At 45.8% G+C, this 72,089-nt stretch overlaps 2 protein-coding genes and 1 pseudogene across 2 annotated transcripts; 2 read left to right on the top strand and 1 right to left on the bottom strand.

Moving 5' to 3' along the window:
* Positions 1-858: 858 nt before the first annotated feature.
* Positions 859-1,689, bottom strand: LOC137351491 (probable G-protein coupled receptor 139). Its single transcript, XM_068015940.1, has one exon. It carries the CDS (start codon positions 1,687-1,689, stop codon positions 859-861), a length of 831 nt encoding a protein of 276 aa, XP_067872041.1.
* Positions 1,690-2,503: 814 nt separating this feature from the next.
* On the top strand, positions 2,504-18,369 carry LOC137351490 (uncharacterized). The gene is made up of 6 exons (XM_068015939.1): positions 2,504-2,554; positions 4,362-4,525; positions 6,437-6,634; positions 6,962-7,119; positions 13,870-14,086; positions 15,867-18,369. The coding sequence occupies exons 1-6, from the start codon at positions 2,504-2,506 to the stop codon at positions 16,276-16,278; spliced, it is 1,200 nt and encodes a 399-aa protein (XP_067872040.1). The 3' UTR covers positions 16,279-18,369.
* An 11,963-nt stretch (positions 18,370-30,332) lies between these two features.
* LOC137351427 (probable G-protein coupled receptor 139) lies at positions 30,333-61,731 on the top strand (annotated as a pseudogene).
* The last annotated feature ends 10,358 nt before the right edge of the window (positions 61,732-72,089 follow it).

Raw genomic sequence — 72,089 nt, 5'->3', positions numbered from 1 at the left:
GTCATTTGAAGTAATATACACTGCTGACATTTTAAGTGACATGCGATGTCACCATTCTAAGTGACATGCACTGCGGCCACTTTTAGTGATATGCAGTACAACCATTCAAAGTGATATACAGTGCAGCCATTTTAAGTGACCTGTAATGCGACCATGTCTACTGATATGCTGTGTGGCTATTTTAACTGACATGTGCTGAGCCCATTTTACGTGATATGCACTGCAGCCATTTTAAGTGAGATGCCCTGTGGTCCGTTTGAAATTACAGCAATCCATGGCGATCATTTTCAGTGTTTCTGTGCAGGGCAGCGAATGTCGAAGATGTTACAGTTTCTAAATGAGTATAAAGACTTGTAAAGGATAATAAATGTTTATCAAAGATTATAAAGGATTATAAACAGTTACTAAGAATTATGAATGATTGGAACGTTTGATTAAGTATTATAAAGGGTTGTAAAGGAATACCATGGGCTATAAATGTTCATCAAGCATTATAAAGGTTGAAAAAGGCTATAAAGATGAAGACATGTTTACAAATGGGTATAAAGATTGAGAAAGGGTTCTAAATATTATAAATGTTGTAAATTATGGTACAGAATAAGCCCCGTCCCCACTCACCGTCACCCTGAGAAACAGGCTCCGCACAAACTCCCGTCACGATGGTGAAGAGGCCCCGCCACCCCTCTGCCTCCATGGGGAACAGGCACCGCCCCCATTCTTTCTCCATGGGGAACAGTCCCCACCCTCGCTCTGTTACCATAGCAACAGGCCACGATCCCTCTCAGTCACCATAGAGATTGGCACGGCCCAGTCTCTGTCATGAAACCTATAGCTCCGGTCCCCGGCTTTTGGAAGTGGTCAGCGATTCAATTGAATGCATTTAACAATTGGAGAAAGAGGATTTTTCACCATATTCTTCAACTGTTCTCTGAACTGCGTCTGGGTCACAGCGTAAATCGCAGTGTTTGTGCAGCAACTCAGCAACTGCAGCATGAAGCCCAATTCCAGCAGAAATCCAGGTAGAATAACAGAATCATACCCCAAAAAGAGCATCCGGTTCCATATCGAAAACACCATCAGGACTGCCCATAACAGGATGAAATTCCACGAGATAACTAACAGTAAAATGATGGATTTCCTTCGGCTCTCCATCTCTGGGTCTCTGTGACTTTCCCCACTGCTGTGAGCCCGGAGTCTTCTGCGAGTTCTGCTGCTCATTAAAATGTGTCTGACAGTGACAGCATTGAGCAGCAGAATCATCACGAATGGGACACAGGGGGTTAGAATGTTGTGGAGGAACTCGATTGTTCCCCAGGTCCGAGATTCCAGAACATCCACTGTTACATCACAAAACCAGGGGATGTTCCACAGCTGATACCGATCTGTCAACAGAAAATACCAGAAGATGTTCTTTAAACAGCTTAGCACTGTGACTGTTCCCAGAACCAAAGCCGCCGTTTTTTCACGGCAATATTTACTTTTCAATTTCTGGCAACAAATGGCAACAAATCTATCGAAGGTGAAAGTGACGGTGAACCAGACAGAGCAATCTGTGGCTGCATAAAGCAGGATGGCATGGATATTACACACGGGAATGGACCTCAGGAATTCAAACTGTTGCAAATAAACAATGGGAATCTGCCTCAATATCAGGTCGAGGATAATGACCAGTAGATCCGCCGCAGACATGGCCACCAGGTAATGAGTGACACATTTGGAGAGCCCGCACTTTCCCCGAGACAGGATCCCAATCGTCAGAAAGTTAACTGTGAGGAAGACAAAACAACAGAGAAATTATACATCAGGCTGGGAGCAAAGTTACCAGTTGGATTGAGGACTTATTGTGATTTACAAATGAGTTCCTGTATCCAGTGATGTATTGAGATGACTGGACCTGAAAGAACAAATGGAAAGTTCTGTAATATGGTGGAAGGAAGGAGAGATTAAATGAGAAAAAGATGATATTGAAATTGTTGATCTCAATGTCCTTCACAATCCTTAAACCCACCCCGCATCCACCGCCCCTCCTTTCCTTGTCTGGTTTAAAAACTGTTCCATTTCTAAACTCTGCCAGTTCTGAAAAGGGTCATTGACCTGAAACATTAACCATGTTTCTCTCTCCACAGATGCTGCCAGACCTGCTGAATATTTCCAGCATTTTCTGTTTTTATTTATGATTTGCGGCGTCTCCAGCACTTTGCTCTGTATAGAAAATTAAAGTTTGGACTGACTGAAAGATTCCCTCACCTGTGACAGACAGCACGGAATTCAATTATTTCAAAGCAATAATTGGAAATGAGTCCACTGAAAAATCAATGAAACAAATAATCTCAATCGTCACTAAGTTAACTGCAAACAAAGGAAATTATCAGGAAATTATACATCAGGTTGGGAATTAAAAACAACAGTTTGAAGGATTTCGGGGTGACGTTTGTAAATTTATTTTACCACATTTAGCATATATATAATTATTGTACCAGTGACAGTGATTTATGCTGGAGACATGAGGGTTAATTTAGTAGAGCCAGTGGAGGCCCCCACGATGGATGAAAAGGTGAGGGGACGAAGCCTCTGTAAATCCTCTGCCACTACTACACCAGGCCTGGGAGCAGGAACATCGCTGGAGCTCTAGACCCTAGATAAGTGTGGCGAGGACATCAGGGCCAGTCAGCTAGTCGGCGCCACTGCCAGTAACACACCAGGCCAAGGACCAGGAACATGACTGGAGACCCGGACCTCATGTATGCTTGGGAAGGATACCAGGGGCAGTTTGAGATTTAGTGTGCGTGTCCGTGTGTGTTTTGTTTAGTGCCTGGGGTGTGATCTGTGTGTGTGTGTGTGTGTGTGTGTGTGTATCTGGCTCAGTGACTGCAATGTAATGTGTGCTCATGTATCTGGCTCTGTGCTTGGGCTGTGATGTGTGATTGTGTGTTTGCGCATGTGGTTCAGTACGGTTTAGGTCAGTGCTTTGTGTGCGTGTCTGTGAGTGTCCATGTCTGGCTCAGTGCCTGGGGTATTATAGGTCTGTGTGTATGTGTCTGTGAGTGTGTGTGTCTGTGAGTGTGTGTCTGTGTATGTGTGTGTGCCTGGCTCGGTGTCTGTGGTGTGCTATGTGGGTTTGTGTGTCTGTGTGTGTGTATATGGCTCAGTGCCTGGGCTCTGATGTATGTACTGAAGAGTGTGTGTGTGTGCGTGTGTGTGTCACATGTGTGTGGGTCTGTTTGTATCTGATTCAGTGCCTGGCGTGTGAAGTGTGCATGTATGTGTGTGTTTGTGTCTGTCTGTCTTTGTGTATGTGCGTGTGCATCTTGTTCAGTCCTTGGGGTGTGCTATGTGTGTGTGTGTGTGTTTGTGTGTGTGTGTCGGGCTCAGTGCCTGGGCTCTGATGTATGTACTGGAGAGTGTATGTGTGTGCGTGTGTGTGTCACATGTGTGTGGGTCTGTTTGTATCTGATTCAGTGCCTGGCGTGTGAAGTGTGCATGTATGTGTGTGTTTGTGTCTGTCTGTCTTTGTGTATGTGCGTGTGCATCTTGTTCAGTCCTTGGGGTGTGCTATGTGTGTGCACACGCGCGCGCGGGTGTGTGTCTGACTTTCCTTCCACCTTTCCTGTGGTGTGATCTGCGTGTGTGTGTGTGTGTGTGTGTGTGTGTGTGTGTGTATCTGGCTCAGTGCCTGAGCTCTGATGTGTGCGCAGGAGAGTATGTGTGTGTGTGTGCGCGTGTGTGTGTGTGTGTGTGGCTGTATTTGCGTGACAAAGTGTGTGTGTGTGCGCATGTGTCAGTATGTGTGTGACATATATATGTGTGTGTGTGCATGTCAGACTCAGTGCTGGTGTTTGCTCTCTATTTGGCTATGTGTCTGCCTGCATGCATGCGTGATTGCTGCATCTATGTGTGTTTATCTGTATGCCTGGCTCTGTGGTTGGGGTGAGACGTGTGTGTGTCTGTGTGTGTGTATGTGTATTTGTGTCTGGCTCCTTGCCTGCGATGTGATGCAAGGTCTATGCATATGAGGCTGTTTGTGCGTGTATGTGTGTCAGTGTATGTGCGTGTGCGTAGTCTGTGATGTGTGTGTGCATGTATGCGTGTGTCTCTGTCTGTGACTATGTAATTCAACCTGGAGGTGCATTTGGGGACGTCAGATAAGGCAAAGTAATGCACAGTTAATGGCAGAATGCTGAGAGGTGTAGAGGAAGTGAGAGACCTTGGAGTTAATGTCCACAGGTACCAGGACAGGTCGGTGAGGTGACTAAGAAGGCATCTGTAATCCATTACTTTATTAGCCGAAGTATGGAATGTAAGAGCAAGGAGGTTATGCTGGAACTGTATAACTCATTATTTCGGCCACAACTTGAATACAGTGTGCAGTTCTGGTCACCGCATTACGCAAACAATGCAATTGCAATGGAGAGGACATGGAAGAGATGTTGCCAGGACTGGAGAAATGCAGCTATGAGGAAAGATTGGAAAGGGTTGGGTTGATCTCCTTGGAAAAGATAAAGCTGAGGGGAAATCTGATTGAAATGTACAACAAATGTAGAAAATTGAGAGGGGCCTCGATAGAGTGGGGAGAGAGATCAGTGACAAGGAGGCAACGATTGAAGGTGATTGGTGGAAAGATTAAACGGAGATGAGGGGAAAATAAAATCACCCATAGTATGGTGGGGGACTGCAACTCACTGCCTGAAAGGCTAGTAGAGACCGAAACACTCATCTCATTTTAAAGGTATCTTGATGCACCTCAAGAGCAGTAATCGGCAGGGTTTATGGACCAAATGCTGGAATGTGGAATTCGGCTTGTGGGATCGTTTTCTTTTTGGCGGGCACAGACACAATGGACAAAGTGGCATCTTTCTGTGCTGTAAAAATTCATTGATTTTTAAATGATTTTTCTATGATTTTCTAAGTGGTGATAGGTTGTTTTAGTGAAGGTGCATATATTATGACACCAAGGTGCGAACAGTCTGCTTTAGTATCACACAGTTGCCAGGGAGAGGGATGGAGTCGGTAGCTAGGGAATGAAGTTTGGACCGGGGACTGAAAACAATGGCTTCAGTCTTCACAAATTTTAATTGTCACAGCAGATGTGTGAGATAATACATTTTTGAAGGTTGCATGTGGAGCGACAACACAAGCTACCTGTTACAACTGTAAAAGGAGTGCAAGAACAGGGAGACCAGGGGAGTTTATGTTAAAATCATTGAAGGTCACAGGACAGGTTAATAAAGTATTTAATAAAGCATTTGAGATCCTTGGCTTTATAAAAATAAACACTATGGCACATCCCAGGACATGACACATGGAGCAACAGAATTTTAATCACATAGTACCAGGGATTCGGGAATTTAGTTACATGGAATGTTTGGAAAAGCTGGGATTGTACTCTTTAGAGCAGTGAAGGGTAAAGCTAAATTTAATAGAGAAGTTCAAAGTCATGAAGGACATTGGTATGAGAATTAAGGTGAAACTGTTCCCAATGTCAGAAAGTTCAGTATTAAGAAGACACAGATTGAAGGTAATTAAGAGAGATCTAGAGGTCAAATGAGGAGAATTTTCATTCACAGCAAGTTGTTGGGATCCAGAATCCATGGCCTGAAATAATGGTGGAAAAAGTTTCAATAATATCTTTCAAAAAGGAATTTAACAAACACTTGAACAGGCAGAAAAAAGACTTTCAGGGAAAGAGAAGGGGAGAGGAGCTAATTAGAGAGCTCTTTCAAAGGGATAACACTGACACAGTGGGCCGAATACTCTCCTTATATGTTGCAGTAATCTCTGATTCTACGAGAAAGAGACAGAGAGTGAATCGAGAGAGAGAGAGAGACAGAAAGAGCGAGAGAGAGAGAGAAAGAGAGAGAGTGCGAGGGACAGGGAAATAGAAAGAGGGAGAGGGAGTCAGGTGTGCACTGATTTCGGGAAGAGGGGCAGGATCTGCCCATGCCCTTTACTGTTGAGGCTTTTGACACACAAACTTCCTGCTACCTCCTCATTTCTATGAATTCTACGTGCCGGGCAGGGTGATCCGCGCTGCTGTCTGTCTGCATGCTTAAAAGGGGTCTGCTGAAGTAGTCACTAATTCCATGGCAGCACTAGCGGGCCCAGCTGTAATACGGCATCTGGTGGCCATTGCTCAGCTTCCACTGCATCATAAATGGGAGGCACATAATGTCTCAATGCTGCAGTGGAAGGATAGACTGCGGTAATGAGATCCACACTTGCTGCCATGCAGTATCAGACTGCTGCCATCGTGGCTGTGGATATCAGTGCTCAAAGGATTATGGAGACTCTCACCATAGTCCAGCAATTTCTGATCCAGTAGATACTAGGATTTCTGAGGTTTCAACCCGTGGGTTTGGCAGTGTCTCCGTGGAGTTCGAACCTGCTGTCCTCTCTCAGGATGACAGCATTTGTTCTCCTTTCACTGTCACTCCCCCAGCATCCTTGCTGTTACCCATCAGCCAACCCAGGCTACTGCTGCCCATGTCGAGGTGGTGCAGTCCGAATCTGAGCACTCAAGTCCCAGAGCTGCTCGAGGGCGTCCTACAAGGCCATCTGCAGTCTCCCCCAGTGAAAGTCAGCAGCCTTCCACCAGCCATGCTGCAGCCACTGGGGAAACATTGTGTAGGAGCATTAGGTAAGTCGAGGGAATCCACAAGACAGTCACTAAGAGAAGACACAAGGGTGAACGGTTGCGTTATGTTTCCAGAACTGGGGATGTGTTGTTGGATACAGATGTTAACACAAGGTGTTCCTGGCGCTTTTTATTGCAGGATGGTGACCAAGGAAATGCCGTGATGGGGTGTCTCAGATTGGTGTAATGGTGGAGAATGGGGGATCCCTGGTGGTTAAGGGAAGTTGGCCTGTGGGAACCGGAATGGTAGAAGACACTCTCCGAAAGCCTTTTTCTGGTCGAAGGCCGCGGGAAAGAGCGACACCAGCAGCGAAGATAAAAGCAACGCAGAGGCAGCGAGAACTCAGTCGGTGAACAGCGGGAAAGAGCGAGACCAGCAGCAGGAAAGTGCAAAACCAGCAGCAGGTTTAAAAGCATCACAGAGGCGGCGGGAAGGAGCGATACCCGAGAGAGCAGGGGAACAGAGATCCGGCGGGGTGAGTACACAGGTAAGCTTTCAATTTAATTTAAATCAAACATAGCATTAAACATCACAGGCAAGCAGGTAGGTGAGTGGTTTGGGAAGAGCGTAAGTGTTTGGTGAGTGTCTGGCATGTGACTAAAGTAACGTGGGTTCTTCTTGTTCATTTGCCTCGTTGTCTCGAGAGACAATGGGTAAGCGCCTGGGGGTGGTCAGTGGTATGTGAAGCAGCGCCTGGTGTGGTTCTAACGGCCAATTCTAGAGTGACAGACTCTTCCACAGGCACTGCAGATAAAATTGGGTGTGGGGGCTGTTACGCAGTTGGCTCTCTCCTTGCGCTTCTGTCTTTTTTCCTGCCAAATGCTAAGTCTTTTCTTCTAGCCACACTTTAGTCCCGCCTTTATGGCTGCCCGCCAGCGCTGGCAATCACTGGCAACTGACTCCCACGACGTGTTATCAATGGTCACAGGATTACATGTCACGTTTGCAGACGTTTTAAAACGGAGAGAAGGACGGCCGATGGGTCTGATACCAGTGACGAACTCGCTGTACGATGTGTCAGTGGCACAGTGGCGCAGTGGTTAGCACCGCAGCCTCACAGCTCCAGGGACCCGGGGTTCGATTCCGGGTACTGCCTGTGTGGAGTTTGCAAGTTCTCCCTGTGTCTGCGTGGGTTTTCTCCGGGTGCTCCGGTTTCCTCCCACAAGCCAAAAGACTTGCAGGTTGATAGGTAAATTGGCCATTATAAATTGTCACTAGTATAGGTAGGTGGCAGGGAAATATAGGGACAGGTGGGGATGTTTGGTAGGAATATGGGATTAGTGCAGGATTAGTATAAATGGGTGGTTGATGTTCGGCACAGACTCGGTGGGCCGAAGGGCCTGTTTCAGTGCTGTATCTCTAAATGTGTCCTTGGGGATCCTGCCATCTTCCATGCGGCTCACATGGCCAAGCCATCTCAAGCGCCGCTGGCTCAGTAGGGTGTATATGCAGGGGATGTTGGCCGCCTCGAGGACTTCTATGTTGGAGATACGGTCCTGCCACCTGATGCCAAGGATTCTCCGGAGGCAGCGAAGATGGAATGAATTGAGGTGTCGCTCTTGGCTGAAATACGTTGTCCATGCCTCTCTGCTGTAGTGCAAGGTACTGAGGACACAGGCTTGATACACTCGGACTTTTGTGTTCCGTGTCAGTGCGCCATTTTCCCACACTCTATTTGCCAGTCTGGACATAACAGTGGAAGCCTTTTCCACGTGCTTGTTGATTTCTGCATCAAGAGACAGGTTACTGGTGATAGTTGAGCTAGGTAGGTGAACTCCTGAACCACTTCCAGAGTGTGGTCGCCAGTATTGATGGATGGAGCATTTCTGACGTCCTGTGCCATGATGTTTTCGTTTTCTTGAGGCTGATGGTTTAGGCCAAATTCGCTGCAGACAGCCGCAATTCTGTCGCTGAGTCTCGACAGACACTCTTCAGTGTGAGATGTTAAAGCAGCAGCGTCAGCAAAGAGGAGTTCCCTGATGAGGACTTTCCATACGTTGGACTTCGCTGGAAGACGGGAAAGGTGGAATAACCTGCCACCTGATCTTGTGTGGAGGAACACCCCTTCTTCTAAAGACTTGAACGCATGTGAGAGCAACAGAGAGAAGATTCCAAACAGTGTCGGTGCGAGAACACAGCCCTGTTTCACGCCACTCAAGATAGGAAAGGGGTCTGATGAGGCGCCGCTATGCTGAATTGTGCCTTTCATATTGTCATGGAGTGAGGTGACGATACTTAGGAGCTCTGGTGGGCATGATATGAAGGGTGCAGCAGAACACCAGGAAGCCAGACACCTGTTCCATTTTGTACTGGACGGCTCCCCCGGATCGGTTCAGATATCGGAAGCATTGCTTCATCACACCAATGGTCTGTTCCACTATATTCCTGGTAAGGTGTTTATTTGGCTTGGAAGGTGGGTTTCGGTGTGTAGAATTATGAGCCATGAATAGAGGGCATAGCCATTTTCTGTGAGGAGTAACATTCTGGTTCTCCGTGACATCCTGAAGATGGTGTGAACAGCTGACTGCGTCAGAATGAAGGTATTGTGGCAGTTGCGAGGATAGTGGACATTGACCAACAAGATGTACTGGCCATTCTCATACACTAACAGCAGACTAATGGAGAGAGAGTTCTTTCAGTTCTTTTACCTCTCCTGGTTGACATGGGGGCTCGGCAGAGTCACGTACACAATCAGGAATCCAGTTATCCTGGCAAAGCCACGGGACCTGGCATTCTGTTTTACCCTGGTGAGGGAGTAAGCAACACAATTCGGCATAGGTGGCCTCTGTCACCTAGCGGATACATCAATATACAGCCTAGTGGAATAGTCAGGCTCATGGAATAGGAGGGTCAGTGTCCAATTAGATAAAAATTGGCATAAGGACAGAAAACACCAAGTTCTGGTAAATGGTTGTTTTTCAAATTGGAGGATGGGAGACAGTGGTGTTTCATAAGATCAGTGCTTGGACCATTGCTTTTTGCTATATTTAACTGACCTGGATTTTGGATTACAGAGCAGAATTTCAAAATTTGCAGATGATACTAAACTTGGATGTGTGGCAAACTGTGAGGATGATGTGAACCCCCTGCAATCGGACATAAATGGGCTATCAGAATGGGCAAAGAGGTGGCAGATGGAATTTAATAATGACAAGCATGAGGTGATGCATTTTGGCAGAAGGAAGATGGAGAGGCAATATAAACTTAATGGCACATTTTTAAAGAATGCACAGTTGCAGAAGGACCTGAGGGTGTAAATGCATCGATGTGTGAAGGTTGCAGGACATATTGAGAACTTGGTTTGTAAAGCATATGGAATCTTGGACTTCATCAACAGAGACATTGAGTACAAAAGCAGGGGAATAATGCTGGACATTTATAAAGCTCTTTTGAGGCCCCCAACTACAGTTTGGCATCCAGTCCTTGTCACTACACTTTAGGAAGGATGTGTGGCTCCTTGAGAGGGTGTACAAGAGTTTTTGCAGAATGAGTCCAGTGATGCGTTGGGTTAGATTGGAAAAACTGGATTTGTTTCCCTGAGAACAAAGGCGATTGTTGGGAGATTTGATGAACTACACAAGGTTATGATTGGCTTAAATAAGTTAGACAAGGGAAAATGTCCACATTAACTAAAGGCAAAAGGACCAGGGACACATATTGAAAATTTGGTCTAGAGATTCAGTGAGCAATATGAGGAAAAGATTTGTTTTTATGCAGCAGCTGGTAATGACCCGGATCTTACTGCCCACGTCTGTTGCAGAAATGAAGTCAATCAGTGGTTTCAAAAGGAAATTGGATGGACGCTTGATGGACACGGACTTGCAGGTCTACAAGAATCGAGAGGGAGAATGGGACTGACTGAACAGTGGAGTGCCAGCAAGGACTGAATGGGCCGAATGGCCTCCTTCAGTGACATAAATTACTCTATGTCGCTCTGATCTATCTTGGATATGTCGCCTGCTCCTGGTGGAAAGATCCAGATGCATAGAAGGTCAATGAAACTGTCAGCTTAACGGCCACTGGCAGTAATGTCGTCACCTTGTTGTGAGGTACCAGGTCACGTTGCAGAAGGTGGTACAGGTCTCTGACCACCTCCTTATTGAATCACAGTCACCTGACACACTGCTCCTTGGTTAGCTGTAGATAGGAAAGGTGCTATTGGAAAACCTGGGGTGAGTAGGGCAGAGCCCCCTCGTCCTTATTTACAGAGCTATCCCTCTCTGCACTTCTGCTCCATGTGTTGCTCATGTTACAGACCCAGAGACACTGTAACTACAGTCGACACAGCTCGTCCACAGTTGGGTCATCAAATCCTCTGGCCTCCCTGAAAGTCTGCTGCAGCTCGCAATACAACCTCTGGAGAAACATCCACAGCACCTCCACTAACTTCACAGTCGCAGGAGTAAGTCAAAAGTCCCTCACCTGTAAATTGGATGCCTGGTCCCTTTAAATAATACTCGAGAAAGTTCCTCATGATGCTGAATGTATGTTCAGCTGAGAGTGACTAACACATGCGGTCAGTGGACAGGCACAAACCAATATTCAAACATGTGCATCAAAGCTGTCAGAGTGGCTGATTGAAATTACATTCAAAGCCCTCCTCACACTAACAACACATTGCTGTGTCCAGGCTACAGCTCTGCCCAGAATGAGGCACTGTGTTGGCCATAAAAGAAGTGAGCTGCTGTGCAGTTCATAATAACAGCACATACATGCTACACCCGCTGGAGCCCTGATTAGCATGCGGCATTCTGAGATACAGAGGGAATGCAATTCACTTTATAAAGGGAATTGGTTAACGACTCAAAGGCATACGGTTTTCAAGCATATGGTTATGGCAGGGAGATGAGACTAATTGAAAGGATGACTCCATGGAGAAATTCAAAAACAAGAATGAGAATATCAAAATTAAATGTCTGCCAGACCGGGAGCCAATTTATATTTTTTGTATTCATTCATGTGATGCAGGTGTCACTGGCCAGGCCAGCATTTGTTGACCATCCCTAATTGTCCTTGAGAAGGTGGTGGTGAGCTGCCTTCTTGAACCGCTGCAGTCCATTTGGGGTAGGCATACCCACAGTGCTGTTAGGCCGGGGGTTCCAGGATTTTGATCCAGCAACAGTGAAGGAACAGCGATATAGTTCCAAGTCAAGATGGTGTACGACTTGGAGGGGACCTTGCAGGTGGTGGTGTTCAATGCATCTGCTGATCCTGCCCTTCTCCTTCTGGTTGTTAAAGTTCGCGGGTTTGGAAGATGCTGTCTAAGTAGCCTTGCTGCATTTCTGCAGCGCATTTTGTAGATGGTACACACTGCGGCCCCAGTGCGTCGGTGATGGAGGGAGTGAAAGCTTGTAGATGGGGTGCCAATCAAGCAGGCTGATTTGTCCTGGATGGTGTCGAGCTTCTTGAGTGTTGTTGGACCTGCAACCATCCAGGCAAGTGAAGAGTATTTCATCACACTCCTGACTTGTGCCTTGTGGACAGGCTTTGGGGAGTCAGGAGGTGAGTTACTCATCTCAGGATTCCTGGCCTCTGATCTGCTATTGTAGCCACGGTATTAATTTGGCTACTCCAGTTCGGTTTCTGGTCAATGGTAGCCCCTAGGATGTTGATAGTGGGGGATTCAGCGAGGGTAATGCGGTTGAATGTCAAGGGGAGATGGTTAGATTCTCTCTTATTGGAGAAAGTCATTGCCTGGCACTTGAGTGGCGCGAATGTTACTTGCCACTTGTCAGCCCAAGCCTGGATATTGTCCAGGTCTTGCTGCATTTCTACATGGACTGCTTTTGTATCTGAGGAGTCACGAATGGTGCTGAACATTGTGCAATCAACAGCGAGCCTCCCCACCTCTGACCTTATGATTGAAGGAAGGTCATTGATGAAGCAGCTGAAGATGGTTGGGCCTGGGACACTACCCTGATGAACTCCTGCAGTGATGTCCTGAAGCTCAGATGATTGACCTCCAACAACCACAACCATCTTCCTTTGTGCTAGGTATGACTCCAGCCAGCGGAGGGTTTCCCCCTGATTCCCATTGACCTCAGTTTTGCTAGGGCTCCTTGATGCCATACTCGGTCAAATGCTACAAATATCAGTAAGCGAAGGGGTGATGAGTGATCGGGATTGCGAGCTAGTATCCAGGCAGCAGAGTTCTGGGTGGGCAGTGGTTTATTGAAGTTTATAACTGGGAGGGTGGCCAGGAGAGAATTGGAATAATAAACTGTGGATTTAACAAAATCACGATGAGGGTTTATGCAGCAGGTAGGCTGAGACCCACCGGCCGTCCATGTCTCCGTTATAAAGACGTCTGCAAACGCGACATGAAATCGTGTGACATTGATCACAAGTCGTGGGAGTCAGTTGCCAGCATTCGCCAGAGCTGGCGGGCAGCCATAAAGACAGGGCTAAATTGTGGCGAGTCGAAGAGACTTAGTAGTTGGCAGGAAAAAAGACAGAGGCGCAAGGGGAGAGCCAACTGTGCAACAGCCCCAACAAACAAATTTCTCTGCAGCACCTGTGGAAGAGCCTGTCACTCCAGAATTGGCCTTTATAGCCACTCCAGGCGCTGCTTCACAAACCACTGACCACCTCCAGGCGCGTATCCATTGTCTCTCGAGATAAGGAGGCCCAAAAGAAGAAAAAAAAAAAGAGGCTGAGGTAGAGACGGGGATGAGCGATATCATGGAGGTGTTATTTGTGTCAAGGAAACACAATATGCCAATGATAAACTTTAATTAATCTGTTGGAAACTTACATTAAAATTTTAATGGAAACAAGTTAACCTTCAAGAAACTGGCAGCCAAGATGGCCACCGCAATTTGCATCTGAAACACCTTTTCACATTCCAAAGCCTCCAACAGAAAATACGTGTCTGATGAGCCTGGACCCAAAATAATGGCTTTCTCTCGAGATTTAATTACCCAAGATTGCGTTAGCAAGATATCCAAGGTCATCCTGACACATGGACTTTCAAACAGCAAACGCCTCCAAGAGTCAATGCCTGTATTCTGAGGCCTGAGGAGATGGAAACTCCTAACCTTGAATCTAATTAGAAGAGTCCAGAGAATATATTGAGGGAGTCATGAGACTGTCTGTCCATCTCTATGGAAGCTGGCAGTTTCCCTTGGACAAAGACAGACAAGCCAGTGACTCAATCTTTGCAGACGCAGAAGGGCTGTCTCCCTTCACACCGCGCCCCCACCATCCTAACACTCGTTCAATTTCTGTCTCTTTCCAGATGGCATCACAAGTTTGAAAACCATCTGCGACTGTGGACTCTCCAAGCTTACAGATTGCTACAGACAGAGACACCATGGGAAAAAAGGCCAACTGCAGGTCTGCCTCCAGGAAAACCCTGAGTCAAGTGGGACAGCCACAAAGGACACTTCGAACAGCCAAAGACTTCAAGAATACAACTTCAGATGGATGACCAGGGAATCATCCAACCTCACAGTGTGAATATTATTTATTTTATTTATTCTGGGCTCTAATCCAGCCACAAATTCACTTCTCACTCTGTAATCTTTTCGTGTGTGTGTGACTCTTGTGTCAGTGTGTGCATAAATGTGCAGCGTATTTTTATTATTATTTTGTTTAGATCGGGTTTAGATTGTTAAGTGTAACAAACTCACCTCTGTCACGTTTAAACTCAAGACAACCTGCCCAAGTGGTTATCCTATCATCACACCAAAGGTAAAATATAAATACTCACTGAGATGTTAAACACATCCACTTTCAAAAAAAAGGACAGACACTCTTGTGATCAACTAAGAGGAAGGACAAGTAGAGTCTCTGTGACCCCTCCTCACAAGGCCGTAGCATTAGATAGGGATGTGGATGGAGAGAATATGGAAATGAACGCTCAGCATTAAATAGATACTAGAGGTTGTAAACTTCCTGGTTCAGCCTCAGAGAATGGCCGGTGAATGGGGTAGAGATCGTGCATCGGGAATGGAGTTTATGACAGAAGAATAAGACAATGGCTTCAGTCGTTTCACGATTTAAATGGCAATGACATTCATACAGTGAAATATAGTTTATGAATCAAATAGTTGAACACAAAGACTTACCAGGGACACCAATGATAGCGAGGATAGGATAGTAAATCGATTGAATCATCATCAGTGAATAAGTGATCCGCCATTCGAATGTCATCCAATAATAATCTGCAGTAACTAAGCCAAACCAATAGGAGAAACTCCTGCTGTCCATTGTCGTAACATTCCAATCTGTTGTTCTCAAATTCTGACCCATAGTTGTTTCATACCAAACTATTGTCCTCATATTCTGATCTATCTTCTCATTCTCTCTGTAGCTGCTGATTCCTGTTAGTGCCAGGATTGATGCTCCCACTGATACTATGGGATAACACTTTGAAAGGAGTCTGTTATTAATAGCAGAGGGAAAACCTCCAGTGACACAATTAGGGTCCATGGAGACTGAGATTAATTACAGTCAGTGAACAAACAGGTTCAGTTAACCTCTTTTAATCCACCACTTTTTGTTGCATCAATGATACTGAAGGCACAACGCCTTTCAAATGAGTGCAGCAATTTACAATGGGTCTCATCCATTCCGGTTTTAAGGTCTCCCATTTGGGGGAACATCAGAGATGGAGAGAGCTGCAGTCCCCAGGTATTGGGCTGCAGCACCTAGAGAGGGACAAGGATCTAGAGGCTACAAGAGAGTGTGGATGAGCAGGGTGTCTTGAGTGCCGAAGCTGGTTCCCGCCAGAGAGGGTTTATCAATAGAGGCTCTGCTTCCTGAAAATGTCGGAGCAGCAGTGTCAGTGTAGATTATGCTTCTCCAGGGAGGTGTACCCTATGAGCTGTACCCTATGATGGAGGAGGATCTGAACCCAATGGGAAGTGGTAGGCACCCATTTCCTGTGGCAGTGAAACTCACAGTGGCACTGAATTATTGCACCTCTGGATCATTACAGAGATCCTCTGGAAACACCAACTGGAGTAAACAGTCTGTGGATTATCACTGTATCAACATGGCTGCAAATGCCATGCTCAAGAAGGTGAGCCAATACGTGCACATTCATACCAATCTGGACAGCCAGACTGAGATTGTTGCAGTATTCAGGGAAATCGCTAGATGCAGGGTGTTATCGGCTGCATGCATGTGGCCATCAAGACTTCCACAGTCCAGGCAGCAAAAGGAAGGGCTTCTATTCTCTGTGCAAATGATTTTGGACAATTGAACATGCTTCTTGTGTTTTTGTGCAAGGTTCCCGGGAAGTTGTCACGATGCCTTCATTGTAAGGCAGTCTGAGATGCACGAGTTTTTCAGGCCCCCCCATGAGACGTCCAGGCTGGATAATTGGAGACACGGGCTACTCACTGAAGGCATGCTTCTTATGCCGGTGCAAAAACCCAGCACAAATGCAAAGAAGAGCTGCAACATCAGTCAAGCAACAACTCGAACGACCATTGAGCAGGCGATAAAGCTTCTGAAAATGCTATTCAGATGCTTTGATAGATCTCGTGGAGCCCTTCAATATCGTGGTGCTGTGCTGTACTCTGCTCGTGGAGAGTGCAGAGAAATGACGTCACGCTGCATCCTCAGAGGTCTCCTGCTGCTTAGGGTTGCAAGACTGTTCTGCAGGGTCGTGCGTGTGAGAGAGAGAGAAGAATTGTGAGAGGGTGCTGCACACGTTCTTCTGACTCATTCTCTGGAGGTGCATGACGCCAATGATAATCACATCAACGCTATGCTTATTGCACACCAGCATTTGTTTTTCCTCATCTATTAGGGCACAAACTTTCTGGTGCCTCCGCACACATCTCACCATCTGTGCCAGGTTGTTCTGTCTCCAGGCCTCGTAGCTTCCACGGCCTCTTCCTCCACTGGCATCAGGACTATGGGATATGGAACGCCTCCTCCAGACCTTCTTCTCTGATGCACACTGTGAACTTACTTCTCCTGCAAGCACACAAACTGACATTGTCATTTACCCGTCATTGACCCGGCACAGTGGCGCAGTGGTTAGCACCGCAGCCTCCCAGCTCCAGCGACACGGGTTCAATTCTGGACACTACCTGTGTGGAGTTTGTAAGTTCTCCCTGTGTCTGCGTGGGTTTCCTGTGGGTGCTCCGGTTTTCTCCCACATGCCAAAGACTTGCAGGTTGATAGGTAAATTGGCCATTATAAATTGCCCCTAGTATAGGTAGGTGGTAAGGAAATATAGGGACAGTTGGGGATGTGGTAGGAATATGGAATTAGTGTAGAATTAGTATAATTGGGTGGTTGATGGTCGGCACAGACTCGGTGGGCCGAAGGGCCTGTTTCAGTGCTGTATCTCCAAACTAAATTAAATACCTTTGTTGCCGGCAGCCTCAGTGTCCATCATGGCACCACAAGGATGCCTGCTGCATGCAGCATTCAGTGCTGGACGTGCAGGGCTCAGATGTGACTGACCAGTGTCCTGCACAGAGAGGTTAATGCTGCTCCCAATTACATGGAGCATCCCAGAATGTCCAGCGTTTCACTCACACTTTTGTCAAATTTTCCACGAGAAAATCTTATAACTACATTTCTGATATATATTAGTGATTTGGTCTTGGGTATTAAGGGCAGAATTTCAAAATTTGCAGATGAGTTGAAACTCAGAAATATAGTAAGCAGTGAGGCAGATAGTAACAGACTTCAGAACAACCCAGACTGACTGGTCAAACGGGCAGACACATGGTCGATGTAAGTTAAAACAGTGAAGTGTGAGGTAATATTTTAGCCGAAGGAATGAGGAGAGGCAATATAAATTAAATGGTACAATTTTATAGTGGGTGCAGGTACAGGGGGAACTGCATGTGTCTGTACACAACTCTTTGAAATTCCCATGATAATGGGAAAACGCGGTTAAACAATCAGACAGGATTCTTAGCTTTATTAATGGAGACACAGAGTGCAACAGCAAGGAAGTTACACCAAACCTCTACAAGACACTGATTCTGGCTCAGCTAGAACATTGTGTTCAATCCCGAGCTTTAGGAAGGATGTCAAGGCCCTGGAGAGGGAGCAGAGGGGATTTACTAGACTGGGACCAGGGATGATAGCAAACAGTTATGTGCACTGTCTGGAGAATATGGGGTAGTTTCCCTTGGAGGAGAGAAGGATAAGAGGAGGCTTGTTTCAAGGGTTCAAAATCATGGATAGTTTTACAGATTAAAGAAGGAGAAACTCTTTTCTATGGAAGAAGGGTCTGCAATGAGAGGCCACAGATTTAAGATGATTGACAAGAGACCCATTGGTGAAAAGTGGAGCCATTGTTATACACAATGAATTGCTTTCATCTGGAATGCATTGCCTGAAAGGGCACTGGCAGCAAATTCAAAATCCACTTTCAAAAGAGAATTGAATAAATAAGCGAAGGCAAGAACATTGCAGGGCGCTTGGAAAAAACCTGAGTCAGATTCATTGGATAACTCCTCCAGAGAGCTGCCACAGACATGATGGACCGAATGGCCTCCTACAGTGCTGAATCATTCTGTAATACTAAGGTGTATTGAGTAAAATGGTTGTGATATCTTTTCACGCTGTCATTGCACTATCCTGTCAATGGTAGTGTGGAATCTCAGCTTCTCCTCCAGCAACTCCACAGCCTGTACAGCAGAGGAATCCCTGTTCACCAATAACTCCACTTCTCAGCTTCACTAATTGCTGTCAGTTTTTCTATTAAGTATCGATAAATATTATCTAAATTATGTGTGTTATATAAAAATAAAGACCAAATATCTGACTTTCAAATGGAGATTAAAGGACGCATTTGTAAGGGCTGGAAGGCTAGGAACAGAGGAAGCCCTTGATGAACATAAAGACAGGAGGAAGGAACTTAAGCAAGAAGCAAGGGCTAAAAGGAGTCATGAAAAGTCATTGGAAAACTGGATTAAGGAAAATCCCAAGGCTTTTTATACGTATATAAAGAGCAAGAGGGTAACCAGGGAAAGGGTTGGCCCACTCAAGGACAGAGATGGGAATCTATGAGTGGAGCCGGAGGAAATGGGTGGGGTGCTAAATGAGTACTCAGCATCAGTATTCACCACAGCGAAGGACTTGGTGGATGATGAGCCGAGGGAAGGGAGTACAGACAGTCTCAGTCATCTCATTATCAAAAAGGATGAGGTGATGGGTGTCTTGCAAAGCATTAAGGTAGATAAGTCTCCAGGGACTATTGGGATCTACCCTAGAATACTGAGGGAGGCAAGGGAAGAAATTGCTGGGGCCTTGACAGAAATCTTTGCATCCTCATTGGCTACAAGTGAGGTCCCAGAGGACTGGAGAATAGCCAATGTTGTTCCTTTGTTTAAGAAGGGTGGCAAGGATAATCCAGGAAATTATAGGCCTGTGAGCCTTACGTCAGTGGTAGGGAAACTATTAGAGAGGATTATTCGGGGCAGGATTTACTCCCATTTGGAAACGAACGAACCTGTTAGCGAGAGACAGCATGATTTTGTGAAGGGGAGGTCGTGTCTTACTAATTTGATTGAGTTTTTTGAGGAAGTGACGAAGATGATTGATGAAGGAAGGGCAGTGTATGTTATCTATATGGATTTTAGTAAAGCCTTTGACAAGGTCCCGCATGGCAGACTGGTACAAAAGGTGAAGTCACACGGGATCAGATGTGAGCTGGCAAGATGGATACAGAACTGGCTCGGTCATAGAAGACAGAGGGTATCAGTGGATGGGTGTTTTTCTGAATAGATGGAGGTGACTAGTGGCGTTCCACAGGGATCAGTGCTGGGATCTTTGCTGTTTGTAGTATATAAATGATTTGGAGGAACATGTAGCTGGTATGATTACTAAGTTTGGAGACGACATAAAGGTTGGTGGAGTTGTGGATAATGATGAGGATTGTCAGAGGATGTCAGGATATCGATCGGTTGGAGACTTCGGTGGAGAAATGGCAGATGGAGTTTAATCCGGAAAATGTGAGGTAATGCATTTTGGAAAGTCTATTGCAGGTGGGAGGTATACAGTAAATGGCAGAACCCTTAGGAGTATTGGCAGGCAGAGATCTGGACGTACAGGTCCACAGGTCACTGAAAGTGGCAACGCAGGCGGATAAGGTGGTCAAGGAGGCATGCGGCCTGCTTTCCTTCATCGGTCGGGGCATAGAGTATAAAAATTGGCAAGTCATGTTGCAGCTGTACAGAACCTTAGTTAGGCCACACTTGGAATATTGCGTGCAATTCTGACGCCACACTACCATAAGGACGTGGAGGCTTTGGAGAGTTTACAGAGGAGGTTTACCAGGATGTTGCCTGGTCTGGAGGGCATTAGCTATGAGGAGAGGTTGGAAAAACTCGGATTGTTTTCACTGGAACGACGGAGGTGGAGGGGAGACATGATAGAGGTTTAAAAAGATATGAGCGGCATGGACAGAGTGGATAGTCAGAAGTTTTTTCCAAGGGTGGAAGAGTCAGTTACTATGGGATATAGGTTTAAGGTGCGAGGGGCAAAGTTTAGAGGGGACTTGCGAGGCAAGTTTTTTACACAGAGGGTGGTGAGTGCCTGGAACTTGCTGCCAGGGGCGGTGGTGGAAGCAGATACGATAGCGACGTTTAAGAGACAAATGCCAAATACATGAATAGGAAGGGAATAGAGGGATATGGGCCCCGGGAGTACAGAAGGTTTCAGTTTAGGCAGGCATCAAGATCCGCCCAGGCTTGGAGGGCCGAATAGCCTGTTCCTGTGCTGTACTGTTCTTTGTTCTTTGAATGAACTCTGTATGTGTTAGTTCCTGTCTCTCTAAACCTTAGCCCTCATTTGAGCTGAGGGTTACATCATGGTCTTTATTCCCCGTGTGGAACACCACATGAGATCGATTAGTAACACTTTGATTTGATATTATTCCTGCTCCATCTGCCTTGGTGATTTCTGTGGTAAGTCAGTACTTGTCTCTGCAGTCTGAGTTTTACCCTTTTGATTCCACCTCTGCTGCTTTAACAAAAATCTATTTCCCCCTTTCTCTTCCTTTCTCCTTCATTCTCCTTGTATTTTTGGCTGTTATATTGGAACATGAGAAGGAAGACCAGCCAGAGTCCATTTGGCCCTTCGAGTCTGCTCCACCATTAAACACGATCAGGACTGGTCTTCTCCCTCAACTCCACATCCCCGTCCTATACTTATAGTCCCTTAATTCCCGGAGTATCTACAAATCTGTCGGACTCTGTCTTGAATATAGTCACGGCTGAGTATCCACTGTTCGCTGGGTAAGAGAATTCCAAAGATTCACATCCGTTCGAGTGAAGACATTTTTCCTCATCCCTATCCTAAATGATGAAAGCCTTATTCGGAGGCTGTTATCCTCTGTTATAAAATACCCTGCCGGCGGATCATTTTATCAGCCTCTACCCGATCAAGCCGCTTCTGTATTGTATCTATTTCAAATTGATCACCTCCCATTCTTCGAAACTCCATGGATTCCCGACCGAGTCGACGCAGCCTCTCGTTATAGGACAATCGTCTCATCTCAAGAACCAGTTAGTGAACCTTGCTTGCACTCACTCTCGGGCAATTATGCCCTTCCTTATGGATGGAGATCAAAACCGTACAGAATACTCCAAGTGCAACTTCAGCAATGACCTGCATGATTGCAGTAGGATTTCTTTACTTTTATACTTAGGTGAGGGAACTGAGTGTAATATATGCCTCGTTGCTGATGATACAAAGTTAGGTTGGAAAGTATGCTCCGAGGAAGATGCAAATAAGATGATGAGGGAAATAGACAGCTTGGGAGAGTGGGCAAGAACATGGTAGATGGAATACAAGGTGGTGAAATTAATACATAAGCGTTCGCCAGAGCTGGCGGGCAGCCATAAAGACGGGGCTAAAATGTGGTGAGTCGAAAAGACTTAATAGTTGGCAGGAAAAAAGACAGAGGCGAAAGGGGAGAGCCAACTGTGCAACAGCCCCGACAAACAAATTTTTCTGCAGCACCTGTGGAAGAGCCTGTCACTCTAGAATAGGCCTTCATAGCCATTCCAGGCGCTGCTTCACAAACCACTGACCACCTCCAGGCGCGTATCCATTGTCTCTCGAGATAAGGAGGCCAAAGAAGAAGAATACTCCAATCACTTTGTAATAAGTGCTAACATCCCATTTTCCATTGTATTTACTTGCTGTACTTGCATGTTTACTTTCTGTGTTTTAAGTACAAGGACAGCCATGTTCCTCAGAATGCAAACTTTTCCATGGCTTTCACCAATCAACAAATAATCTGCTTTTTTATGTTTCCTATCTTTGTTGTTAATTTCACCACCTTGTATTCCATCTACCATGTTCTTGCCCACTCTCCCAAGCTGTCTATTTCCCTCAGCATCTTGGTTGCATCCTCCTCGGAGCTTACTTTCCAACCTAACTTTGTATCATCAGCAAAGGTGCATATATTACACTCAGTTCCCTCACCTAAGGCATTGACATAAGTTTTAAATAACTGAGGCCTAAGTATTGATCCTTGTGGTACCCGGCTGGATACAACCTGTCAATATGTAAATCTCTCATTTATTCCTACTCTCTGTTTGCTATATTTCAATCCTTGGGAACTCTTTCTGGGGTAGGTGGGAACTCTACAAACAGGATGGTCTTCACCTGAACCAGAGGGGTACCAATATCCTGGGGGGGGGGGGGGAGATTTGCTAGTGCTCTTCGGGGGGGGGGGAGTTTAAACTAATTCAGCAGGGGGATGGGAAACTAAATTGTAGTTCCAGTGTACTTAATGTTGAGAATAGTGAGGTCAGGGATAAGGTTACAAGGACTAAAGAGGGCACTGGCAAGCAAGAACTTGGTTTAAGGTGTGTCTACATCAACGCCAGGAGCATCCAGAATAAGGTGGGTGAGATTGCAGCATGGGTTGGTACGTGGGATCTCGATGTTGTGGCCATTTCGGAGACATGGGTAGAGCAGGGGCAGGAATGGATGTTGTAGGTTCCGGGATTTAGATGTTTCAGTAAGAACAGACAAGATGGTAAAAGAGGGGAGGGGGGGCGGGTGTGGCATTGTTAATCAAGGAGAGTATGACAGCGGCAGAAAGGATGTTTGAGGACTCGTCTACTGAGGTAGTATGGGCCGAGGTTAGAAACAGGAGAGGTGAGGTCACCCTGTTGGGAGTTTTCTATAGACCTCCCAATAGTTCCAGAGATGTAGCGGAAAGGATAGTGAAGATGATTCTCGACAGGAGCGAGAGTAACAGGGTAGTTGTTATGGCGGACTTTAACTTTCCAAATATTGACTGGAAATACTATAGTTCGAGTACTTTAGATGGGTCAGTTTTTGTCCAGTGTGTACAGGAGGGTTTTCTGACACAGTATGTAGACAGGCCAACCAGGGGCGATGCCACATTGGATAGGGTACTGGGTAATGAACCCGGCCAGGTGTTAGATTTAGATGTAGGTGAGCACTTTGGTGATAGTGATCACAATTCGGTTAGGTTTACCTTAGCGATGGGCAGGGACAGGTATATACCGCAGGGCAAGAATTATAGCTGGGAGAAAGGAAATTATGATGCGATTAGGCAAGATTTAGGATGTGTAGGATGGAGAAGGAAAGTGCAGGGGATGGGCACAATCGAAATGTGGAGCTTATTCAAGGAGCAGCTACTGCGTGTCCTTGATAAGTATGTACCTGTGAGGCAGGGAGGAAGTTGTCGAGCAAGGGAGCCGTGGTTTACTGAAGAAGTTGAAGCGCTTGTCAAGAGGAAGAATACGGCTTATGTTAGGATGAGACGTGAAGGCTCAGTTAGGGCGCTTGAGAGTTACAAGCTAGCCAGGAAGGGTCTAAAGGGAGAGCTAAGAAGAGCGAGGAGAGGACACGAGAAGTCATTGGCGGATAGGATCAAGGAAAACCCTAAGGCTTTCTATCGGAAAATCAGGAATAACAGAATGACTAGAGTTAGATTAGGGCCAATCAAGGATAGTAGTGGGAAGTTGTGTGTGGAAGCAGAGGAGATAGGGGAAGCGTTAAATGAATATTTTTCGTCAGTATTTACAGCAGAGAAAGAAAATGTTGTCGAGGAGAATACTGAGATACAGACTACTAGGCTAGATGGGATTGAGGTTCACAAGGAGGAGGTGTTAGCAATTTTGGGAAGTGTGACAATAGATAAGTCCCCTGGGCCAGATGGGATTTATCCTAGGATTCTCTGGGAAGCCAGGGAGGAGATTGCAGAGCCTTCGTCCTTGATCTTTATGTCGTCATTGTCGACAGCAATAGTGCCGGAAGACTGGAGGAGAGCAAATGTTGTCCCCTTGTTCAAGAAGGGGAGTAGAGGCAGCCCTGGTAATTATAGACCTGTGAGCCTTACTTCGGTTGTGGGTAAAATGTTGGAAAAGGTTATAAGAGATATGATTTATAATCATCTTGAAAAGAATAAGTGCATTAGAGATAGTCAGCACGGTTTTGTGAAGGGTAGGTCATGCCTCACAAACCTTATTGAGTTTTTTGAGAAGGTAACCAAACAGGTTTTTGAGGGTAAAGCAGTGGATGTGGTGTATATGGATTTCAGTAAGGCGTTTGATAAGGTTCCCCACGGTAGGCTATTGCAGAAAATACGGAAGTATGGGATTGAAGGTGATTTAGAGCTTTGGATCAGAAATTGGCCAGCTGAAAGAAGACAGCGGGTGGTGGTTGATGGCAAATGTTCATCCTGGAGTTTAGTTACTAGTGGTGTACCGCAAGGATCTGTTTTGGGGCAACTGCTGTTTGTCATTTTTATAAATGACCTGGATGAGTGTATAGAAGGATGGGTTGGTAAATTTGCGGATGACACGAAGGTCGGTGGAGTTGTGGATAGTGCCGAAGGATGTTGTTGGGTACAGAGGGACATAGATAGGCTGCAGAACTGGGCTGAGAGATGGCAAATGGAGTTTAATGCGGAAAAGTGTGAGGTGAATCACTTTGGAAGGAGTAACAGGAATGCAGAGTACTGGGCTAATGGGACGATTCTTGGTAGTGTAGATGAGCAGAGAGATCTTGGTGTCCAGGTACATAAATCACTGAAAGTTGCCACCCAGGTTAATAGGGCTGTTAAGAAGGCATATGGTGTGTTAGCTTTTATTAGTAGGGAGATCGAGTTTCGGAGCCACGAGGTCATGCTGGAGCTGTACAAAACTCTGCTGCAGCCGCACCTGGAGTATTGCGTGCAGTTCTGGTCACTGCATTATAGCAAGGATGTGGAAGCTTTGGAAAGGGTGCAGAGCAGATTTACTAGGATGTTGCCTGGTATGGAGGGAAGGTCTGACAAGGAAAGGCTGAGGGACTTGAGGTTGTTTTCGTTAGAGGGAAGGAGGAGGAGAGGTGACTTAATTGAGACATATAAGATAATCAGAGGGTTAGATAGGGTGGATAGTGAGAGTCTTTTTCCTCGGATGGTGATGGCAAACACGAGGGGACATAGCTTTAAGTTGAGGGGTGATAGATATCGGACAGCTGTCAGAGGTAGTTTCTTTACTCAGAGAGTAGTAGGGGCGTGGAACGCCCTGCCTGCAACAGTAGTAGACTCGCCAACTTTAAGGGCATTTAAGTGGTCAATGGATAGACATATGGATGAAAATGGAATAGTGTAGCTCAGATGGTTTCACAGGACGGCGCAACATTGAGGGCCGAAGGGCCTGTACTGCGCTGTAATGTTCTATGTTCTGTGTTAACTATACTCAGTGATTCTGAAAGGTCAAAACCAACACATTCGCTGTCTCTGCAGCTACCGCTTTTAAAAATCTATGGTGCAGGTCGTCAGGTCGAGGGGATTTGTCACCTCTTCGTTCGTTTAATCTCACCAGTACAATTTCTTTACTTATACGGATTTCACTAAGTTCCTCATTTACTCCAGACACTTGTTTCCCCATTATTTCTATAATGTGGATGCTTTTATTACTACCGTGAAGATATATACAGATTATTTGTTTAATATCTCTGTAATTTCCTTATTCCCCATTATGATTTCACCAGTCTCTGCCTCTAATGGATCCAGTTTTATTTTCATTAATTCCTTCCTGTTTAAATAGAAATAGAAATGTTTGCAATAAAGGGTTACTGTCCTGAAACGGTAACTCTGCTTCTGTCTCCACAGATGCTGCCAGACCTGCTGAGTATTTCCAACATTTCTTGTTTTCATTTTAGATTTCCAGCATCTGCAGTATTTTGCTTTCATTTATTGAAATGCTTGCAATCTGCTTTTATGTCTTTTGTCTACATTTATAGTCTCTTTTCTGTCTCCTTAGCAATTTACTGGATCGTTACCAAAGTCTGAAATGTTACCAATGTACAGCATTACAACTCTTTTTGGCAACATTATAAGCTTCTCCCTTTGATCTAAAACTAACTTTAACTCTCTTGTTAGCCACAGTTGAATCACTACTCATGTGTGGCTGTTGTGCCATTGTAAACTAAGCATCAATTGTAAATGCTAGCGATTGCTTGTGTACCATCATATAGTTTAATGTAGTTTCCCAATCTACCATAACTATCCGACCTCTGATACCTACCCAGTGTTATCTGGTTAGATTTAAGACCGTTGCTGTCGACTTAAATGCATCACTTTCAAACTCTATTCTGTCATATTGTGGTCACGCTTCCCAAGAGGCCCCATTACTGCAAAGTTATGATTTACCCTTTTCTCATCGCATGACTAATTACATAATGAAAATGTTGCATTTGTGTCTTAATTCGGGCTTATATCACCACCCTGAGGTCCCATCCTGTGCCATCAGCGATGTGCCAGGCCTTGTCAGGCTCGGCCAGGTCCGATAACGTGGTCCATTGGGTCTTCCTTCACTCCCAGGGGCAGTGTATTTCTCCATAGCATCTGATAACACATAAGCATTGGTGGTCCTGTAAAATCGAGGAACAGGCGAGTGGGAGTAGGCCATTCAGCTCCTCGAGTATGTTTTACCATTCAATTGCATCATGACTGATCTGCATCCCAACTAGATTTACCGAGTTTAGTTTCATATCCTTTAACAATGTTAAACAACAGTTCCTGATCGAAAATGGTGGCCACATTAACCAGCATTCTCAGTGGGAGGGAATGTGCCCTATTTATCACAGTGGTGGCCCCCGCGTAGCCACAGTGGCGGCCAGTTTCTGAAGCATGGGCACTGTCTCTGTGGAAGCTGAAGCCTAGAGGTGTCAGTGGGAAATAGATTGTGCTGCTGCAGTGACACTCGGTGGGAAGCAGGATAGGAATGGAACCGGCGGAGGGCCGAAAGCCTTCATAAACACCTGGTATAAACCGCAAGCCCCGAATAAGAAGTTCCAGGTCCCGCTGTGGCAGTTCCGAGGCTTTTACTCTGGTAACAAGTTGCGGGAAATGGCGGCCATCTTTGTAAAGGAAACGAGATGTTTCATCCGCTGCCATCTTGGTGCGGGGGCAGCAGAGCGCATGCGCATTATCACGGTGATGTCAGTGTGAGGGGGCGGGGCTTTGGGTCCCACTCTGTTGTGTTTGGAACTGTCACAGCACAGGCTGGGGATGGAGGCTGGGATCTTCCTATGCTCTGTCTGGGGCTCAGTACTGCACTGTCAGAGAACAGCTAACTCTGCACAAGCTGGGGTTGGAGCTTGGGATCTTCCTGTGATATGTGTAAGGTTCTCAGTACCACAGTGGCTGAACACAGCTCACTCAGCACAGGCTGGCGATGGAGGCAGGGATTTCCCAGTGCTCTGTGTGTGGGCTCAGTAGCTTACTGGCTGAGAGCAATTGACAGAGCACGCATTGGGATCTTCCTGTGCTATGTGTATGGTGCTCAGCGTCACCTTTTCTGAGAACAGTTCACAGCACAGGCTTGGGCCGGAGCCTGGGATCTTCTGGTACCCTGTGTGGGGCTCACTACAATACCGTGCGTTTAGCCCTCATTGTGTCGTTCTAATTGCTGCTTCCCTCTCTCTTGCAGTGGTTCTGGGAATTCCTGACTGAGCATAATGTCCTGAATCTGTCCCCACATCAAGTTGGAAGTGATTGAGAACTGCAGCCTTCAATCCACTCCACAGTGAGGTAAGATCACGCCCTGATAACAACAGGTACAACAGGGTGGCAAGTTCAGGGGTTAGACTGACTGAGGGTGCAAGAGAAATTAAGAGGCTCACTGTTCTCAATGAAAAGATCAAGAGTGGATATGTGGCCAGAGGGAGAGGTACAGGTGGAAGGAGATTACTGGCGTGGGTGAATGGGTTTGCTGATCGGAGGGAGGACTCCTAGCCAAAGAAGTGATCCTGGAGGCGGTCAGGACGGATGAAGTGCTCGACAACATGCTGAGTGTGAAATGCATTGCGGTGGGGGTGGAAGGGTGTTAAACTGATACATTTGTTAAGTACAGATTGTTCAGCATCAGAGATGGGAAGATCAGAGGGTAAAGTGAATACATGGCAAGGGTTGAGATTAAAAGCAATGATGGTGTCAAAGAGAAAGGGAGGGGAAGAATGATGTGGAGGGACGGTGATACCTTTGAGTTGTTGGAGCTTGCGATCCTTAACAGAAAAGCAAGATTTTCGTTAAAGTGTCGGATAAGACGAAGGATGCAATATTCCTACAGAGTATTCTTATCTATCTAATCATATCCAGAGAATCACTTGCAATGATTTGTCTTCCTGCTCCTGCACCATTACCTCTGGCTCCCCCATGGATCTATCCTTCACCCCGTCCCCCTACCCACCCTTATTTCACATCTACATGCTGAAACGTGGTGTCATCATCCGACAGCACAACGTTACTTTGCATATGTACACTGCTGGCACCCCGTTCTACATCTCCACCACCACTCTCGACCCCTCCACTGTCAATAAAATATATGGCGTATTATCCAACATCCAGTATTGGAATTGCAGACGTTTCCTCCTATTAAATATTGGAAACACTTCAGCCATTGTCTTTTGTCTCTGTTACAAACTCTGCGCCCTCTCCACTGAATTCCTCCCTCTCCTTGGCAACAGTCTGAGGCTGAACGAGACTCTTTGTAACCTTGGGATCACATCGTATTCCGAGATGAGCTTTCAACCACGTATCTACACCATCACTATGACGATGCATTTCCACTTCTGTAATATTACACCACTCCGCCCCTGTCTCAGCTCTTCTGGTGCTGAAACTCTCATCTATGCCTTTGTTACCTCCAGACTTTCCTGGCAGCCCTCCCACTTTAGGTAATCGAAACCTCTGCTGCCAGTGTCCGAACCTACAGCAAATGCCGTTCACCCATCACCTTTATTCCGTCTGGTACACATTGCCTCCCAGTTAAAAGACTGCTCTATTTTAAACTTCCTGAACTCCAAATCCCTCTGTGGCCTGGCCGCTCCATCTCTCTGTAATCGCCTACTTCCCTCCACAATATAATTACTTCTCTAAAACTAGTCGCTTCAGCATCTCCAATTATCATTGCTCTATGATTAATGACCATGCCTTCAGCTGCCCTCTGCCTTGATCTATGGAATAGCCTCCCGACAATTCTCGCTTTCCTCCTTTAAGATTCTCCATAAAATATGCCGATTTCAAAAAGTTTTTTTTCATCTGCCCTAATGTCTCCTTATATGGTTGGGTGACATATTGTTTTATAAAGCCTCTGTGAAGTGACTTGGCACATGTAATTATATTAAAGGTGCCATACAAAATAATTTGTTGCTGAAGTTTGCCAGACATGATTGGCAGTCGCATATCAGTGATGTTTGCCAATTATCATCCCATGTTTTTTTTTCTGAGGAATGATTGCTTTCCTCCTGATTGTGACTTATGGAAATTTCCCCACCAACAATGTTAGATCGGTAAGTAATTACAGGGCTTATCCAATCTCTCCTGTTTTTCAACATTCAGCATTTAGAACCCTCCAGTCCCATGTCGTCAGTCCTATATCCAAGGAGAGTTGGAACATTCTGGACAGTGCCTCTGCTATTTCCACCACTCCTTCCCTCAGTAACCCTCATACATCCTTTGCAGACTGGTTAAATGTTCCATTTTATTGTGGCATAAAGTTGTTGTATTGAAAGGGGTTAACTGAAGTTGTTTGTTCTGTGACTGTAATGAAATTCAGTCTCCATGGTCCTAATTTTGTCAATGGAAGGTTGGCTTCTTCTATGGAAAGGGTGCAGAGGAGAGGAGATTTACTAGGATGTTGCCTGGTATGGAGGGAAGGTCTTATGAGGAAAGGCTGAGGGACTTGAGGTTGTTTTCGTTGGAGAGAAGGAGGAGAGGTGACTTAATAGAGACATATAAGATAATCAGAGGGTTAGATAGGGTGGATAGTGAGCGTCTTTTTCCTCGGATGGTGATGGCAAACACGAGGGGACATAGCTTCAAGTTGAGGGGTGATAGATATAGGACAGATGTGAGAGGTAGTTTCTTTACTCAGAGAGTAGTAAGGGCGTGGAACGCCCTGCCTGCAGCAGTAGTAGATTCACCAACTTTAAGGGCATTTAAGTGGACATTGGATAGACACATGGATGAAAATGGAATAGTGTAGGTCAGATGGTTTCACAGGTCGGCGCAACATCGAGGGCCGAAGGGCCTGTACTGCGCTGTAATGTTCTAATTCTAATTCTAATTACTAAAGGGCTCCTTTCCATGTGTTATCCCATAGTGTTAGTGGGAGCATCAGCCTCAACACTAACTTGGATCTCTGGCTCCAGAGGTTGTATCCGAATGCGAGAGCAGGAGTTGGGAATGTGCCAACAATGGATCAGAATCAGAGAACAATAGATTAGAATGTTACGACAATGGACAAGAGTTTATCATGGTCCCTTTACATGCTTTCTTCGTATGGTCCGCTGGTGTTAACATCTCGGATCTATCACGCACTTTTGATTATTCAATGCATTTATTATCCCATTCTCGCTATTGCTGGTGTCCCTGGTAAGACTCTCTATACAGCGATTCATTTTATAAACCATGTTTAAATGCATTACTGTTCCTGTAATTTACTCTGCCCTCCTTGCTGCTGCTGTTATTCCCAGTAATTCTTTATCTCCAGCTATTTTCTCTACAAATCATCGCTAACTAGAACACAGAACATTACAGCACAGTACAGGCCCTTCTGCCCTCGATATTGCGCCGACCTGTGAAACCATCTGACCTACACTATTGCATTTTCATCCATATGTCTATCCAATGACCACTTAAATGCCCTTAAAGTTGGACAGTCTACTACTATTGCAGGCAGGGCGTTCCACGCCCCTACTACTCTCTGAGTAAAGAAACTACCTCTGACATCTGTCCTATATCTATCACCCCTCAACTTAAAGCTATGTCCCCTCGTGTTTGCCATCACCATCCGAGGAAAAAGACTCTCACTATCCACCCTATCTAACCCTCAGATTATCTTCTATGTCTCTATTAAGTCACCTCTCCTCCTCCTTCTCTCCAACGAAAACAACCTCAAGTCCCTCAGCCTTTCCTCGTAAGACCTTCCCTCCATACCAGGCAACATCCTGGTAAATCTCCTCTGCACCCTTTCTAAAGCTTCCACATCCTTCCTATAATGCGGTGACCAGAACTGCACGCAATACTCCAGGTGCGGTCTCACCAGAGTTTTGTACAGCTGCAGCATGACCTCGTGGCTCCGAAACTCGATCCCCCTACTAATAAAAGCTAACACACCATATGCCTTCTTAACAGCTCTATTAACCCGAGTGGCAACTTTCAGTGATTTATGTACCTGGACACCAAGATCTCTCTGCTCATCTACACTACCAAGAATCTTCCCATTAGCCCAGTGCACTGCATTCCTGTTACTCCTTCCAAAGTGAATCACCTCACACTTCTCCGCATCAAACTGCATTTGCCATCTCTCAGCCCAGCTCTGCAGCCTATCTATGTCCCTCTGTAACCTACAACATCCTTCGGCACTATCTACAACTCCACCGACCTTCGTGTCATCCGCAAATTTACTAACCCACCCTTCTACACCCGCTTCCAGGTCATTTATAAAAATGACAAACAGCAGTGGCCCCAAAACAGATCCTTGCGGTACACCACTAGTAACTAAACTCCAGGATGAACATTTGCCATCATCCACCACCCTCTGTCTTCTTTCAGCTAGCCAATGTCTGATCCAAAGCACTAAATCACCTTCAATCCCATAGTTCCGTATTTTCTGCAATAGCCTACCGTGGGGAACCTTATCAGACGCCTTACTGAAATCCATATACACCACATCCACTGCTTTACCCTCATCCACCTGTTTGGTCACCTTCTCGAAAAACTCAATAAGGTTTGTGAGGCATGACCTACCCTTCACAAAACCGTGCTGACTATCGCGAATGAACTTATTCTTTTCAAGATGATTATAAATCCTATCTCTTATAACCTTTTCCAACATTTTACCCACAACTGAAGTAAGGCGCATCGGTCTCTAATTACCAGGGCTGTCTCTGCGCCCCTTCTTGAACAAGGGGACAACATTTGCTAACCTCCAGTCTTCCGGCACTATTCCTGTCGACAATGAAGACATAAAGATCAAGGACAAAGGCTCTGCAATCTCCTCCCTGGCTTCCCAGAGAATCCTAGGATAAATCCCATCTGGCCCAGGGGACTTATCTATTTTCACACTTTCCAAAATTGCTAACACCTCCTCCTTGTGAACCTCAATCCCATCTAGCCTTGTAGCCTGAATCTCAGTATTCTCCTCGACAACATTTTCTTTCTCTACTGTAAATACTGACGAAAAATATACATTTAACGCTTCACCTATCTCCTCTGATTCCACACACAACTTCCCACTACTACCCTTGATTGGCCCTAATCTAACTCTAGTCATTCTGTTATTCCTGATATACCGATAGAAAGCCTTAGGGTTTTCCTTGATCCTATCCACCAATGACTTCTCATGTCCTCTCCTCGCTCCTTTTAGCTCTCCCTTTAGATCTTTCCTGGCTAGCTTGTAACTCTCAAGCGCCCTAAATGAGCCTTCACGTCTCATCCTAACATAAGCCTTCTTCTTCCTCTTGACAAGCGCTTCAACTACTTTAGTAAACCACGGCTGCCTTGCTCGACAACTTACTCCCTGCCTGACAGGTACATACTTATCAAGGACACGCTGTAGCTGCTCCTTGAATAAGCTCCACATTTCTATTGTGCCCATCCCCTGCAGTTTCCTTCCCCATCCTACGCATCCTAAATCTTGCCTCATCGCATCATAATTTCCTTTCCTCCAGCTAGAATTCTTGCCCTGCATAACTATTATAGTTACTGTAATTTACTCTCTCATCTTTGCTGTTGTTGCTGCCCCTGGTAAATCTTTATTTCCAGCTAGGAGATCTGTCAACCCTGTTTCACTGAAATACTGTTCTTTGAATTTAAATTTTGGGAACACCGAATCCAGTGTGATTGGTCTCCATCACAAAATCCGCCCCTTATCCGTGAACTGCTTTACCCTCACTGGCCAATCTCTGAGGCTGAAACAAGCTGTTTCCAATCTCTGTGGTCTATTTATAACTGAGTTGAGATCATCTGCATATTCTCTCCATCACCAACCCTGCCTGCTATGACCTTTGTAAAATTACCTCTCTCCACCTCCTGCATAAGCCCTCATCTCTGCCTTTGTTAAATCCACACTGGGTTATTCGAATTCTATCCTGGTCACTCACCCAATTATAAACCTTGATAAAACACAGCCCATCCAGACCTTTGCTGCCTCTCTCCAAATTCACATCAAATTCTGATCATCCATCACCCCTGTGCTCACTGATCAATATTGGCTCCTGCTCTGGCAGCACCTGAATTATAAAGTGCTCATTCTTGTGTTTGAATCCTTCCATGGCCTCTCTCCTCCAATTAGTCCCATTCCACTGCCCATTTCCATTTTTCCTGAAAATTATTTGCTTTCAAGTCTATTTCAAATTCCCCTTTTAAGTGAATTGATTTCCCGCTGTAGCTCACCCTAGCTGCAGGCTTTAGCTCCACTGCACTTCTAGTCTCCACCTATGGAAGATTGGATCCATAAAATGGTACGAAATGAGCTGTTGACCACTTCCAACGCGGACAGCAGAGTACCCCATGCTGGGCAGGGTGAGAGCCCGGGTACAACATGCATGTACCAGTAGTGGGATGAGAAATCTGAATGTTACGTCAATCAGCCATTCCAACAGCATGGATGCACGTGTTTGAAAGTTTGTCTGTACATGTCCACCTACCGCCTGTGTTAGTCACTCTCAGCTGAGCATACATTAAGCAGCACGAGGAATCCCCTCTGGTGTTACTTAAAATGACCAGGCATCCAACTTACAGGCTTTTGACTTACTTCTGCCAGTTTCAGGTTAGTGGAGGGGCTGTGAATGGCTTTATGGAGGTTGTGTTGTGAACTGCTGCAGACATTCAGGCAGGACAGAAGATTAGTGACCCAACTCTGGATGAAGTATGGGGACTGCAGTTACAGTGTCGCTGGGTCTTTCACATGACCAACAAATTCAGCAGACGCTGCAGAGTGGTGAAGCTTTGTAAAGAGGGAGGAGGACGGGGATCTGCCCAACCTACCAGGGATTTTCCATGAGCAGTTTTCCAAACTACACGTAACTCAACAGCTTGTTCCAGGGAGAAAATTCAGAAGGTGGAGGAACGGAGGGGTGAGGATAAAATCCTTACATCGGGGATTTGCGGCCTAGTTCCAGGGAGAAGACTCGGAGGGCAGAGTACCGGAGCAGAGAGCATCAATCGTGACTTACCTCGGGTGGGAAAAAAATGGGAAAAGTGACGTCGCAGGAAAGCTGTGACCTGATTGGATGGTAGAGAATCGGCACTGAATTTGAAAATAAAACATTAATGAACTAATTAACCCTAATTAACTAATTAATTCATAAGTGGAGGAGTAACTAAACCAGAGGGAGGAGATTACTGTATTTAGCATTAAATATTTATTGTAGAAATCTAGCACTAGGGACCATATGGTTAATTGTAACTTAATTTAGTAAGGATTTTAATAAGTATTTATTTTATATGAATTTATTAATTAGTGCTAGAAATGTCAGTTCGTGGGGTAAAGTGCTTTACCTGTGAGATGTGGGACGTCAGTTCCAGACAACTCCATCTGTATGAAGTGAACCCAATTGCAGCTACTCACAGACCGCATGTATCGGTTGGAGCAGAACTTGGATGCACTCAGGAGCATGCAGGTGGCGGAAAGCAACATAGGAGTTTAAGAGACGTGGTTACACGCAAGGTGCAGGCAGATAGATAGGTGACCGCTAGAAGGGGCAGGTAGTCAGTGCAGGAATCCCCTGTGGCTGTCCCCCTCTCTAACAAGTATACAGTTTTGGATACTGTTGGGGGGCGGGGGAATGGCCTATCAGGGGAAGACAGCATACGCCAGACCAATGGCTGGCACTGTTGTTCAGCAGGGAGGGGCAAATCGCAGAAGAGCGATAGTTATCGGGTACTGTATAGTCAGGGGTACAGATAGGCGCTTCTGTGGACGTGAAAGTGACTCCAGGATGGATTGTTGCCTCCCTGGTGCCAGGGCCAAGGAGGTCTCTGAACAGGCAGAGGCATTCTGAAGGGGAGGGTGAACAGCCAGAGGTTGTGGTACACATTGATACTAACGACACAGACAGGCAGGAAGAGTGACGAGGTCTTGCAGGGGGAGTACTTGGAGTTAGGTAGTAAATTAAAAGACAGAGCCTCTCGGGTTGCAATCTCGGGATTACTCCCTGTGCCACGTGCTAGTGAGGCTCGAATGGGAAGAAAGTGCTGCTAAACACGTGGCTAAACAGCTGGTGTAGGAGGGAGTGTTTCAGATATCTGGACAACAGGGATCTCTTCAGGGAAGATGGGACCTGAACAGGAAGGACGGGTTGCATCTAAACTGGAGGGGCACAAATATCCTGGCTGTGACATTTGCCTGTGTCACTCGGGAGGGTTTAAACGAATGTAGCAGCAGGCTGGGAACCAGAGCAGGAGGACAGCAGGTGAAATAACTGAGGGGAAACTAGTGAATAAGGCCAGTAAGACTGAGAGGAACAGCCGGCAGGGAGATGTTGCTGAACACAGCGGAACTGGTGGTCTGAAGTGCATTTGTTTCAATGTGAGAAGTATTACAGGTAAGGCAGATGAACTTCGAGTTTGGATTAACACTTGGAACTATGATATTGTTGCTATTACAGAGAATTGGTTGAGGCAAGGACAGGATTGGCAGCTAAATATTCCGGAAGTTAGATGCTTCAGGTGGGATAGAGGGGGATGTAAAAGGGTTGGGGGAGTTGCATTACTGGTTAAGGAGAATATCACAACTGTACTGCGGGAGGACACCTCAGAGGGCTCATGCAGCGAGACAATATGGTTAGAGCTCAGGAACAGGGAGGGTGCAGTTACAATGTTTTGGGTTTACTACAGGCCTCCCAACAGCCAGTGGGAGATAGAGGGGCAGATCTGAAGACAGATTTTGTAAAGAAGGAAAAGCAACAAGGCTGTTATGGTGGCTGCTTTTAACTTCCCCTATATTGACTGGGACTCACTTAGTGCTAGGGGCTTGGATGGGGCAGAATTTATAAGGAGCATTTAGAAGAGCTTCTTGAAACGAATTGTAGATAGTCCAACTAGGGAAGGGGCCGTACTGGACCTGGTATTGGGGAATGAGCCCGGCGAGGTTGTCGAAAATTCAGTAGGGTGCATTTCGGGAACAGTGACCATACTTCAGTAAGTATTAATGTACTTGCGGATAAGGATAAGAGCAGTCCTCGGGTGAAGGTGCTCAATTGGGGGAAGGCTAATTATAATAATATTAGGCAGGAACTGAAGAATTTAGATTGGGGGCGGCTGTTTGAGGGCAAATCAACATCTGACATGTGGGAGTCTTTCAAACGTCAGTTGATTAGAATCCAGGACCGGCATGTCCCTGTGAGGAAGAAGGATAAGTTTGGCAAGTTTCGGGAACCTTGGATGACGAGGGATATTGTGGGTCGAGTCAAAAAGAAAACAATTAACCATTCGTCAGGGGTAGAAGCCTGGGAACAGCCGAATCCCTTGAGGAATATAAAGGAAGTAGGAAGGAACCTAATTAAGGAGTCAGGTGGCCTAAAAGGAGTCAAGAAAAGTCACTGGCAAACAGGATTAAGAAAAATCCCCCCAAAAAATCCGGACAAAAATAGCAAAAGGGTAACCAGGGAAAGGGTTGGCCCATTCATGGAAAGAGGAGGGAATCTATGTGTGGAGCCAGAGGAAATGGGCGAGGTACTAAATGAATACTTTGCATCAGTATTCACCAAAGAGAAGGACATGGTGGATGATGAGTCTAATGAAGGGAGTGTAGAGAGCCTGGGTCATGTCGATAGTCTGGGTCATATCGACAGAAAAAAGGAGGACGGGTTGGGCGTCTTGAAAATCATTAAGGTAGATAAGTTCCCAGGGCCTGATGGGATCTACCCCGAATACTGAGGGAGCAAGGGAAACATTGCTGGGGCCTTGACAGAAATCTTTGTATCCTTATTGGCTACAGGTGAGGTCCCAGAGTACTGGAGAATAGCCACTGTTGTTCCTTTGTTTAAGAAGGGTAGCAAGGATAATCCAGGAAATTACAGGCCGGTGCGCCTTACGTCAGTGGTAGGGAAATTATTAGAGAGGATTCCTCAGGACAGGATTTACTCCCATTTGGAAACAAAAGGACTTGTAAACGAGATGCACCATGACTTTGTGAAGGGAAGTCGTGTCTCACTAACTTGATGGAGTTTTTTGAGAAAGTTGCGAAAATGATTGATGAAGGAAGGGCAGTGGATCTTGTCCATATGGACTTCAGTAAAGCCTTTGACAAGGTCCCTTATGGTGGACTGGGACAAAAGGTGAAGTCACACGGGATCAGAGGTGAGCTTGCAAGATGGATACAGAACTGGCTCGGTCAAAGAAGACAGCGGGTAGTGGAAGGGTGCTTTTCTGAAGAGAAGGCTGTGACTAGACGTGTTCCATAGGGATCAGTGCTGGAACCTTTGTTGTTTGTCGATGGAAGCTCGGGCAGTTGCATGCTCCTCTTGCAGGATGTGGGAGGTAAGGGGCAACTCTTGTGACCCTGCTGACTTCACCTGTGAGAAGTGCACTCAACTCCAGCTCCTCGCAGACCACGTTAGGGAACTGGAGCTGGAGCTGGATGAACTTCGGATCATTCAGGAGGCCGAGGGCGTGACAGAGAGCAGTTACAGGGAAGTAGTGAAACACAAGTTACAGGATAAAGGTAGCTGGGTAACCGTCAGGGGAGGGGGAGGGAGAGGAAATAGATGCACAGTGCAGGGATCCCCTGTGGCCGTTCCCCTGAATAATTAGGATTCCGTGTTGGATACGGTTGGGGGTGGGGGGGACGACCTACCGGGAGAAAGCCACAGTGGCCAGGTCTCTGGCACTGAGCCTAGCTCTGTGGCTCAGAAGGGAAGGGGGGAGAATAGGAGAGCGATAGTGAGAGGAGATTCAATGGTTAGAGCAACAGACAGGAGATTCTGTGGTCGCAAACAAGACTTCCGGATTGTATGTTGCCTCTCGGGTGGCAGGGTCAGGGATGTCTCGGATCGGGTCTACAGGATTCTTAAGGGGGAGGGGGACATAGCTAGGAAAAGGGATGAGGACCTGAAAAGCGAGTGTAGGGCGTTGGGTTGGAAGCTAAAAAGCAGGACGAGCAGCGTAGTAATCTCAGGATTGATACGGTGCCACGTGCTAGTGAGGCTAGAAACAGGGAGCGAGTGCAGCTTAACACGTGGCTACAGAGCTGGTGTAGGAGGGAGGGCTTCAGATATGTGGATCATTGGGATACCTTCTGGGGAAGGTGGGACCTGTACCAGAAAGATGGGTTGCATCTGAACTGCAGGGCCACCAATGTCCTGGGCGGGAGGTTTACTAAAGCTCTTCGGGAGGGTTTAAACTAGTTTAGCAGCGAGATGGGAACCGGAGCTACGGATCAGTGGATGGGGTAGCTGTTGAACAGGCAGATACAGAGTGTAGAGAGTCTGTGAGGAATGTTAGACAGTTGACAGGGCAAAGTTGCAGCCAGTATGATGGGTTGAAGTTTGTCTATTTGAACGCAAGAAGTGTCAGGAATAAGGGTGATGAACTTCGAACATGGATCAGTACTTGGAGCTCCGATGTTGTGGCTATTACGGAGACTTGGATATCACAGGGGCAGGAATGGATGTTGGATGTTCCGGGGTTGAGGTGTTTCAAAAGGAATAGGAAGGGAGGTAAAAGAGGTGGGGAGTGGCATTGCTAATCAGGGATAGTATCACAGCTGCAGAAAGGGAGGTGGTCGAGGTGGGTTTGTCTGCTGAGTCATTATGGGTGGAATTCAGAAACAGGAAAGGAGCAGTCACTTTATTGGGAGTTTTCTAGAGATCCACCAATAGCAACAGAGACACGGAGGAACAGATTGGGAGGCAGATTTGGAAAGATGCAGAAGTGACAGGGTTGTTGTCATGGGTGACTTCAACTTCCCTAATATTGATTAGAACCTCCTTAGTGCAAATAGTTTGGATGGAGCAGTTTTTGACAGGTGTGTCCAGGAAGGTTTCCTGACTCAATATGTAGATCGGCCGACTGGAGGGGAGACTATGTTGGACTTGGTGCTTGGCAACGAACCAGGCCAAGTGGCAGAGCTCTCGGTGGGGGAGCATTTCGGTGATAGTGATCACAACTCCCTGACCTTTACTATAGTCATGGAGAGGGACAGGAGCAGACGGGATGGGAAAATATTTAATTGGGGGAGGGGGAGTTACAATGCTATTAGGCAGGAACTGGGGAGCATAAATTGGGAACAGATTTTCTCAGGGAAATGTACGACAGAAATGTGGAGGTTGGTCAGGGAGCACTTGCTGCGACTGCTGGATAGGTTTGTCCCAATGAGGCAAGGAAGGGATGATCGGGTGAAGGAACCTTGGATGACGAGACATGTGCAACAGCTAGTCAAGAGGAAGAAGGAAGCTTACTTAAGTTTGAGGAAGCAAGGATCAGACAGGGCTCTAGAGGGTTACAAGGTAGCCAGGAAGGAACTGAAAAATGGACTTTGGAGAGCTGGAAGGGGGCATGAAAAAGTCTTGGCGGGTAGGATTAAGGAAAATCCCAAGGCGTTCTGCACTTATGTGAGGAACAAGAGGATGGCCAGAGTGAGGGTAGGGCCGATCAGGGATAGTGGAGGGATCTTGTGCCTGGAGTCGGAGGAGGTAGGGGAGGTCCAAAATCAATACTTTGCTTCAGTATTCACTAGTGAGAGGGACCTGGTCGTTTGTGAGGGTAGCGTAAAACAGGCTGATATGCTCGAACAAGTTGAGGTTAAGAGGGAGGATGTACTGGAAATTTTGAATGGTATGAGGTCAGATAAGTCCCCGGGGCCAGATGGGATATACCCAAGGATATTACGGGAAGCGAGGGAAGAGATTGCTGCCCCTTTGGCGATGATCTTTGCGTCCCCAATGTCCACTGGAGTAGTTTCAGATGATTGGAGGGTGTTAGATGTTAATCCCTTGTTCAAGAAAGAAAATAGGGATAACCCTGGGAATTATAGACCAGTCAGTCTTACGTTTGTAGTGGGCAAATTATTCGAGAGGATTGGAGAGACAGGATTTATGATTATTTGGAAACGTATGGTTTGATTAGAGACAGTCAGCATGGCTTTGTGAGGGGCAGGGCATGTCTCACAAGCCTTATTGAATTCTTTGAAGATTGACAAAACACATTGATGAAGGAAGAGCAGCAGATGTGGTGTATATGGATTTTAGCAAGGCGTTTGAAAAGGTTCCCCATGGTCGGCTCATTCAGAAAGTAAGGAGGCATGGGATACAGGGAAAGTTGGCTGTCTGGATACAAAATTGTCTAGCCCAATCAGGACAGAGGGTGGTAAAAGATGGAAAGTATTCAGCATGGAGCTCGGTGACAAGTGGTGTTTCACAGGGATCTGTTCTAGGACGTCTGCTCTTTGTGATTTTTATAAAGGACTTGGATGAGGAAGTGGAAGGCTGGGTTAGCAAGTTTGCCGATGACACGAAGATTGCTGGAGTTGTGGATAGTGTGGAAGGCTGTTGTAGGTTGCAACGGGACATTGACAGGATGTATAGCTGGGCTGAGAAGTGGCAGATGGAGTTCAACCTGGAAAAGTGTGAAGTGATTCATTTTGGAAGGTCGAATTTGAATGCAGAATACAGGCTTGAAGACAGGATTCTTGGTCGAGTGGAGGAACAGAGGGAACTTGGGGTCCATGTCCATAGATCGCTCAAAGTTGCCACCCAAGTTGATAGGGTTGTTAAGAAGGCGTATGTTGTGTTGGCTTTCATTAACAGGGGCATTGAGTTTAAGAGCTGCGAAGTTATGCTGTAGCTCTGTTATGCCCTGGTTAGACCACACTTGGAATATTGTGTTCAGTTCTGGTCGCCTCATTACAGGAAGAATGTGGAAGCTTTAGAGGGGTTGCAGAGGACATTTACCAGGGTGCTGCCTGGACTGGAGGGCATGACTTACGAAGAAAGGTTGAGGGAGCTAGGGCTTTACTCATTGGAGCGAAGAAGGATGAGAGGTGACTTGATAGAGGGGTACAAGATGATGAGAGGCATAGATAGAATGGATAGCCAGAGACTTTTTCCCAGGGCGGAAAGGGCTATCGCCAGCAGACATAATTTTAAGGTGATTGGAGGAAGGTTTTGGGGAGATGTCAGAGTTATGTTCTTTACACAGAGAGTGGTGGGTTCGTGGAATGCGCTGCCAGCGGTGGTAGTAGAAGCAGATACATTAGGGACATTTAAGCGACACTTGGATAGGTACATGGATGATAGTAGAATGAAGGGTAGGTAGGTAGTTTGATCTTAGAGTTGGTTAAAGTTTCGGCACAACATCGTGGGCCGAAGGGGCTGTACTGTGCTGTACTGTTCTATGTTCTACGTTCTATGTATATATGAATGATTTGCAGGAAAATGTAGCTGGTCTGATTAGTAATTGTGCGCACGACACAAAGGTTGGTGGAGTTGTGGATAGTGATGAGGATTGTCAGAGGATACAGAAGGATATAGATCAGTTGGAGACATGTGCGGAGAAATGGCAGATGGCGTTTGATCCGGACAAATGTGAGGTAGTGCATTTTGGAAGATCTAATACAGGTGGGATGTATGCAGTAAATGGCAGAACCATTAGGAGTATTGATAGACAGAGAGATCTGGGCGTACAGGTCCACAGATCGCTGAAAGTGGAAACGCAGGTGGATAAGGTAGTCAAGAAGGCAAACAGCATGCTTGCCTTCATCGGTCGGGTCACTGAGTATTAAAACTGGCACGTCATGCTGCAGCTGTACAGAAACCTAGTTAGGCCACACTTGGAATATTGCGTACACTTCTGATCGCCACACTATCAGAAGGATATGCAGGCTTTGGGGAGTGTGCAGAAGAGGTTTACCAGGATGTTGCCTGGTCTGGAGGGTATTAGCTATGAGGAGCAGTTTGATATGCTCGGAGTGTTTTCACTGGAACGACGGTGGTGGAGGGGTTATGAGTGGCATGGACAGAGTGGATAGACAGAAGCTTTTTCCGAGGGTGGAACTGTCAGCTACTAGGGGACAAAGTTCTAAGGTGCGAGGGGCAAAGTTTATAGGGGATATACGAGGAAAGTTTTTTTACACAGTGGCTGCTGAGTGCCTGGAACTTGCTGCCAGGGGAGGTGGTGGAAGCAGTTACGATAGCGACGTTTCAGAGGCATCTTGATAAATACATGATTGGGATGGGAATAGAGGGATACTGTGGGAGCAGTTTTGCTGAGCTTTTGTTTCTATAACGGTTATTTGAGTAAGTAGATTAATATAATCCTAGTGAATATACGTATACATATATATTCTCATATATGATTTGAAAGTATAGCCACATATTGATACAAAATGGAGTATTTGACCGAGGTATTGTGGGACAGATTAGTTAGCTCCCAGTTGGAGCTTGGTGCAGCATCGCACAGATACCAAAAGGGGGCCCCTCTTATCAGTGTAACTGCAGACTGCACGGCACCCTCAGCAATGCAGACCCAATTAAAAGTGATAGTTGGAAGTATCCAGGATAATTGATGGGGCCTGAGATCATCAATTGGTGATCAGGGGCTGGCACGAGCTGATCACGTAGCCACATGATGCCTAATCAGTAATCTAATTGGTAATATGTGTAATGTATGTAATCAATAACCGTTCTGATTGGATTGTGTTCAGCCGGGATGGGCTGAGTAACTGTATATCCGTTGTGGATTTCCTTTGTTCTGTGGAGTAGCATTGGACCGTTTTTAGGTAAGGTGTGTCCCCATGATATCAGGAATAAATTGTTTATTCTCAATGTCTGAGTCCGGAGAATTTGTTGAATAATTGGGCATAATCTGGATTATTCTCCAACAGATACGGACCCCAGAAGTGCAGAAGGTTTTAGTTTAGACAGGCATCATGTTCTGCGCAGTCTTGAAGGGCTGAATGGCCTGTTCCTGTGCTGTACTGTTCTTTGTTCTTTGTTCAGTGTGTGATGAAACTTTGGTTCAATCAGGCTGTTGTTACAGTGCTGTGTCACCTCCTGCAACACGATCTGGAGCCTGACACACGTGTGAGGACGGAGCTGCCTGTCACCGTTAAGGTCACAGTTTAATTGAATTTCTCTGCATCCTGATCTTTTCAAGCATGAGCCCGCGACATATCCAATATTCCAAGTGTGGCCTCACCATCGGGAACATCCTTCCTTCATCTACTCTGTCAAGTCCTGTTAGAATTTTGTAGGTTTCTATGAGAACCCCTCACTCTTCCGAACTCCAGCGAATATAATCCTAACTGATACAATCTCTCCTCATACATCAGTCCCGCCATCCCATGAATCAGTCTGGTAAACCTTCGCTGAACTCCCTCTATAGCAAGAATATCCTTCCTCAGATAAGGAGAACAAAACCGGTCACAATATTCCAGGGGTGGCCTCACCACGGCCTGCATAATTACAGCAAGACATCCCTGCTCCTGTCATTGAATCCTCTCGCTATGAAGTTCAGCATACCATTTGACTTTCTTACCGCTGTTGCACCTGCATGCTTACCTTCAGTGACCTGTGTACGAAAACACCCAGGTCTCTTTGCACATTCCCTTCTCTCAGTTTATTGCGTTCAGATAATAATCTTTCTTCCTGTTTTTGCTACCAAAGTGGATAACCTCACATTTATCCACATTATACTGTATCTGCCATGCATTTGCCCATTCACTCAACTTGTCCAAATCACCATGAAGCCTTTCTGCTTCCTGCACACATCTCACCCTCCCACCCAGTTTTGTGTCATCTGCAAATTTGGAGACATTACATTTAGTTCCCTCATCTAAATCATTAATGTATATTGTCAATAGCTGGGGTCCTAGCACCGATTCCTGCGGTACCCCACTAGTCACTGTCTGCCATTCGGAAAAAAGACCCATTTATTCCTACTCTTTGTTTCCTTCTACCAACCAATTTTCTATCCATCACAATACACTACCCCAATCCCATGTGTTTAATTTTGCACGCTGATCTCTTATGTGGGACTTTATCGAAAACCGTCTGAAAGTCCAAATAAGCCACATCCACTCGCCGTCCCTCGTCAACTCTACAAGTTACATGCACGAAGAATTCTGGCAGATTTATCAAGCATGATTTCCCTTTCATAAATCCATGCTGACTCTGTCCGATTATACCACTGTTCTCCAAGTGCTCTACTATAAAACCTTTGATAATGGACTCCATAAAATTCTAACAGGACATGACAGGGTAGATGCATGAAGGATGTTCCCGATGGTGGAAGAGTTCTGAACCAGCGGTCATAGTCTAAGGATACGGGGGAAACCTTTCAGGACTGAGATGAGGAGAAATTTCATCACCTAGAGAGTGGTGAGACTGTGCAATGCGCTGCCCCAGAAAGCAGTTGAGGCCAAAACATTGAATGTTTTCAAAAGGGAGTTATATATAGCTCTTGGGGCTAAAGGGATCAAAGGGTATGTGGTGAAAGCCAGAACAGGCTACTGAGTTGAAAGATCAGCCACGATCATAATGAATGACGCAGCAGGCTTGAAGGAACGAATGGCCTACTCCTGCTCCTATTTTCTATGTTTCAAGATGGAGAAGGGTGAGCCGATGCATTTGGGGAGGTCAAACAAGCCAAAGGAATGCACGATGAATGGTAAAACACTGAGAAGTGTAGAAGAAGTAAGGGACCTTGCAGTGAATGTCCATAGATCCCTGAAGGTAGAACAGGTCGATAAGGTTATTAAGAAGGCAAATTGAACCTTTCAGATGTTCGCCGAGGTATAGAATACAAGAGCAGCAATGTTCCTTTCTGGAACTGTATAACTCATTGGTTAGGCCACAACTTGAGTACTGTGTACAGTTCTGGTCACTGCATGACAGAAAGGATGTAATTGCACTGGAGAGTGCACAGAGGAGATTTACGAGGAATTTGCCAGGACTGGATAAATGCAGCTATGAGGAAAGATTGGATAGGCTGAAGTTGTTCTCTTTGGAACAGAGAAGGATGAGGCAAGATCTAATTGAAATGTACAAAATGTTGAGGGACCTGGATGGAGTGGAAGTGAAGGGTGTATTCACCTTACCAACGAGGTCAGTGACGAGGAGACATAGATTTAAAGTGGTTGGTAGAAACATTAGAGGGGAGATGATGAAAAACATTTTCACCCAGTGGGTGGTGATGATCTGAAACTCACTGCCTGAAAGAGTAGTTGAGGCAGAGATGCTCAACTCATTCAAAAGAAGTATGGATATGCACCTCAAATGCCGTAATCTGCAAGGCTACGGGCCAAATGCTGGAAGGTGGGATTATGATAGGTGTATCGTTTTTCGGCCGGCACAGACACGATGGGCCAGGTGGCCTCTTTCTGTGCCTTATACTTTCTATGATTGTATGATCTTCCATAAAGTTTTATTGCATGGACAGCGCTGTGCAGCACGCTCATCCCTTGGTCTGCGGTGTAAAGAGGGAGGTCTCCCACGTAGAGAGACCTCCACTGGGATATCCATCACCACCATATGGTATCACCGACCGCCTCGGCGGTTCGGGTGGCAGATGAGGGTGAAAGCTTCCTGTACAGGAAAACCCAAGTGCAGTCTGGAATGCTGCGATGGCTCAGGTTGTGTGGGACCAGCTCCTGAGGAGGATTTCGGGGCTTGCATCCAATGAACAGTTGCGTTTGCGCGTGGGTCACCTTGGCTCGGCGTGCTCCAGACTACTGAAGCCCATCGTCACGGCAGTGCACAGCGATCCGGAGGATTCAGCGAATCATTTATACATTGGTCCATCCCCAGGACCGGCCGCCCGACAGCCATGGCTCTCTCCTCCGCTGGCGGTAAAGTATGGAAGAAGAGGGGTGTAATGTTCTCCTGGCTGTTAAAATAAGCAAGAGAGGAAATAGCAGATCGTCTGTCCATCATTTTCCAGTCCTCACTGGATACAGGCGTCGTGCCTGTATGCTGAGGTGAATGGATCATTCAAATCCACTCTATCTAGGCCCCTGTACATTTTGTACATTTCAATCAGATCTCCCCTCAGCCTTCTCTGTTCTAAGGAGGACAACCCCAGCCTATCCAACTTTTGCTCATTGCTTCATTTGTCCAGTGTTAGTAACATCCTCATAAATCTCCTTTCGACCTTTTCTTGTGTAATTGCATCCTTTCTGTAATTAGGTGACCAGAACTGCACACTGTACTCAATTTGTGGCCGAACCAATGAGTTATACAGTTCCAGCATAACCTCCCTGCTCTTATATTCTGTACCTCGGTTGATAAGGGAAAGGATTCCATGTGCGTTCTTAGCCATCTTATTGACCTGTCCTGCTGCCTTCAGGGATCAGTGGACATTTTCTCAAAGGTCCCTCACTTCCTCTACACCTATCTGTATTTTCCCATTAATCGTGTATTCCTTTGCCTTGTTTGACCTTCCCAAATACATCACCTCTCACTTCTCCGTGTTGAAACCAATTTGCCACTTTTCTGCTCATCTGAACAGACCATCAGCATCTTCCTGCAGCCTACAGCTTTCCTCATCGCTATCTATCGCAAGGACAATATTTCTGTCGTCTGCAAACGTCTTTATCATGCCCCCTACATTTACATCCATATCCTTAATATACACCACAAAAAGCCGGGGACCCACTACTGTGCCCGATGGAACGCCAATGGATAAACCCTCCAGTCGCAATAATACCCGTCAACAATTACGCTTTGTTTCCTGCCACTGCACCAATTTTGTATCCAACTTGCTAGATTTCCCTGAATCCCATGGGATTTTATTTTGTTAACCAGACTTCCATGTGGGACCTTGTCAAAAGCCTTGCTAAAATTCATGCAGACCTCATCGAGTGTACGAACCTCATCTATCTTCTTTGTTACTTCTTCAAAAAAATCATGCAATTTCGGCAGACACCATTTTTCCTTAACAAAGCCATGCTGACTATCCTTGATTAATCCTTGCCTTTCTAAGTGACAGTTTGTCCTGTATCTCAGAATTGATACCAATAATTTTCCCACTACTGACGTAAGACTGATTGGCCTGCATTTATTTGGTCTTTCCCTTGCTCCCTTTTTATTTATTTATTTTTATTTCGAGATACAGGCCCTTCGGCCCACCGAGTCTGTGTCAACTAACAACCATTTATACTAACCCTGCAGTAATCCCATATTCCCCTACCACCGATCTACACTAGGGGCAATTTATAATGGCCAATTTACCTATTAACCTGCAAGTCTTTGGCTGTGGGAGGAAACTGGAGCACCCGGCGAAAACCCACACGGTCACTGGGAGAACTTGCAAACTCCTCACAGGCAGTACCCGGAATTTATCCCGAGTCCCTGGAGCTGTGAGGCTGCAGGGCTAACCACTGCGCCACTGTGCCACCTTTAATCAGAGGTACAATGCTCGCAGTTCTCCAATCCTTCAGTTCCACAACTGCACCCTATGAGAACTGCTCAATGATGCTCAGACCCTTTGCATATCCTCTCTTGCTTCTGTTACGAACTTGGGGTACATTTCATCCGGATCTGGTGACTTATCAACTTTCAAGGATGTTAATCCCATTAATACTTCCTCTCTCCCAATGTTTATCGCATCCAATACGTCACACTCTTCCTCCTTAACTGCAGCATCTGCATCGTCCCTATCTTTTGTGAAGACAGATGCAAAGTATTCATTAAGAACCATAACAATATCTTCCTCCCCTAAACATAGATTACTTTTTTAGTCTATTATGGGGCCTAATCTCCTCTTCGTTATCCTCTTACTCATAATGTATTGAAAAAGCATCCTTGGGTTCACTTTGATTTTGCTTGCCAATGTTCTTTCATGATCTCTCTTTGCTTTCCTAATCTCCTTTTTGATATTAGCCCACCAGTTTCTATAATTTCAGTTTTATGCAGCACTAAGTTCTCGGTGTTGTCCATAAGAGTTCCTTTTCTGCCTTATCTTAACCTGTAGGCTCCTTGTCATCCATGGGACTCTAGCTTTGTCTATCTCAGCCTTTTTTCTTTGTGAGAACATGTTTACTCGAACCCCTTGAATCTTCCCTTCGATTCTGGGTACTGCCTGTGTGGAGTTTGCAAGTTCTCCCTGAGACCGCGTGGGTTTTCACTGGGTGGTCTGGATTCATCCCACAGCCAAAGACTTGCAGGTGATAGGTAAATTGGCTATTGTAAATTGCCCCTAGTGCAGGTAGGTGGTAGGGAATATGGGGTTACTGTAGGGTTAGTATAAATCGGTGGCTGTTGGTCGGCACAGACTCGGTGGGCCGAAGGGCCTGTTTTCAGTGCTGTATCTCTAAATGAAATAGAATAAATAAATAAAATTAAAATGCCCCCCAGTGGTCTGAGACTGATTTACCTTCAAATAGCTGTTTGCAGTCCACTTTCACTATATCACTCCTCAGTTTAGGCTTTGCCCCAATTGAGAATTCTAACTCCTGCTCTGTCTCTGTCCTTTTTCCATAATTATGTTAAAACTGACTGAATTATGATCGCTACCACCACAATGCTCTCCCACTGCCGCTCCTTCCACATGCCCATCATCATTTCCTAAAACTAATTCTAAAACTGTGCCCTCTCTCGCTGTACTTGTGACATACTGAGCAAAAAAAGTTCGCCTGAATACGGGCCAAAACAGTTCTCCATAACCTCGCCAGACTTCACCCCTTTGTCAGTTCCTCTGCTTAAACCCTCAATAATTACTTCATTCCCTCCAGACTTGACCATTCCAATGCCCTCCTGCTGATCTCCCACATTCTCCCGTCTGTAACCTTCAGGTCATCCAAAAATCTGCTGCTGAAGTGTTATCTGACAGCGGGTCCGGTTCACCTATTACTCCTGTGCTCGCTGACCTATCGAGAAATGTCTTAATTTTAAAATTCTCATCCTTGTTTTTAAATTCCTCCATGGTCTCGCCACTCCCTGGATTGGACTTTATGGGCCTCTGCAAGTAGAGGTCGGAGACGGGGGTGGGGGGGGCAGGGCAGAGAATCGCGATGGGTGGCGGGGGAAGAGGGCCTCTCTTCACCCCATCACCAATTGATCTTGTCAGATGCGCGGATCGGCCGACAATGACCTTCCCGCCCAAAGGCCAACTGAGACCCTTAAGTGGTCACTGAAGGGGTTTTTCCCGCCACCGCTGGGATCTCACCAGCGGCAGAGATCGTGCAGACGGCATCTTGTAAAGCGGGGCTCCCTCCCTACGGGCATGGGGAGCCTCCGTCCTCCTTGGGCAATCGGTGGCAAACGGAGCATCCCGGTCGGGAAACATTGAACCTCCCAGGACACCCATTGCCCTGGGCTTTATGACCACCCATCTAATCCCCCTCACCAGGGCCTTCCAGAGGGTCCCTGTGACCCGATACATACCAATCATACCCCAGGCACGAAGCCAGACAGATATAAAAACACATAAACACCGACAGACAGGCACAGATCACAACTCAGGCTCAGAGCTAGGCACATATACACCTCACACACACACACACACACACCTCACACGCACACACATCACAACCCAGGTACTGAGCCAGATGCACAAACACACACACACACACACAGCACTCACTAGTATCCAAAACGGATAACTGATTACTGATCTTGATCATATCAGGGGACTCCTGCACGACCTGGCAGTGTCCATAAAGAAATTTCTTAATTTTAAAATTAAGTGTCAGATACACACACACATACACAAACACACACACACAAGCACACACACTCATCACAACCCAGGGACTGAGCAGGACACACACACACACACACACACACACACACATCCCGAGACCCCGAGATCAGACTTTGATTCTTTCTCCGGTGCAGTGGAAGGAGCTGTTTGGTGAGTACCAGGTAAGCAGTTCTACTGACAATAAGTGGTCTGTGAAGTTCAGGTCTGGCACAGGAGCTGCGCAGAGTGGAATGTACAGCTTGTGGCATGTGGGAAGTCATGGATGCACCATATGTCCTGGACAGACACATCTTCATGAAGAGTCACCGGCTGCAGAAGCTTGAGCTCCGGGTTTTTGAACTTGAGCGGTGTCTGGAGTCACTGTTGTGCTTCCGTGAGTTGGAATACTACGTGCATAGCAGATTTAGGGAGGTAGTCACACCAGAGGTTCGGAACATGCAGGCAGAGAGGCAATGGGTGACCACCAGGCAGTCTGAGAGAACCAGCCAGGTCGTGCAGGAGTCCCCTGATATGATCAAGATCAGTAATCGGTTATCCGTTTTGGATACTAGTGAGGGTGATGGTTCCTAGAAGGTATGTAGTCTGAGCCAAGTTTGTAGCATCACAGGTGGATCAGCTACACAGGAGGGGTGGAAGAGGAGTGGAAGAGCAGTAGTGATAGGGGATTACTTGGTGAAAGGAGCAGGCAGGCGTTACTGTGGCAGTAAACGTAGCTCCAGGATGGTGTGTTTCCTCGCTGATGCCAGGGTCAATTATGTCACAGAGCGGCTGCAGGATATTCTTCTGGGGAAGTGTGAACAGCCAGAGGTCGTGGTCCACATTGGTACCAATGACAAAACTAAAAAGAGAGATGAGGTCCTGAAAGCAGAGTTCAGGGACCTAGGAGGAGATTAAAAAGCAGGTCCTCAAAAGCAGTAATCTCAGGGTTACTCCCAGTCCCACGTGTGATTGAGCATAGAGATAGGAGAATTGAGCGATTGAGCACGTGTCTGGAGAACTGGCGTAGGAGGGAAGGCATTCGGTTTTCAATCAATGGGACCGGTTCTGGGGCAGGTTGGAACTGCACAAGATGGACGGGTTGCATTTTAGCAACTGGGAGGATTATCCTCGTAGGGAGATTTGCTAGGTCTGTTGTGGAGGTTTTAAACTAAATTGTCAGGGGGATGGGAACCTGAGAGGGACCTCAGATGGAGGGAAGAAAAACGGGTAACTTGTCAGGGTATGGGAACCAGCAGCAAGTATTAGAGAGGAATACACAGAATTTTGAGGAGATGGATCGCACAAGAGTAGGGAATAGTAAGTTATTAGGTGGGGCAGCGTGAGGTAGAAAGTAATAAAGTGTGAATCAGGGTTAAAGAGCATGACTGTGAATGCACAGAGTGTGGTTAATTAGACTGGTGAGGCACAGGCACAGATTGTCATGTGGGAATATGATGTTGTGGCTATAACACAGACCTGGCACAAAGAAGGGCAGGGCTGGTGGTTAAATATTCCTTGAATATTTAAATATTCAGGAAAGATTGGAAAGGGAAAAAGGGGAGCGAGTGGCGTTACAGATTAAGGAGAGGCATTGCCGTGCTGGAGAAAAAGGATATTCCACAAGGGTCGAGGACAGAATCAATTTGGCTGCAGCGAAGGAACAAAAAAAGTGTGGTTACATTGTTCGGTGCTGCCTATAGGCCACCAGCTAGTAGGGAGGACATGGAGGAACAAATTTGCAAGGAAATTACAGAGATGTGCAAAAATTATAGGGTAGTTATAATGGGGGACTTGAATTATCCCACCAGAGGCCGGGATAATAGTAGTGTCAAGGGCATTGAGGGTTAAGGGTTCCTCGGCTGTGTTCAGGAAAATTTTCGACAACAAAATGTTGCTAGGCCAACGAGAAAGGAGGCATTGTTAGGCCTGGTCCTTGGGAATGAGGTGGGCCAAGTGGATCAAGTATCAGTAGGAGGGCATTTACGGGATAGTGATCATTATATCATAAGGTTAAGGCTGACTGTGGAAAAGGGCATAGTGCAATCCAGGACAAGAATAATGAACTGGGGGAAGGCCAACTTCAATGGGGTAAGAATGGAGCTTGTGCGAATAAACTGGAGTCAAACGCTGGCAGGAAAACCGGCAGATGAACAATGGGCTACCTTCAAAGACGAGATAGTTCAGGCACAGTCAAGGTATTTTCCCTTGAAGGGGAAAAGTACAGCAAACAAATCTAGAGCTCACTAGATGACAAAAAAATGTAGAGATTAAGAGAAAGAAGAAAAGGTGTGCTTCTGACAGGTGCCAGGAAGTAAATGGTATTGAGAAACAGGCTGAATAGAGAAAGTCCTGAAGGCAAATGAAATACCAAATAAGAGAAGGAAAGAGAGCATGAAAAGAGACTGGCAGCTAGCATTAATGGAAATCCCAAAGTTTTCTATAGGCATATAAATAGTAAAGGGGTGGTAAAAGGAGGTATGGGGCTGATTCTGGACCAGAACGTGGAATTGCACATGGATGCAGAGGGAATACCTGAGGTATTAAATTAATACTTTGCATCTGTCTTCACCAAGGAAGAAGATGTAACTCACGAAACGTTGAACGAGGTGCTACTTCAGATACCAGAGGCGTTTAAAATTGATAAACGACGTATTAGATAGGATGTCTCAACTTAAAATGGAAAGAACGCTAAGTTTGGGTGAGATGCATCCAAGGATACTGAGGGAAGTGAGGGAGGAAATGTTTCAATCTTCCTTCAACTCAAGGGTGGTGCGAGAGGACTGGAGAATTGCAAATGTTACACACTTGTTCAAGAACGGGTGTCAAGATAAGCCCAACAACGATCGGCCCGTTAATTTAACTTCGGTGGCTGGACAATTTCTCGAAAAAAAATAATTCAGGACAAAATCAATCGCCACATGGACGAATGCAAATTAATTAAGGAAAGCAGCATTGATTTCTTAAGGGATAATCATGTGGAGCTAACTTGCTTGAGTTTTTTTGAGGAGGTAACAGAGGTGGTTAAAGAGGGCAATACCGTTGAAGTGATATATGTGGACTTCCAGAAGGCATTTGATACAATTCCACACAAGAGACTTGTGAGAAAACTTGTAGCTCAAGGAATAAAAGGGATGGCAGCAACATGGATACGAAATTAGCTTAGATGTTTTTCGAGCTGGAGGAAGGTTTGTAGTGGAGTTCCCCAGGGAGCAGGGTTGGGACCCTTGCTTTTCTGGATATATATTAATGACCTAGACCGTGGTGTACAGGCACAATTTCAAAGTTTGCAGGTGATACGAAACTTGGAAGCATTGTGAACTGTGAGGAGGATAGTGTAGAACTTCAAAAGGACATAGACAAGCTGGTGGAATGGGCAGACAGGTGGCAGATGAAGTTCAATGTAGAGAAATGTGAAGTGTGCCATTTTGGTAGTCAGAACATGGAGAGACAATATAAAATAAAGGGAACAATTCCAAAGGGCGTGCAGGAACAGTGGGACCTGGGTTTAAATGTGCATAAGGCATTGAAGGTGGCAGGACAAGTGACATAGTGACTAAGGTAAGAAAGGTCGAGAGCTTATTTTCATATATAGTGTGCAATGTGTTTTAGGGAGTTCTTACAGGGTAAGACAGGGGACGTAGTGTTTTAGGGCGTTCTTACAGGGGAACAGAGGGATTCGTGAGAGGGAGGAACTGAAGGAAAACAGTATTAGTCGAGAAATGGTAGGGAGATTGATGGGATAGAAGGCTTATATATCCTCAGCACCTGATAATTTATATCCCAGACTATTTAAGGAAGTGGCCCGAGAAATAGTGGATGCATTGGTGGTCATCATCCATGACTCTATAGACTCTGGAACAATTCCTACAGATTGGAATGTAGCTAATGTAACCCCACTATTTAAAAAGGAAGGTTGAGAGAAAACAGGAAATTATAGACCAGTCAGCCTGATATCGGTAGCGGGGAAGATTTTAGATTCCATTATCAAAGATTTTAGAGCAAAGCACTTAGAGAACAGAGGTAGAATCGATAGAGTCAGCATGGCTTTACGAAAGGGAAATCTAGCTTGAATGATCTATAGAATTCTTCGAGAATGTAACTAATAGAATTGTTGAGGGACAGCCAGTGGATGTGGTTTACTTGGACTTTCAGAAGGCTTTCGACAAAGTCCCACAGAAGAGATTAGCGTGTAAAATTAAAGTGCATGGATTAGGGATAGTGTACTGCGATGGATAGAAAATTGGTTGGCAGACAGGAAACAAAGACTCGGGATAAACGGGGTTTTTTCCAAATGGCAGGCGGTGACTCGTGCGGTACCATAGGGATCGGTGCTCGGACCCCAGCTATTCACAATATACATCAATGATTTAGATGAGGGAACTAAATTTAATATCTCCAAATTTGCAGATGACACAAAACCGTTGTGAGGAGGATGCAGAGAGGCTTCAGGGTGATTTCAACAACTCGAGTGAGTGGGCAAATACTTGGCAGATGCAGTAAAATGTTGACAATTGTAAGGTTATCCACTTTGGTAGCAAAAACTGGAAGGCAGATAATTATCTGAACGGCCATAAATTGAGAAAGGGGAATATGCAACAAGACCTGAACATTCTCGTACACATGTCATTGAAGGTAAGCATGCAGGTGAAACAGGTGGTAAAAAAAGCAAATGGTATGTTGACCTTCATCGCGACAGGATTCGAGTAAAGGAGCAGAGATGTCTTGCTGCAATTATACATGGCCTTGTTAGGACCACACCTGGAATACTGTGTGCAGTTCTGGTCTCCTTATCTGAGTAAGAATGTTCTTACTGTAAAGGGAGTGCAGCGAAGGTTTACCAGACTTATTCCTGGGATGATGGGACTGACGTATGAAGACAGGTTGAGTCGGTTAGGGTTGTATTCGCTGGAGTTCAGAAGAATGAGGGGGGGATCTCATAGAAACCTCTAATATTCTAACAGGACTTGACAGGGTAGATGCAGGAAGGATGTTCCCGATGATGGGGGGCAGTCCAGAACCAGGGGTCATAGTCTAAAGATACGGGGTAAAACTTTCAGGACTGAGATGAGGAGAAATTTCATCACCAAGAGAGTGGTGAGCCTGTGGAATTCGCTACCACAGAAAGCAGCTGAGGCCAAAACATTGTATGCTTTCAAGAAGGAGTGAGATATAGCTCTTGGGGCAAAAGGGTTCAAATAATATGGGTGTAAAGCAGGGACAGGCTACTGAGTTGGATGATCAGTCATGATCATAATGAATGATGTAGCAGGCTCGAAGGACTGAATAGCCTGCTCCTGCTGCAATTTTCTATGCTTCTATGTTAATAACGCATAGAGTATCCTGGGCTTTATGAACAGGGGCATAGAGTACATGAGCAAGGAAATTATGTTCAGCTTGCATAAGATACTAATTCAGCCTCAGCTGGAGAATTGTGTCCAATTCTGGGCGCCACACATAGATCGCTCAAAGTTGCCACCCAAGTTGATAGGGTTGTTAAGAAGGCGTATGGTGTGTTGGCTTTCATTAACAGGGGGATTGAGTGTAAGAGCCGCGAGGTTATGCTGCAGCTCTATAAGGCCATGGTTCGACCACACTTAGAATATTGTTCAGTTCTGGTCGCCTCATTATAGGAAGGATGTGGAAGCTATAGAGAGGGTGCAGAGGAGATTTACCAGGATGCTGCCTAGACTGGAGGGCATGTCCTACGAAGAAAGATTGAGGGAGCTAGGGTTTTTTCTCATTGGAGCGAAGAAGGATGAGAGGTGACTTGATAGAGGGGTACAAGATGATGAGAGGCAAAGATAGAGTGGCTAGTCAGATAATTTTTCCCAGGGTGAAAAGGGCTTTCACCAGGGGGCATAATTTTAAGGTAATTGGAGGAAGGTTTTGGGGAGATGTCAGAGGTAGGTTCTTTACACAGAGAGTGGTGGGTGCGTGGAATGCGCTGCCAGTGGTGGTAGTCGAAGCAGATACATTAGGGGCATTTGAGCGACTCTTGGATCGGTACATGGATGATCGTCGAATGAAGGGTAGGTAGGTAGTTTGATGTCAGAGTAGGTTAAAGGTTCGGCACAACATCGTGGGCCGCAGGGCCTGTACTGTGCTGTACTGTTCTATGTTCTATGAAAGCCGTGAGAGCATTGGCGAGAGTACAGAAAAGATTCATGATAATGGTACCATAGATTAGGAATTTCAGTTATGAAGATGGATTGGAGAAGTTAGGACTGTTTCCTTGGAGAAGAGAAGTCTGAGGGTGATTTGGTAGACGTATTCAAAATCATGAGCGGTCTGGACAGAGCAGATAGATAGAAACTATTCCCACTCAAGAAAGGATCGAGAACAAGAGGGGCACATATTTAAAGTAATGAGTCAGAAAATGAAAAGTGACATGAGGAATAACATTTTAACACAGCGAGTGGTTAAGTTGTGGTGTGCACTGCCTGAAAACGTGGTGGGGGAAGGTACAATTGAAACATTGAAAAAGGAATTAGACAGCTCCATGAAAAGGAAGAATGTTATGGGGAGAAGGCAGTGGAATGGAACTGAGGGAATTCCACTTAAGGAGAGCCAGAGCGAACATGATCGGCCGAATGGCGTCCTGCTGTAACAGTTCTCTGATTCTGTGATCTTACCCCAGGTCCTGAGCCACACACACACACACACATACACATCACAACCCAGCCACACAGCATACACGCAGACACAGAGATTACAACCCAGGCACTCAGGCACACACGCCCGCAGACAAAGGTTACACCCCAGACACTGAGCTAGCCAAACGTACATACAGAGACACAAACACAATGAAACACACGCACACACACAAAAATGCAATGATCATAACCCAGGCACGATCCAGAGACACACACACACACACACAAATCAAACCCCTGGCGCAGCACCAGAAACACACACACAAACACAAACACACAAACACACACACACACGGAGATACACAGACGCACTCAGATACACATACACAAACACACACAGATACACACATACACACACACACACACACGGAGATACACAGACGCACTCAGATACACATACACAAACACACACAGATACACACATACACACACACACACACACACACGGAGATACACAGACGCACTCAGATACACATACACAAACACACACAGATACACACAAACACACACACTCACGGAGATACACAGACACACTCAGATGCACATACACAAACACACACAGATAGACACACACAGATACAAACCCACATAGGTCACACTCAGGAGCCTCAGCCGGACACACACAGAGATCACAACCCGGGCACAGAGCGACATACACACACACACACACACACGCACACACACACACACTCTCTCTCTCTCTGACCGGCCTATAATTATTCGGCCTGCCCCTCGCACCAGTTTTAAACAATGGTATAACGTTTGCAGACCTCCATTCTTTTGGCACTTCGCCAGTATCCAGTCAGGTTTTGATAATGATCCTCAGCGCGTCAGCTACTTTCTCCTTGGCTTCCTTTAAAAGCCTGGGATACAACCCATCCGACCTTGGTGACTTATCCTCTTTCAAGGATGTGAGACTCTGTAGTACTTCCTCTCTCATTTTACTTACCATATCTAACATTTCACACTCCTCCTCTTCAACTACAATGTCTGCATCGTCCATCACCTTTATGAAGACAGAGACATAAAACTCATTAAGAACCCTGCTCACATCTTCCGCTTGCATGCATAAGTTCTGTTGTACATCTCTGAAAGGCCGTATCCTTTCCTTAGTTATCCTCTTGCTCTTAATGTACTGACAAAACACCTTTGGGTTTCCTTGATTTTACCTGCCAATAATTTTCCTGTCCTCTCTTTGCTTTTATAATTTCTTTTTTTACTTCACCCCTGCACTTTCTATACTCCTCTAGGCTTTCTAAAGTACGAAGATTTTTATGATCGTCATATGCTTTCATTTTTACCTTAACTTACCCTAGAAGCTGCTAGATAACCAGGGGCTCTAGATTTGGCAGTACCACACACACAAACAGACACAAACACACAGACACACACATGCACGCACACAAACATACTCATAGCACAACCCCGGCCCTGAGATACATACACACACGCACAGCACAACAGAAGCACTGAGACGCACATACACACACACACATAAAGACACAAAACATAACCTAGTCTTGAGACAACCATCCAAACACACGCGTGCATGAACACAGCACAGCATAAGCACTGACACACACACACAAACAGAGATACACACAGACGCAAACAAACCCGCACACACACACACACACAAGAGCAGAAAACAAACACACGCAAGCACACCCACACAGACACACTCACACAAGCACTACCCAGGTCCTGAGATGCACAGACATGCAAACACACTCAGCCAGACATACACACATACAAATGCAGATATACACACACGCAAGTACATTCACACACAAACACACACACACACACACACACACACAGACACACACGCACACACACGCACACACGCGCACACACTCACACGCACACACACACACACGCACTTTACATGCCAGGCACTGAGTCAGATATTAACATAAACACAGATACAGACACACACTCTTTATATGCCACGCAATGAGTCAGAAACAAAAAAAACACATAGACACATACTCTTATGCTTTAGATGTTTAGATTTAGATTTTTAGATTTAGAGATACAGCACTGACACAGACCCTTCGGCCCACCTAGTCTGTGCTGACCATTAACCACCCACTTACACGCCAAGCACTGAGCCAGATACAAGCAGACCCCCACATGTACACAGACAAACACACATGCACACACAGACTCAGAAACACACGCACTCACATCAAAACCCAGGCACTGAGCCAGACACACGCACACAAGTACATACAAACACACACACACAAGTACACACACACACGTAAACACACATGCTCAGGGACTAAGTCAGACACAAACAGACCAAGACAGATAGACACGCAGCCACACGCACGCACACATACACGCAGACCACACTACAGGCTCTGGGACAAACACACACCCACACACACACACGTATACACACACACACGTGGACACGCCTGGCACTGATCCATATACAAACAGACCCACAGAGATACACACACTCACACACACACGTATGCACACTACCCCTCTTAACACGCCAGGGGCATAGTTAGACACAAACAGAAACACACAGTCACTATATCTTTACACGCCAGACATTGAGTCAGATACAAACAAATGCCCAAACAGAGACATACATAGCACAGCCCAGTCCCTGACACACACAGACACACTCACACACACACACACACACACACACACACACACACACACACACACACACACACACACACATACACACACACACACACATACCACAATCCAGGCCCTGAGATACAAACACGCACACATACACACACACACACTCCCACACTTACACACACCCACACTCAAGCACAGATGCAAACATAGGCAAAAACACCCACGCAGGCAAAAACAGACAGCACAACCCAGGCCCTCTGACACACACGCACAAGCACAGCACAACAGAAACACTGAGACACTCACACATACACACACACACTCACAGGATAACCCAATCACTGAGACAAACCCACACACAGAATCAACCACCCACGTGTGTGCACACTCACACACACACACACACGCACACACACACACACACACGCACACACACACACACACACACACACACACACACACACAGTGTGTGAGCAGCACAGTGGCACAGTGGTTAACACCGCAGCCTCACAGCTCCAGCGACCTGGGTTTATTTCTAGTTGTGCAGAGTTTGCAAGTTCTTCCTGTGAATGTGTGCGTTTTCGTGGATGTGATAGGAATGTGGGATTCATGTAGGATTAGTATAAATTGGTGGTTGATGGTCGGCACAGACTCGGTGGGCCGAAGGGCTTGTTTCAGTGCTGTATCTCGAAATAAAAAAAAATAGATGCACAAAGAGGCAGAGCACAGCCCAGGACCTGAGACACACACGGAGTCCAGGCCCTGACACCCACACATACACACACACTCACCCACATCAATTCACACACACGGATATGCACATGACACACATAACACAGCCCATACCCTGATATACATGCGCACTCACACACGAACATAGATAAGCACACTCGCACACATCAGGCCCCCAGACAGACAAACATACAAGAAAGCCCAGGCCCTCAGACACACAGAAGCACTGAGGCACACAGAGACATACAGCACAACTCCTGAGACAAAAAACATACACACGAACATGCAGACTCAAAGCACAACCATGTCCTTTGATAATCTGACACACATGCACACTAAAACCCACACGCATACAGGAAGACACAAAGCACAACCCCGGCCGTGCAACACACATATACACATACACAAACACAGATACATGCACACGCACACAACTATTGCTTTGAAATAATTGAATTCGTGCTGCCTGTCTCAGTGAGGGAATCTCTCAGCCAATCCAACATTTTACATTCTATACAAGAGCTGCAGATGCTGGAAATTTGAAATAAAAACATAAAATGCTGGAAAAATCCAGTAGGTCTGGCAGAATCTGTGGAGAGAGGATCAGAGTTAATGTTTCAGGTCGGTGACCCTTCATCAGAACTGGAAGTGATTAGAGATGGAACATATTTTTGATGAGACAGGGAAAGGAGGGAGTGGGAGGATTATGATCAACATTGAATTTAACAATTTCAGTATAAATCTGTTGTTATTGAATCTCTCCTGTCTTCCACCATATCACAGAATGTTCTGTTTGTTCTTTCAGGTCCAATCATTTCAATACATCACTGGATACAGGAACACATTTATAAATCTCAATAAGTCCTCCATCGAACTCGTAACTTTGCTCCCAGCCTGATGTATAATTTCCCTGTGTTTCCCTTCCTCACAGTTAACTTGCTGGCAATTGGGATCCTGTCTCGGGTAAAGTGTGGCCTCTCCAAATGTATCACTCGCTACCTGGTGGCCATGTCAGCGGCAGATCTACTGGTCATTATCCTCAACCTGATATTGAGGCACATTCCCATTGCTTTTGATGAACAGTTTGAATTCCTGTATGACATCCACGTGTGTAATATCCACGCAGTCCTGCTTTATGCAGCGTCAGACTTTTCTGTCTGGTTCACCGTCACTTTCACCTTTGATCGATTTGTGGCCATTTGTCGCCAGAAGCTGAAAAGTAAATATTGCAGTGAGAAAACGGCGGTTGTGGTTCTGGGAACAGTGACTGTGCTGAGCTGTTTAAATAACATCTTCTGGTATTTTGTGTTAACTGGTGGGTATTGGCTGTGGAACCAACCCATGTTTTGTTATGTAACAAACAATGTTCTGGATTCTCCAATCTGGGGAATAATCGAGTTCCCCCATCATATTCTAACCCCAGAGGTCCCATTTTTGGTGATTCTGCTGCTCAACGCTCTCACCGTCAGACACATTTTAGTGGGCAGCAGAGGTCGCAGGAGACTCCGGGCTCACAGTCGTGGTGAGATTCGCAGAGACCCAGAGATTGAAAGCCGAAGGAAATCCATCATTTTACTGTTCGTTATCTCGGGGAATTTCATCCTGTTATGGGCAGTATTCATGGTGTATTCGATATGGTTCCAGATGTAGCGGATGGGTAATGAGTCTTTCTACACACTTTTGTGAAGGAACTAGCCTTAATGCTGCTGCTCCTGAGATGCTGCACAAACTCTGCGATTTACGTCGTGACATAGACCCAGTTCAGAGAGCAGTTGAAGAATGTGCTGAAATATCCCTTTACTCCAATTATTAAATTCATTCAATGATGAGGGGAACTGAATCTCTGACGATTTCCAGCAGCCGGGGACGGGGCCTGTCGCTATCGTGACAGAGCGGAGACGGCGCCAATCCCAATGGACAAAAAGCGGGGGCGAGGTTTGTCATTTTGGTGATGGAGCGGGGGCAGGTTGCGTCGCTATGGACAGAAAGCGGGGGCGGGTTCTGTCGCTATGGTAACAAAGGGAAGGCGTGGCCTGGCGTTATAGTGATGGGGGGCGGGTGGTGGGGGTGTGCTGTCGCTATCGAGACAGAAGTGGCCAGAGAATTTCACTGTGGTAACTGCGTGGGGGTAGGGATTTCTGTATGGAGGCCAAGGGGTGTCAGCACTGTCACTATGGAGACAGAATGGTGGCGGGGCCTGTCAATGCACCCATTTGTAAACTTTATAATACTTGAACATTTGTAGACCATTGTCATCTGTTGTAGCCTTTATAATACTTTATAACACTTTCCAATCATCCGTAATCCTTAGTAACAGTTTACACTCCTTTATACTCCTTGATAACCGTGCATTATCCTCTATAAGTCTTTGTACTCATTTATAACCAGTTATATCTCATAAATGCTCTGCCGTAGACAGAAAACACAGTTAATTATCACTGTCGATTGCTCTCATTTCAAACAAGCCACAGTGCATATCATTTAAATGGCCGCAGAGCCTGTCACTTAAAATAGCCACAGTGCATAATCACTTAAAATGGCCCTGGAGCATGTATGCTAAAATGGCCACAGTGCATATCATTAAAATGGTCACAGTGTTTGCCATCTGAAATAGCAGCAGTACGTCTCACTTAAAATGGCCGCAGAGCATGTCACTTAAAATAGCCGGAGTACATCACACTTAAAATGATCGCACTGCATGTAATTTGAAATGGCCACAGTACATATCACCTAAAATGGCTGCTATGCATGTCACTTAAACTGACTATACTGCATATCACTTAACATGTCCTTCGTGCATATTACTTAAAGCGGCCGCAGAGTCTGTCACTTAAAATGGCAGCAGTACGTTTCACTTGAAATGATCGCAGTGCATGTAACTTGAAATGGCCGCAGTACATATCACTTAAAATCTTTGCAGTGCATGTCACTAAAACAGGCTGCAGCACATATCATTTAAAATAACCACAATGCATGCCGCTTAAAATGACGGCAATGCATATCACTTTAAATTGTGCCAGTGCCTCTCACTACAAATGGCCGCAGTACACGTCACTTCAAATGGCCTCACAGCCTGTCACTTCATGGCAACACTGCATATCACTTTAAGTGGCCGCAGTACATCTCACTTAAATTGGTCGCAGTGTGCATCAGTTCAAATGGCCACACAGCATGTCGCTTGGAATTATCGTAGTTAAGTTCACTTAAAATGGCTGCACTGTATATCACTTTAAATGGTAGTAGTGCATATCAGTAAAAGTGACTGCAGTGCATGTCACTTAAAATGGCTGCACGGTATATCACTTTCAATGGTAGGAGTGCATAATCACTAAAAGAGACTGCAGTGCATGTCACTTAAAATGGCGGCAGCGCATGTCACTGAAAATGACGGCAGTGCATATGACCTCAAATAGCTACAGGGCATGTCACTTAAAATGGTCGCAATATAGGTCACTTAAACTGGCCATACTGCATATCACTTAAAATGTCCCTGGTGTATAACACTCAAGGTGGCCGCAGTACCTGTCACTTAAAATGGTGACAAAACATACCACTGAAACGGGGGCAATGCATATCACTTCAAATGGTTTGCAGTACACTTCACTTCAAATGGCCATCAAACATGTCACTTAAAATGGTCACACTGCAGATCGGTAAAAATATTCTCAGTGCAGGTCGCTTAAAATGGTAACAGATGTTGTCACTTTAAATGGCCACAGTGCATGTCAATTTAAATGGTAGGGCTGCATATCACTTAAAATGGCCAAAGTGCATATCACTTAAAATTACCATAATGCATGTCACTAAAATAGTCGAATTGCTTATCACTTAAAATGGCCACAGTGCATGTCGTTTAAAATGGCCACAGAGTATATCACATAAAATGGCCACAATGTTTGTTGAAATGGTTGCACTGTCTGTCACTTAATACAGTCGTGTGCATATGACTTGAAAGGGCCACAATGTACACCATTTGAAATGGCAATAGCAAATATCATTCAAAATGGTCGCACTGCATACAACACACATACCAAGAAAGGGCCAATTTAAACAAGGCCTGTTTTAATCCCAAGTGGAGTGATACTGAGTCCCACTCACACACAAGGCAAGTCTCACTTCATATCAGGCCTATGTTAATCCCAGTTGGAGTCGTACTGAGTGCAACTCACGCACCAGGAAAGGGACAATTCAAACCAGGCCTGTGTTAATCCCAGTTGCAGATGGACAGAGTCCCACACATCACCAGGATACGTCCATTCAATACAGGCCCGTTTTCATCCCCGCTGGAATGGTACTGAGCCCCAATGACACGCCGGGAAAAGGGCAATTCAAATCAGGCCTGTGTTAATCTCATTTGTTGTGGTACTGATTCCAACACACACACCGGGGAACAGCAAATTTCAGCCAGGGCTGTGTTAATCCCAGCTGGAGTGGTACTGACTCCCACTCACACAACAGGAGAGGGTCAATTCAAACCAGGGCTGTGTTAATCCCAATTGCAGTGGTGCTGAGTCCAACGCACACACCAGGAAACTGCAAACTTCAGACAGGGCTGTGTTAATCCCAGCTGGAGTGGTACTGACTCCCACTCACACAACAGGAGAGGGTCAATTCAAACCAGGGCTGTGTTAATCCCAATTGCAGTGGTGCTGAGTCCAACGCACACACCAGGAAACTGCAAACTTCAGACAGGGCTGTGTTAATTCCAGGTGGAGTGGGACTGAACCTACTCACACACCAGCAAAGTGTCAACTCAAAAAAGGCCTGCGTTAATCGCAGCTTGAGTGGCACCGAGTCCCACTCACAGACCAGGAGTGGGCCAATTTAAACCAGAACTATGTTAATCCCATCCGGAATGGTACTGACCATCCTATTTACACGCTAGAAAAGGGCCAATATAAATATGTCCTGTGATAATCCCAAAAGGAGCGGTACTAAGTACACCTCGCACTCCAGAAAAGGGCAAATAAAACCAGGCCTCTCTTAATCTCAGTTGGGGTGGTACCGGGTGAGTCCAATTTACACACCAGGAAAGGACGAGTCAAACCAGTCCGGTGTTAATCCCATCTAGAGTGGCATTGAGTCCCACTCTCACATCAGGAAATAGGCATTTCAAACCAGGACTGTGTTAATCACGGTTGGAGTGGTCCTGAGTCGCAACACTTACGCCCGAAAAGGGCCAATGCACAGCTAGCATGTCTTAATTCCAGTAGGAGTGGTACTGAGTCGCAATCACAAAGCAGGAAAGGACCAATTCAAACCTGGCCTGTGTTACTCAAATAGGGAATGGTACTGAGTCCCACTCTCATGCCAGGAAGGGGCCAGTTCAACCCAGGCCTGTCTTCATCCCAGCTGGAGTAGTACTGAGGTCAATATACACACACCAAGAAGGGGCCAATTCAAACCAGACCTGTGTTAATCACAGCTGGAGAGGTACGAAGTCCCATTCACACATCAGGAAAGTGCCAGTTATAACCGGGCCTGTGTCAAGATCAGTTAGATTGGTTCTGAGACCCACTGACACACCAGGAAATGGCCAATGCAAACCAGGACTGACTTAATCCTTGGTGGAGTGGTACTGAGTCCCACTCACACACCAGGAAAGGGCCAATTCGAACGAGGTCTTTGTTAATCCCGGCTGGATTGGTACTGACTCCCACCCAAGCCTATGTTAATTCCAGTTTTAGTCGTACTAAGTCCCACTCTCACTGCAAGAAAGTCCAATTAAATCGAGGCATGGAATAATCCCAGTTACAGAGGTCCCACTCACACACTAGAAAAGTGCCAATTCAAGCCAGGCCCATGTTAATCCCTTCTGGAGTGACACTGCGTCCCACTCATACACCAGAAAATGACCAATACAATACAGGACTATGTTAATACTCGTTGGAGTGGTCCTGTGTCGAACTCACAAAGCACACAATGGCCAAAACAACACAGGACCGTGTTATTCCCAGTTGGAGTGGCACTGAATCCCACTCACACACCAGGAAATGTCCAATACAACCGGACTTGTATCAGCACCATCTGGAGTGCTACTGAGTCCCACTCACATTTCATGAAAGTGCCATTTCAAACCAGTCCTGTGTTAATCCCAGCTGGACTGGTACTGTTTCCCACATAGACACAACAAAACTGTCATTCAAATCAGGCTTGTGTTCATTCCAGTTTTAGTGATACTGAGTCCCACTCATACACCAGGACGGGACAATTCAAATCAGGCATCTGTTGATCCCAATTGGAGTGGTACTGCGTCCCATCGCTCACCAGAAAAGGACCAATTCAAAACAGGCCTGTGTTATTCGAGTTGGATTGCTACTGTGTCACACTTACACACCAAAGAGGGCCAGTTCAAACCAAGCCTGTGTTAATCCCATCTGGAGTGGTATTGTGTCCCACTCTCACATCGGGAGAGGAGCAGTCAAAACATGCCTGCGTTATTTCCAGCTTTATTAGATTAGATTAGATTTTTAGATTAGAGATACAGCACTGAAACAGGCCCTTCGGCCCACTGAGTCTGTGCCGAACATCAACCACCCATTTATACTAATCCTACATTAATCCCATATTCCTACCAAACATCCCCACCTGTCCCTATATTTCCCTACCACTAGTGACAATTTATAATGGCCAATTTACCTATCAACCTGCAAGTCTTTTGGCTTGTGGGAGGAAACCGGAGCACCCGGAGAAAACCCACGCAGACACAGGGAGAACTTGCAAACTCCACACAGGCAGTACCCGGAATCGAACCCGGGTCCCTGGAGCTGTGAGGCTGCTGTGCTAACCACTGCGCCACTGTGCCGACCATTAGTTGTGCTGAATCCAACTGTCACAGCAGAAAAGAGCCAATTCAGTCGGGGCCTGGGTTTATCCTACTTAGAGTGGCACTGAATCCCACTCACACACCAGGAAGGGGCCAATTCAAACTCGGCCTGTTTTCATCCCGGCTGGAGTAGTACTGAGGCCGACAGACAAGGGAAGGGACCAATTCAAACCAAGCCTATGTTAATCACAGCTGGAGTGGTACTGAGCCACACTCACAAACTAGAAAATGGCCAAGACGAAACAGGGCAATTTTCATCGCAGTAAGAGTGGTACTGAATCCAATTCACACAGGATAAAAAAGGCCAATTCAAATCAGGCCTGCATTTACACCAGGTGGAGCGGTACTGAGTCCCACTCACACAACAGAAAACGGCCAATTCAAACGAGGCCCGCGTTTATCCCAGGTGGAGTGGTACTGAGTCCAGTCACACACCAGGAAGGGGCAAATTCCAAACAAACCTGTCTTAATCCCAGATGGAGTGGTACTGATCACTCGCACACACCAGGAAGTGGCAGTTTCAACCCAGGCCTATGTTAGTCCAATTGGGGTGGTACTAAGTCGCAATAACACACCATAAAAGTACCAGTTATAACCAGGCCTGTGTGAAGCCCAGATAGAGTGGTACTGAGACGTAGTCACACACCAGGAAAGGGTCAATACAAGCCAGTCTGTGTTAATCCCAGTGAGAGTGGCACAGAACACGTGCAGGAAATGTCCCGGCTGGATTGGTACTGCGTCCCCTCACACACCAGGCAATTACCAGTCAACCCTGGCCTGTGTTAATTCTAATTTTAGTGATACTAAGTCCCACTCTCACAGCAGAAAACGCCACTTAAATCGATGCATGGGATAATGCCAGTTACAGATGCCCTACTCACACACCATGGAAGGCCCAATTCGAATAAAGCCCATGTTGGTACCATCTGGAGTGGTACTGACTCGCACACATAGAACAAAAAATGGCCAATACAAAAAAGGACTATGCTAATCTCAGTTGGAGTGGGACTGAGTCCAACTCATACACCTGTAAAGTGCCAATTTAAACCAGGTCTGTATTAATCCCAGTTGGAGTGGTCCTGAGTCCCATTCATGCACCAGGAAATGGCCAATATTAACCAGGACTATGTTATTCCCAGTTGCAGTGGTACTGAGCTGACCTCACATAGCAGAAAAATGCCAATTAGAATTAGAACATTACAGCGCAGTACAGGCCCTTTGGCCCTCGATGTTGCACCGACCTGTGAAATCATCTGACCTACACTATTCCATTTTCATCCATATGTCTATCCAATGACCACTTAAATGCCCTTAAGGTTGGCGAGTCTACTACTTTTGCAGGCAGGGCGTTCCACGCCCCTACTACTCTCTGAGTAAAGAAACTACCTCTGACATCTGTCCTATATCTATCACCCCTCAACTTAAAGCTATGTCCCCTCGTGTTTGCCATCACCATCCGAGGAAAAAGACTCTCACTGTCCACCCTATCTAACCCTCAGATTATCTTATATGTCTCTATTATATGCCTCTCCTCCTCCTTTTCTCCAACGAAAACAACCTCAAGTCCCTCAGCCTTTCCTCGTAAGACCTTCCCTCCATACCAGGCAACATCCTAGTAAATCTCCTCTGCACCCTTTCCATAGCTTCCACATCCTTCCTATAATGCGGTGATCAGAACTGCACGCAATACTCCAGGTGTGGTCTCACCAGAGTTTTGTACAGCTGCAGCATGACATCGTGGCTCCGAAACTAGATCCCCCTACTAATAAAAGCTAACACACCATATGCCTTCTTAACAGCCCTATTAACCTGGGTAGCAACCTTCAGGGATTTATGTACCTGGACACCAAGATCTCTCTGCTCATCTACACTACCAAGAATCTTCCCATTAGCCCAGTACTCTGCATTCCTGTTACTCCTTCCAAAGTGAATCACCTCGCACTTTTCCACATTAACCTCCATTTGCCATCTCTCAGCCCAGCTCTGCAGCCTATCTATGTCCCTCTCTACCCTACAACATCCTTCGGCACTATCCACAACTCCACCGACCTTAGTGTCATCCGCAAATTTACTAACCCACCCTTCTACACCCTCTTCCAGGTCATTTATAAAAATGACAAACGACAGTGGCCCCAAAACAGATCCTTGCGGTAGACCACTGGTAAATAAACTCCAGGATGAACATTTGCCATCAACCACCACCCTCTGTCTTCTTTCAGCTGGCCAATTTCTGATCCAAAGCTCTAAATCACCTTCAATCCCATACTTCCGTATTTTCTGCAATAGCCTACCGTGGGGAACCTTATCAAACGCCTTACTGAAATCCATATACACCACATCCACGGCTTTACCCTCATCCACCTGTTTGGTCACCTTCTCGAAAAACTCAATAACGTATGTGAGGCACGACCTACCCGTCACAAAACCGTGCTGACTATCACTAATGAACTTATTCTTTTCAAGATGATTATACATCCTGTCTCTTATAACCTTTTCCAACATTTTACCCACAACCGAAGTAAGGCTCACAGGTCTATAATTACCAGGGCTGTCTCCACTCCCCTTCTTGAACAAGGGGACAACATTTGCTAACCTCCAGTCTTCTGGCACTATTCCTGTCGACAATGACGACATAAAGATCAAGGACAAAGGCTCTGCAATCTCCTCCCTAGCTTCCCAGAGAATCCTAGGATAAATCCCATCCTGCCCAGGGGACTTATCTATTTTCATACTTTCCAAAATTGATAACACCTCCTCTTTGTGAACCTCAATCCCATCTAGCCTAGTAGCCTGAATCTCAGTATTCTCCTCGATAACATTTTCTTTCTCTACTGTAAATACTGAGGCAAAATATTCATTTAACACTTCCCCTATCTCCTCTGATTCCACACACAACTTCCCACTACTATCCTTGATTAGCCCTAATCTAACTCTAGTCATTCTTTTATTCCTGATATACCTATAGAAAGCCTTAGGGTTTTCCCTGATCCTATCCGCCAATGACTTCTCGTGTCCTCTCCTTGCTCTCCTTAGCTCTCCCTTTAGATCCTTCCTGGCTAGCTTGTAACTCTCAAGCGCCCTAACTGAGCCTTCACGTCTCATCCTAACATAAGCCTTCTTCTTCCTCTTGACAAGCGCTTCAACTTCTTTAGTAAACCACGGCTCCCTCGCTCGACAACTTCCTCCCTGCCTGACAGGTACATACTTATCAAGGACACGCAGTAGCTGCTCTTTGAATAAGCTCCACATTTCGATTGTTTCCATCCCCTGCAGTTTCCTTCCCCATCCTACGCATCCTAAATCTTGCCTAATCGCATCATAATTTCCTTTCCCCCAGCTATAATTCCTGCCCTGCGGTATATACCTGTCCCTGCCCATCGCTAAGGTAAACCTAACCGAATTGTGATCACTATCACCAAAGTGCTCACCTACATCTAAATCTAACACCTGGCCGGGTTCATTTCCCCAGTACCAAATCCAATGTGGCATCGCCCCTGGTTGGCCTGTCTACATACTGTGTCAGAAAACCCTCCTGCACACACTGGACAAAAACTGACCCATCTAAAGTACTCAAACTATAGTATTTCCAGTCGATATTTGGAAAGTTAAAGTCCCCCATAACAACTACCCTGTTACTCTCGCCCCTGTCGAGAATCATCTTCGCTATCCTTTCCTCTACATCTCTGGAACTATTTGGAGGTCTATAAAAGACTCCCAACAGGGTGACCTCACCTTTCCTGTTTCTAACCTCGGCCCATACTACCTCAGTAGACGAGTCCTCAAACGTCCTTTCTGTCGCTGTAATACTCTCCTTGATTAACAATGCCACACCCCCCCCCCCCCCCCTCTTTTACTATCTTCTCTGGTCTAACCAGGTCTGTGTTAATACCAGCTGGAGTAGTACTGAGTCCCACTCACAACCATAAAAGTCCAAATCAAACCAGTCCTGTGTTAATTCCAGTTGAAGTGATGCTGAGTCCCACTCGGATACTGGAATATGGGCAATACAAACCAGGCCTGTGTTAATCCAGGCTGGACTGGTATTTGGTCACAACTCACACACCAGAAAGGGTCAATTCAAACCAGGTCTATGTGAATCTCAGGGAGTGATACTGAGTCCCATGCATACACGAAAACATGGTCAACACTAACCAGGACCATGTTATTCCCAGTTGGAGTGCTACTTAGTCCCACTCACAAACCAGAAAATGGCCAATACAAACAAGACGGTGTTAATCCCAGTTGGAGTGACACTGAGTCGCAGTCACACACCACGAAAGGGCCAATTCAAACCAGGCCTGTGTTATTCCCAGCTGGAGTGGTACTGAGTCCAACTCACTCAGCTGGAAAGTGCTGATTTAAACCAGATCTTTGTTAATCATAGTGGGAGTAGTACTGAGTGCAACTCACACAAGAGGAAAAGAACAATTCAAACCAGGCCTGTGTTCGTACAAACTGGTGAGGTACTGAGTACCACCCACAATCTGGAAAATGGCCAATACAAACCAGGACTGTTAAGCAGGCAGATATCCAGTCACCAAGATGAGGAAGCCAACGACAGTCTCTGATCCACAACTGTTTTATTGGCAATTCATGGTTCAGTCCAAATATCAGTTCCCACACTTTCCTTCTGAACTAACTCTCTGTCCAGAGGCAACTCCCCAACTGGGCAAAAACCCATCCCTTAATTGCCGAACTATAATGAGCACCATTTGCTCTCTATTAACACTGAAATGAGTCCTGTTTAATTAAAGGGACCAGCATTTTGAATATCGACAGATTTCCTTTCTTTTATGAAAACAATGAGTAAGTATATATATATAAATATATAAACTTACTTGCACATTGTATTCTCAAACGTTACATAGCGAGATATCCTCCTTCTAGAACAGTCAACAAATTTTCAGTCGAGGTATTCCTCTTAGTGAAACAGTCTGATTGTTGATGACTAGTATTTATCCATCTTCGCTTAAAAATAGCTTTCCTTTCCAACATTTGCTTTAAACTGGCTATGTCTATCCTCAGCCTTTTTATTTACGCTTTTTGTCGAAAGTATATTGTCCCACAGAGATCGATTATCTATGTAACATTCAATTTATATTCTCCTTTCAGTCTATCATTTATATAACATTTCTTCCAAGATCTTGGACAAATGTAACCCCATAACAGCATCCACGAATGCAGCGTTTCAGTGGCTAGTGTGCTCTTCACCACTCTTCTTATCTTCTTAGCCTCCCATGCCAATGGGCAACTTTTTCCATTCTCTCCCACAAAGAATATCACAAAACATCCTGCACTGTAAAATCCATAACCAAGGTTTCGATGCAAGGCATCACTCAAAACCATCAATTTCATATTTTTGGATCACCCAAAACAGGGAACTTCAGCATAAACTTCACTATTTTTATTTTTTTAAGTGTTGTTCGCCCTCAGGATGTCTTCAATCTTAGATGTTTCAGTGCAAGACTAAATCCTAGCACATCAAAGCTTGAATTTTGTCTCGTCTGTGTTGTTAACCAATTCAGCTATTTGACAAGACTCCTCGA

Source organism: Heterodontus francisci, chromosome 36 (assembly GCF_036365525.1).
Source record: "Heterodontus francisci isolate sHetFra1 chromosome 36, sHetFra1.hap1, whole genome shotgun sequence".
NCBI lineage: Eukaryota > Metazoa > Chordata > Chondrichthyes > Heterodontiformes > Heterodontidae > Heterodontus > Heterodontus francisci.
The sequence above is the reverse complement of the archived record's forward strand: the minus strand, read 5'-3'. Positions and strand labels throughout refer to the sequence as shown.

Excerpts from the sequence above, each read along its gene's own strand:
- LOC137351491 (XM_068015940.1), bottom strand. The coding sequence starts at position 1,689 with ATGTCTGCGGCGGATCTACTGGTCATTATCCTCGACCTGATATTGAGG.
- LOC137351490 (XM_068015939.1), top strand. The coding sequence starts at position 2,504 with ATGAGGGTTAATTTAGTAGAGCCAGTGGAGGCCCCCACGATGGATGAA. Across the intron at positions 4,526-6,436 it reads AGGGGAAATCTGATTGAAAT|CATCCTTGCTGTTACCCATC; the intron begins GTACAACAAATG and ends TCACTCCCCCAG. Across the intron at positions 6,635-6,961 it reads ACATTGTGTAGGAGCATTAG|AGGCAGCGAGAACTCAGTCG; the intron begins GTAAGTCGAGGG and ends AAAGCAACGCAG.